This window comes from Vigna unguiculata, chromosome 3 (assembly GCF_004118075.2).
Source record: "Vigna unguiculata cultivar IT97K-499-35 chromosome 3, ASM411807v1, whole genome shotgun sequence".
In the NCBI taxonomy this organism is placed as follows: domain Eukaryota; kingdom Viridiplantae; phylum Streptophyta; class Magnoliopsida; order Fabales; family Fabaceae; genus Vigna; species Vigna unguiculata.
This window is the reverse complement of record NC_040281.1, coordinates 46,376,979-46,428,051: the sequence shown is the minus strand read 5'-3', so window position 1 is coordinate 46,428,051 and position 51,073 is coordinate 46,376,979. Positions and strand designations below refer to the sequence as shown.

The 51,073-nt window shown below is 30.2% G+C and overlaps 5 protein-coding genes across 13 annotated transcripts; 2 read left to right on the top strand and 3 right to left on the bottom strand.

Annotated features, from left to right (window-relative positions):
• Positions 1 to 12,308: 12,308 nt before the first annotated feature.
• Positions 12,309 to 13,644, top strand: LOC114179510 (lysine-rich arabinogalactan protein 18-like). The gene is made up of 2 exons (XM_028065869.1): positions 12,309 to 12,978; positions 13,410 to 13,644. Exons 1-2 carry the CDS (start codon positions 12,403 to 12,405, stop codon positions 13,491 to 13,493), a joined length of 660 nt encoding a protein of 219 aa, XP_027921670.1. The 5' UTR covers positions 12,309 to 12,402; the 3' UTR covers positions 13,494 to 13,644.
• Positions 13,645 to 16,996: 3,352 nt separating this feature from the next.
• Positions 16,997 to 20,078, top strand: LOC114179236 (54S ribosomal protein L51, mitochondrial-like). Of its 3 annotated transcripts, none has more exons than XM_028065500.1 (4): positions 16,997 to 17,079; positions 18,218 to 18,392; positions 19,257 to 19,363; positions 19,695 to 20,078. In XM_028065500.1, the coding sequence occupies exons 2-4, from the start codon at positions 18,313 to 18,315 to the stop codon at positions 19,865 to 19,867; spliced, it is 360 nt and encodes a 119-aa protein (XP_027921301.1). In that variant the 5' UTR covers positions 16,997 to 17,079; positions 18,218 to 18,312; the 3' UTR covers positions 19,868 to 20,078. The 3 variants fall into 3 exon arrangements, with proteins under 3 accessions (XP_027921301.1, XP_027921300.1, XP_027921302.1); XM_028065499.1 differs by having other exon boundaries at positions 17,008 to 17,201; XM_028065501.1 differs by having other exon boundaries at positions 17,036 to 17,066.
• Positions 20,079 to 24,031: 3,953 nt separating this feature from the next.
• Positions 24,032 to 31,173, bottom strand: LOC114177935 (aspartic proteinase nepenthesin-1-like). The gene is made up of 13 exons (XM_028063540.1): positions 30,752 to 31,173; positions 30,521 to 30,641; positions 28,798 to 29,225; positions 28,535 to 28,691; positions 27,392 to 27,474; positions 27,217 to 27,313; positions 27,030 to 27,102; positions 26,695 to 26,901; positions 26,383 to 26,507; positions 26,001 to 26,102; positions 25,838 to 25,932; positions 24,319 to 24,538; positions 24,032 to 24,227 (listed from the first exon to the last, which is right to left on the bottom strand). The coding sequence occupies exons 1-12, from the start codon at positions 31,006 to 31,008 to the stop codon at positions 24,370 to 24,372; spliced, it is 1,914 nt and encodes a 637-aa protein (XP_027919341.1). The 5' UTR covers positions 31,009 to 31,173; the 3' UTR covers positions 24,032 to 24,227; positions 24,319 to 24,369.
• A 1,508-nt stretch (positions 31,174 to 32,681) lies between these two features.
• LOC114177936 (FRIGIDA-like protein 3) lies at positions 32,682 to 35,888 on the bottom strand. Of its 7 annotated transcripts, XM_028063546.1 has the most exons (6): positions 35,786 to 35,888; positions 35,628 to 35,695; positions 35,481 to 35,535; positions 33,929 to 34,991; positions 33,536 to 33,711; positions 32,682 to 33,424 (listed from the first exon to the last, which is right to left on the bottom strand). In XM_028063546.1, exons 4-6 carry the CDS (start codon positions 34,965 to 34,967, stop codon positions 32,984 to 32,986), a joined length of 1,656 nt encoding a protein of 551 aa, XP_027919347.1. In that variant the 5' UTR covers positions 34,968 to 34,991; positions 35,481 to 35,535; positions 35,628 to 35,695; positions 35,786 to 35,888; the 3' UTR covers positions 32,682 to 32,983. The 7 variants fall into 7 exon arrangements, with proteins under 7 accessions (XP_027919347.1, XP_027919344.1, XP_027919346.1 ...); XM_028063543.1 differs by lacking the exon at positions 35,481 to 35,535 and having other exon boundaries at positions 33,929 to 35,204; positions 35,623 to 35,695; XM_028063545.1 differs by lacking the exon at positions 35,481 to 35,535 and having other exon boundaries at positions 35,623 to 35,695.
• A 2,735-nt stretch (positions 35,889 to 38,623) lies between these two features.
• Positions 38,624 to 42,576, bottom strand: LOC114177938 (metal transporter Nramp3-like). The gene is made up of 4 exons (XM_028063548.1): positions 42,038 to 42,576; positions 41,414 to 41,550; positions 40,670 to 41,322; positions 38,624 to 39,125 (listed from the first exon to the last, which is right to left on the bottom strand). The coding sequence occupies exons 1-4, from the start codon at positions 42,574 to 42,576 to the stop codon at positions 38,940 to 38,942; spliced, it is 1,515 nt and encodes a 504-aa protein (XP_027919349.1). The 3' UTR covers positions 38,624 to 38,939.
• Between the last annotated feature and the right edge of the window lie 8,497 nt (positions 42,577 to 51,073).

Here is a 51,073-nt window from a genome sequence, read left to right as displayed (position 1 = left end):
GTTTTCTATCTCGTGTTCTTCAACAATAATTTTTAAAATTTTATTTAAAAAATAATAATTCACAACTTTATTTATTGTGAATTGGGATATGAATTCAAAAAAATTAATTAAAAAACTAAAATAAAGATGATAGTTCAAAATACGTTTTTTAATATTATATAGTTGGATTTTATTATAGGTTTATTAAAAAAACATGTGAGTCTATGTCATATCCTACATATAAATAAATAAATAAAAAGTAGGCAACATTTATGAAAGAAGACTTGTAAATTCATCTTAGAGTTTTAAATTATATGTAGTGTTAATATTTTATGTGGATCAAACTTAAATCTCATTATTGTTGAATTTTTTCAATAAATTTTCTTGAAAAGATCCATAAATGGTATATATCTTTTGAGTTAGAAAATAACAATCAAACATATAAGTTATAAGTACCTATATATAAGTTACATAATACTAATATTTCAAGTATTAATCAATATTTAAAAATGTTATATAATATAGAACCTTTAATATATATATATATATATATATATATATATATATATATAAACTCAACAAACTTTGTTAAATAAATAAGTTTAAATTTAATTCATTTTAAAATAAATTGTAAATAAGGATGATTTTTTCAACCGAAAAAGTCACTCGATCTAAATAAAAACCTTCCCAAGTCTATAAAGCATGTAAATGCGCATAAAAAATATCTTGTATGAAAAGAATGGAATGCGAGCTTGAGATGGTACAATGAATAAAAGATAATGATTATCTTAGAGTTAAAGAAAGTTGTGTACGTGTATATCGCTCACTCGCTCTTGCATAATTTTCTGTGCATGGTTTGCCTTAATAGCCAAGAAATGAAAAGTAGGAAAGTGAAGTACAATAATCAAAATAAAACAGTGATTAAAGGTTTCAGCATTTGTAAAGTAGTATGTATCATGGCATGCCATTGCCTCTCTCTCCCTTTTCTTAATTATTACTCTTACCATCTCCCTTTGCTTTTCATTTCCCCACTTTGATTGCAAGGACACGTTTTACCTTTAAGAATGAGAGTTAAACTACATTCAATTCAGAAGGAAAATATATAATGATGTTCGATATTAATGCTTATAATGTTAAAGTAAATAGAAAAAAAGTTTCCCTGAAATATTTTCAAACTTTACCAGATCAAATCATTCACAATTCCATTTGTTTCACCGCCTTATGTAACATAGTCAAGACTCACTATTGACAAAATAAAAACGTCAATAGCATATTTAAAATATTGCTGATGGTAATGTTGTGTTTATTTATAGGAGTTTATTATTTAAGAGATTAATAAAACATGTTTGTTTTTAGATATTAAAGGTAATTTGTGCAGATGAATTTTAAAAAAAATAAAATATTCTCATCTTTGTATGAATAAAGAGATGAGAAGAGAAAGACATTTTGGCACATAGGTATTTATCTTATTATCCATTAATTTTTCTTTTTATTTTAACTTAACACGTATGTTTTTTCTTAAATTCCATAACTATTTTTTTCTTAAATTTCAATTTAACCTCTTATGCTTTTTAACTATGAATGCAGAAATGTATGTATCTATATTCGTTAACTAAAGAGATTTCACATGTCCCTTGAATTAAATATATATATATATATATATATATATATATATATATATATATATATATATATATATATATATATATATATATATATATATGAATGATGTTATGGACCTATGCAAAAATTTCTTTAGTTATAAAATTGTTGTTACTTAAATATGACATGTACAATATAATTATTTATTTACTTTTTAAAGATTAACAGATATTTTGTCTATTTTCCATAAAATTATTTTAACATTTACTTTTTTTATTCATTAAGAATTATTTTCTTTGTTTATTTTACTTTGTTTTTAATAAATATAAATTTATTTTGTATATTAATATAATATTATTATAATATTATCACATACTAATATAATATCATATATATTTAAAAAATGCGTACATACAAATGCGGTAGTACCTATGTTTACACTAGTCTATACCTATACATAAAAAAAAAATTCTCTTTTGCGTACACATTTCATGATTTCAATTTTATCCTTTATAATATTGTTAACTAACTTTTTAATAATAAATGTTAGATTATTTTAAAAAAATTGTCATGAGTTTCATTTTATTTTCTTCATTTTTTTTTGTTTATCATCATATTTGTAAATTTTGTAAATTTTATGTTAATATTCAGATATTTCTTACTATTATTTTGAATCTTTACTTTTTCTTAAAACTTAAAAAATATAGACATATAACACACTTGTATTTTTACTAGTATTAATAATATTAATACTAAAACTAACAACAATAATTATATTTTATTTTATATTAATTTTAACAATAGTCATAAAATTGTAATCTAATAAACTTTTATATATATATATATATATATATATATATATATATATATATATATATATAACATTATTTTATATTTATCATATCCATCAAATCATTCATAAATTCTCACAAATTTTACCTTCAAATTTCTTCATTTTCACCTTTCCTCCCCTTAAAACAAACAACTTCACTTTAACTTCTACATTTTCTCAAATTCATCAATTCACTCTTTCTCAAATCCATAATTGAAAGTAAACACATCCCAAGAATATTTAAGTGCTTAAAGTTGTTATAATAAAAAATAATACTTTTTAAACTTATAGAAATACGAAAAGTTATTTTGTAGCCTCCATTTTCTTATTAGTTAATTTTAATTAATTCAAAATTTAAAAACATTTCAAATAATATAAAAAAATAATTAAACTTATAAATATATTTTTCCTGACTTTCATTTTAAAAAAAAGCATAATTATCTTAAGTACATAATAAATTTGAGAACTTTCAATTATGTATCAACCTATTAAATTTTTATGGTCTATTGATTTTTCAAGTTTTCAAAAAATTTTAATTGAATCTCAACACTCCGATGTTTCTATTAATCATTAGTTATGTGTCTTGACAATTATTTTCCATTATCACCCTACTTAAATGTTGCCACAAAATATTTTGAGAATATTTTGTTACAAGAGATCATGATGATAAAATTCTCCCTCAAAGTTTTACGTACTTAACGAAAATTGTTTTTAAATTTTATAATTTTTTTAAAGTACAATAAATCCTTGAGGGCAGTCTCGTTATAAAAAAAATATTATGTGGTAATATTTATGTGTGTTTGTTTATAGACATTTACTATTTAGGAGGATGGATGAAATCGGTTTACTTTGAGTGATTAAAGGTGATTTGTCTAGATGGATTTGAGGGAGAATAAAATATTTTTATTCTTGCATAAATGAAGAGATGAGGAGGGAAAAACAATTCAACACATACACATTTACTTAAATATCTATCAGTTTTGTTTTTTTCCAACTTAACAGGTATTATTTTACTTAAATGTCATATTTTTTTTTTTAATTTCAACTTACTCTAATGTGCTCTTTAATTGTGAATGCAGTAATGCATGTATCTACATTGGTCAACTAGAGACATATTTATGTGTCTTTGCTTATAGGCATTTACTATTTAGGAGGATGGATGAAATCCGTTTACTTTGAGGGATTAAAGGTGATTTGTCTAGATGGATTTGAGGGAGAATAAAATATTTTTATTCTTGCATAAATGAAGAGATGAGGAGGGAAAAACAACTCAACACATACAGATTTACTTAAATATCTATCAGTTTTATTTTTTTAATTCCAACTTAACATGTATTATTTTACTTAAATGCCATCATTTTTTATTTATTTCAACTTACCCTAATATGCTCTTTAATTGTGAATGCAGTAATGCATGTATCTACATTGATGAACTAGAGACATATTTATCTGTGTTTGCTTATAGGCATTTACTATTTAGGAGGATGGATGAAATTCGTTTATTTTGCGGGATTAAAGGTGATTTGTCTAGATGGATTTGAGGGAAAATAAAATATTTTTATTCTTGCATAAATGAAAAGATGACGAGGGAAAAACAACTCAACACATACACATTTACTTAAATATCTATCAGTTTGGTTTTTTTAATTCCAACTTAACATGTATTATTTTACTTAAATGCCATCATTTTTTTTTTAATTTCAACTTACCTTAATGTACTCTTTAATTGTGAATGCAGTAATGCATGTATCTACATTAGTCGACCAGAGATATTTCTTTCATTCTTTTAATTGGTTTTTTTATATCATGTTCTATACCTGTACAAAAATTTCTTTAGTTATAAAAATGTTGTTTAAAATCTGTTTTGTTATACAAATTAACAATTAAAATGGTTTTAAAAAATTAATAATGATAACAAAAATTATTATTAAACCTTGTGGATAATTACTAATAAGAATAATAGTAATATTAATTATATTAATAATAATAATAACATTAATAATATAATAATATTATTAAAACTAATAATATTAACAATAATACTACTAAGATTAATAATAATAATAATAATAAAACTAATAATAATACTAAAAATAATAATAATTATTATATTTTATTTTATAGTAATTTTAATCATATGGGTGAAATTGTAATATAACAATTGTACATATCAAAAACATTATTTTATATCTATCACTTTCTTTCATTTACAAGCTTCCATACACTTTATCTTCAAAACTCTTCACTTGCACCTCTTCATCCCCTAAACAAACAATCTCACTTTCACTCGTTCTTCTTCAAATCTATTATTGGAAACAAACACACTATAAGAATATGTAACTACTTAAAGTTGTTATATTTTTTCACTTGATGACAAGACATTTTCACTTGTTATGTTTTTATACTAGTGTCTGTATTAAAAAATAATACCTTTTAAAGTTATAGAAATACTAAAAAATATTTTGTAGCCTCCATTTTCTTATTAATTAATTTTAATTAATTAAAAATGTAAAAAATATTTCAAATAATATAAAAAAGATAATTAAACTTACAAATAAATTTTCTCAAATTTTGTTTCCAAACTAATTATGACTTGAGTCCCTTGTACATATGAGAACTTCCAATTGTGTTCTATCCTATTAAATTTTTGTGGTCTATTGAGAAAGATTATAACACTTTTTAATTGACTTCCAACAGTTAGATACTTCTGATAACCATGTGACTTGACAGTTTATTCTCTCACTCTGTTTAAATGTTGCCACATAATATTTTGTTACGAGAGACTATGATGACGAGATCTCCTTCGAATATTTACTGTACTTAACAAAAATTGTTTTTAAATTTTATATTTTTTGTTCTATACAATAAATCCATGAGGAAAGTCTCGTTATAATGGTCTCTTATAACAAAATATTATGTGATAACATTTATGTTGTGTTTGCTTCTATGAATTTACTATAGAAGGATTGATTAAATTTATTTACTCTTGGAGATGATTTTTACAAATGGATTTGTGGGAGAATAGAATATTCCCATCTTTGCATATGAAGAAATGAGGGAGGAAAAGATAATTCAACACATATGTATTTACTTAAATACCCATAAATTTTTTTTTTTCTAAGTTTAAATTTTATCTTACTCTCGTATATTTTTGAAATGTGAATGCAGATGCAATAATGCATGTATTTACGTTTGTCAACTAGAAAGATTCCATGTATCCCTTTAAATATATATATATATATATATATATATATATATATATATATATATATATATATATATATATATATATATATATATATATATATATATATATATATATATATATATATATTTTCGACACCATATTTTGTACTTAAGCAAAAATTTCTTTAGTTATAACAATGTTGTTATTTAAATATGTCATGTATACATTAATAATTATAATTATTTAAAAAATAATAATTATGATTATTAAATCTTATGGATAATTAATAATAAGAATAATAGTAATATTAATTAAATTAATTATATTAATAACGATAATAATAACATTAGTAATATAATAATATATTAAAACTAAAATTTTTAATAATAATAATAAAACTAGTAATAATCATAATACCAAAACTGATAATAACTATTTTATTTTATTTTACACTAATTTTAACTATAAAAATAAAATTGTAATCTAAATATTTTACATACTCAAAATATTATTTTATATCTATCATATCCATTAAATTATTTATAAACTTCGCTTTCACTTTTTCGTACTTCAAACAACCTCATTTTTTCATGTACATCTCTCAAATCCTTTCATTCGATCTCCCACAAATATTCATTCATTGACTCTCCCTTATATATATATATATCATTGGAAACAAACATACCCTTAGAAATGTACCTTTCCTTGTTATATTTTTTTCACTTGATAAGAAGACATTTTCCCATGTTATTTTTTTATACGATATCTATATTAAAAAATAATATTTTTTGAAGTTATAGTAATACGAAAAGTTATTCTGTAAATTCTATTTTCTTATTAATTAATTTTAGTTAATTGAAAATGTCAAATACATTTCAAATAATATAAAAAAATAATTAAACACAGAAATAACTTTTCTAAATTACGTTTTCAAAATAGTTTAATTATGTCTTGAGTCACTGATAAATTTGAGAACTTTCAAATATTTACTGCACTCAACGAATTTTTTTTCTTAATTTTTATTTAGTTATAGTAAATTCTTGAGGTAAGTCTCATTATCATGGTCTCCTATAATAAAATATTATGTGACGACATCTAAGTTGTATTTGTTTCTAAAAATTTACTATTTAAGTATGATAGATGAAACATGTTTGCTTCCAAGAATTATAGGTGATTTGTGTAGATAGATCTAAAGAAGAATAGAATATTCTCATCCTTGTATGAATGAAGAGATGAGAAGTGAAAGACACTTCAATATATAAGCATTTATCTAAATTCCTATTATTTTTTTTTAATTTCAATTTAACAATAATGCTTTTACTTAAATGCCATCACTTTTTGTTTAAATTTCAACTTACCCTCCTATGCATTTAACTGTGAATGCAGTGATGCACATATCTATGTTTGCCAATCAAAGAGATTCCCTACATCCCTTTAATCTTTCTTTTTTTTCCGATATCATGTCATGTAATTATGCAAAAATTTCTTTAGTTATATTTTTTTTATTTTAATATAATATGTACAAATTAATAATTAAAATTATTTTAAAAAAATAATAGTAACATTAATAATTATTATAAACCTTGTAGATAATTAATATTATTATTAATTATATTAATATTAATGATATCATTAATAATATAATAATTTTAAAACTAATAATATTAATAATACTAAAACTAATAATAATAACAATAATATTAAAACTAATGATAATAATTATATTTTATTTTATACTAACTTCAATCATAAAGGTAAAATTGTAATATAATAATTATATTTATTAAAAATATTATTTTATATCTATAATAACATTCATCAAATCATTTACAAACATTCATAACCAATACATTTAAATCTCTTTGCTTTCACCTCTTCATTTCTTAAAATAAATAATGTCTTATTTTCTTTCATATTTCCTCAAATTCATTTGGTCATTCTTCTCAAATAAATTCTTAGAAACAAATACACTTTTAAATATAATGACAATGCAAAATAATTATCAATTCACATTCACATGTAACTATAAAGACTCGATTAAAAAATTTTAAAATTTTGAAAAGTCGTATCTCACTAAAATTGAATAGAACTCGATTACACACTTCCAAATTAAGCTGATAGTAATTAAAAAGTTTCAATTGAAAAGACAGTGATGAAATAAATGCCTTAAAAGGGAAATTAAACAATTATAGACCGTCTGTTCATTTTCATATTATTTTTATATTTGCTTTTAATGTCAAGTTATTTTCTTAAATATTTTATAATATGTTTTATAGTTCTTTTTACAAAACATAAATTGGTCATCTAATATGCATTTGATCATTTATAAAACATAGTTTGATATTAGAAAATAATTATATATGTATATATACAGGAGTAGTTATACTACCAAGTATTTTACCAGAAAAAGCTATATTTTTAAGTAGTTCCACTCTTATTTTCTCAACTAAAATGTACATAAATAGACACAATTCTGAAGTGGAAAATCTGAACATGGTACGATGGTGCCATAACACGAACCCTGCCTGTGACCGTGTCCTACATTGCCACCATGTGTTGCAACATCCTCACATTTGCAAGCTTCTATGTGGTAACATAATTCAACCCTTTCTCGTGTTTCTGCTGTGATATCGTTTCGATATTAGCGCCTCAAAATCATGCCCTTTTATCACCGTTTCTTCTGTTGCAAGTCAAGTGCTCCTTTACATTAAAAACAAAAGTCAAGTGCTCCAACTTACCAATCTCCATTTCTGCTACTTCCTTTCTTCTGGTTGACTTTACTGTATATTCTTTAAATTTTCGCCACAAATAAATAAAATGTTTTTCTCATACTAATATTTAATTCATAATAATCTAGAAACCGTCATTAATTAAAGATTTTTTAAAACAATATTTTAATTCATCGCCCATTGTCACTCAACTCATATTTAAGTGGTCATTGTATTTGTAGGATTGTTTCTAAGTGTTATTAAAAAATATATTTAATGTGACAAACGTATCGTCACCAATGAAAATATTGTCTTCATTATTTAATAAATTTTTTGTATTAATGAAATAATAATTGTTAACTTGTTCATATCAATCCATTGCCTAAGGTAAATATTGCCTCAAGTTTCTCCATTTTGATATGTAGAAGTCTAACAAAATTGGTTGTGATGAATTTGCTTAGGAATAAAAATCATTCCCGTATATATGTCCTTTAGTAATGAGTAAAACAAAAGTTGTGAAAATATATTAATTTTGGATGAAAATTTTGATTCAAATTATGAAATAAAATATAAATTAAAATCTATACTATTATTTCATATCATTGAAGATGATAAAGTAAAATTGAATGATTGTGATAACTTTTGAATTTAATTTATTTGTTGAAATGTGTACAATATTTTTACTATGACACTGCTTTAATTATTTTGTGCTTTAAATGAACAGTGTTTACAGACACACAAAAGACGGTTTGGAATTTCACTTATATATTAATTTATATTTTTGTGACGGATTAATGAAACATAAATGATTCAAATGTCCAGTACAAAAAATTGTAGAAAGTAAGTGATATTATTTTGAAAATTTTAATGATATGATAAAATCATTTTTTCAGTATTATAATATTTAATGACTGTGTTACAAATAATAGAAAATAAACGACTAGTGTTTGTCACTTACATGTCTCCTGATAGAAAAAAAAATAGCAGTTATGACAAAATATTGAATAAAGTTCTTAAGAAATATTTATCTAAAATAGAAATGGATTTAAAAATAAAATAAATATTTTTTATATAAGTTACATCTGTGTTATGCGTTTAGTTCATTTTAAAAGTTTCTTCACGTAAATTTAAGAGTTTGGTATTGTTGCTCCAGGAAGTTTGAATTAACCTGAGTTTTACTTAAAACATCATAAGTTAGAAGTTACTGTAAATTACTTTAGTAATGATAATTATGCGCGCTGAAAGTAATATTTCACATTGATATTTTTATATTACTGATAAATTTTTAATATATATATATATATATATATATATATATATATATATATATATATATATATATATATATATATATATACACGTTTATAATTTGGTCGCTGTTGCAAATTTATATTAATGTCAATATGGTCCCTCTTTACTTGACTAAAATTTCAAATATTTGTTGCTGAATTTTGGTCGATAAAAGCAATGTTTCACATTACTTAATTTTCAAGGTTTTATAGTGTCGAAAAATATATTTTATTTTCACTTTGAAAAGATGATTTGTTTAACCTTTTTATTTGTTCAAACATTTAAAACAGACAAAAAAAATTATGAAGTGGTATTTTTATAAAAAATAAAAATAAGAATTAAAATGTTTTTTCAAAAAAACTTATAATTTGACTTGTTAATTTGGGTTTTAGAGTAAGTAGAAATAATAATAAAAAAGTTAATAGAAATACATAAATATTAGCTAGATTTAGATAATTATTTGTCGGGTATTTTTAAAGAAAAAATACTTTATTTATAAATTAAAAACCAAAAATGACATGAAAAATATCTATTAAGAATAAACTCGTTTAAAAATGGCTTCATATAAATTTAATTAATTTTAACGGTTGAATTTATAACAGCACCCTGCATTTCTTTCGAAACTTTAGCTTCTGACAAAGGTTTTGTGATGTTTTCTGATTATTGATTTAACGAATCATTTAATGCAACAATGAAAAGGTTGGATCCGACATAGTTAATTGAACCAACCACTTTAATTTGGTTTGAATTTGGTAAAAGAAGTGAAAACAAACCAAACTAGATCTTGCCGAGTAATTTTGATCAGCTTTCATTTTCTTTAATTTTTTATTTTCTCATTAAAATATATACCAACTAGACCGTTCTGCTACACTCCAGATTTGTGATTAAAAAGAAACAATATTCTATATTTTGTCTACTTAAAGAAATAACAATCTTATATTAAAGGTATGGTTGCTAAGGCATTTTCACGCGGGACCCACAACTTGGCGGTGCTGCTAGTTGTGTTCCGTTGTGTTCCTAAAATTTGCAGCTTGCAATTCTTTAATTATATTTGATTCCAAAAAACAAATACAATGATTAAGAGACAATGCAAAAAATTCAAATGGTAAAATTTATAAAAAATAATAATAATTATTAATTAATAAAAGGTGTAATTGGAAAAATAAAATAGCAAGAAACATATTGATGGAGAGTTAAAATTTGAATTTGGTGTGAATAATTTGGTAAGTAAGATGAAAGAAGAGGTGTATTTGGAATGATTAGTTGATAGAAATGGAGTGGGCCCACAGGAGAAAAGCCCAGCTGTATGAGTATGACGATGGTCCCGCAAAGCACCAAATTGAAACAGCAAAGAAAGAATTGAGAGAAGATTGTGGTAATTGCAAAAGAAGTAAAAAATAAAAAAAAGCCACATTAGCTGAAGGGTCACACACACACCGGTTATGTCCCTATGTCTGTCACATGCGCCTAATCTCCACGTGGGGCCCTTCCAGACTGGATCATGCGTTATGCCATTTTGCTTTCAATCAAAACAGTGTTTCAACAAAACACAATCCGCTGTAACTAAACTCTCCTATCTTCTTTTATTAAATACTTATTAAACTCAAAATAATGATATTTAATATTTTTATCAAACCATTCAATTACTTTTAATATCTTAAAATGGATTTCCTTCTCAGAGGATTCAACATTGCCAGATAACATCTACTTCTAATTATTAATTACACTTCATAATCGATATCGTAATTAACTTTACATTTTATTACATACGCGCTTGATGTCACAATTCTCAATTGTGATTCTCTGATTAACAGTGGTAAATGTACACAATTCTCAATTCCTATAAAAGTAATTTGCTCTTATGATTATAGCCTTTTTCTAGTTAGTGAAATTAGTTAATTCGTAAGTTTATATGTGACAGGTCCTTAGCATGTAAATATATGATTCAATAATAAACCCGTGAGTCCTAAGCTTATTGATCTATATTGCAAGACAGCTTAGTCAGCCTATTTAAAGTTTTATTATGAGATGGATCTTCAAATTAAGCATTAATAAAAAAAATCAAATTATACTAATAATAGGTTGACAAGTGAATTAGAACATTTTAAGGAAGCCGTAGCTTGATTTATTCTCACCCATTAATATATTTTTTCGAAAACTTTAAAATTAATTCTTTTATCACATTAATTAAGATAATGATATTTTTTCGAAAACTTTAAAATTAATTCTTTTATCACATTAATTAAGATAATGATATTTTGTCAGCCGAAAACTTCTTTACTTTCATTTAATGTTATTTTTTATTATGTTTTTTTTAAAATACAATTTTTTTTTCTTATAAATGGTAACGTGAAATTACTTTTTCCTTTGAATAATTAATGGGAAAGTCGATAGTTTTCCTTAACAGCCACACGTCTTTCTTTGGTTAAAAAAAAATATTTTCTTAATAGACCGTTTTAGGCTGGCAGTGTTATTGTATTGAAAAAAAAAAATTAAAAGAAGAAATTTGAAACGCGGTGTAGAGTGGTACGTCAGACACGTTGATCCAACGGCTAATGGTGGTCCAAGACACGAAAACCATCGGTTCTGATGAATAGGCACGTATCCGTTCTGTTCCAACAAAGCCATCGTCATCATCATCAACGTCAAAAAAACACCAACCTCATCGATTACGAAAACTAGGTAGGGCCTATATAAACCTTTCGCCACATCTCTCATTATACTCCATCTTTCTCTCTCTCTCAATCTCCCTCTATCTCTCAGACACACACACGCACTCACTCTTCACACTGCGATTCACACCAATGGATCGCAACGGTGTTTTCGGTCTCGCGTTCATCTGCATTGTAGTCGCCGGAGTCGGAGGTCAGTCTCCAGCGTCAGCGCCGTCGAGCACACCGGCAACTCCCGCCGCTTCCACTCCTGCTGCAGCACCTTCCACACCAAAATCCCCTGCTCCCGTTGCTTCCCCCAAATCCTCTCCACCCGCGGCATCCCCTAAGGCCGCAACCCCCGCATCGTCGCCAGCGGCATCTCCTCCCACCGCTACGGCTCCTGCTCCGGCGACCAAGCCTCCTGCAGCGTCTCCTCCGGCTGTGACTCCAGTGAGCTCCCCACCGGCTCCAGTTCCAGTGAGCTCTCCCCCCGCTCCGGTTCCAGTGAGCTCTCCCCCTGCACCTGTGCCTACAGTTGCTCCCGCGGTGGCGCCAACCACCCCTGTGACTCCGGCTCCGGCTCCGGGAAAGCACAAGAAGGGTAAGAAGCACAGTGCTCCAGCACCTTCACCGTCGTTGCTTGGTCCCCCTGCTCCACCCACCGGTGCCCCTGGTCCCAGCGAAGATGCTTCTTCCCCTGGACCTGCATCTTCTGCCAACGATGAGGTATATTTTATCCCTTCCGTGTGCTTTCAACGCTGATTTTGTACAATGTGCATCAGATCTGTGATTTACTGTCGTTATAAGTCCAATATTGACCGGTAACAACGCCAAAACAGTGGATATGAAAGAAAGATAAACCTTATTATCTCTTGAATCAAAGTTCTGTTGTTATGTTCGTACAAACACAAGTTTTGTAACATTTTAAAACTTAACTCTTGTTAGGGTTTCACACTTTTACTACCTTAAAACTAAAAGTAAACTCAGATGTAGGGCTTGTTGGGTGGCCACGCGCCACCATTAACCTGTGTATTTTATTAGGGTAACCTGTTATACATTTTCTTTGCAACAGTTGAGCAAATCTATGATTTACAAATTGTGAATACTTTTACATTATTAACTCTAGGATCTGACATTTTTTTGCTTTATATTTTCAGAGTGGAGCAGAGACCATCATGTGCTTGAAGAAGATTCTAGGAGGCTTAGCTTTGGGTTGGGCTACCCTTGTTTTGGTGTTCTAGACAGGCTTTGTTGCTGTTATTATATTCTTGTATTGTATCATTTATTTCCTTTTTTTCTTCTTTTTCCTTTTCCACCCTGTTTTGGGTACACATTACATTTATTTACATTGTTACTTGGGACTCTATTATTCGATTGATGTCGTTGTCATTACTGCTGCTTGCTCTTTTCTTTCCTTCGATTGGGTTTTAGATGGATAGCTTTTCTGTTATTGGTGAATCGGCGGATTCTTTACCTCTCCTTCAATTTTATGGTAGAATAGAAATCACAATCTTTAGAGCTAATCTTAAGTAATTACAACAGATTTTAAATTAACCATTCTTAAAATTTTCTATATAGATTAAATCTATTACTTTTATTTTATTTGTTCCTCTTTGAAATTTGAACCATTAATATTACGTTTGGGTAACTTTTACCATTAATAGTTATCAGTGTCTGTGTCTGCTTAACAATGAAGACAGTAAAAGCATAAGGAGAAGAAAACAAAGAAAATGTATAAATAATTGTATTTGTACCCATTTTTGATTTTGAATTCAAGTTTTTTATATTAATTCTGGCACTTTTTCTTTGCTTCTACTCAACCAAACGCGTGTTAATGGTCCATTGGTGCAATTGACTGGTTGGATGAAATGGTAGAATCCATATTATAAGTATTGCAGAGGCGCCACACGTACCACATAACCAGTCCAACTGCGATAAATGCCACACAAACAAAGGCTTATATTATCTTTGTTAATTTTGTATATAGTTCTAAATAATTTCTAATTTGTTTGTAATTATTGATAACGTTTTCTCGATTTTGGTTTATTACTAACACTCATTAAATATTGCTCATTTTGTTATGCAAGCTGACCCCGTGCATTGTTTCTTTCAATTTTAGTTAATAAATTTTTCATAGTATATGGTTGGTTATGTTACAGATATGGTTAAATCGAAAAAATATTAATTTGAAAATAAAAACAAAAAATAGTGATCATATAAAATTTATTTTTTATTTGAATCATCATGATAGAAACTTTTATAATAGGTTTATAAGTTTATGGATTTTTTGAAAAATCTTTAAATTTATGATTATTAATATTATGGTGGAGTTATGTCAAAATTATGTCAAGAGATAATAATATTTTTGAAATTAGACATAGTATATCATAGGAGTATTGCACGAATATCAATGTCCAATACGTGTTGGACACGGAACACGCCATTTATTAAGTGTGTCCAATTTTCATGGATGGTTGGTCTTTATTTTTTTTTTTTTTTGTACTTAACAAAATTTTAATATTTCCTTATATTCTTATCATTTATCAGTACCATCTACCATATATCTAAGAAAATACACCATTAGCTCAATTACCAATTTACCCATTTTACTTCTTTGACATATGTGCAAAGTCAAGGTGCTTTGGTAATTTTAACGTTTTGTAGCAAATGGACTATTTTCTCAAGAACCTTCTAAGAACTCTAAAGTAAATTTTTGAACCAAATATTTGTATAATTATAAATGTTTTAACTATGCAAATTCTTTTACCAATTAAACTCGAGTGTCATGCTAATTATTTTTGGAAGAGCAAATATTTAAATTTGTGATTATTTGATACATTGCCTTTCATACATTTCATGCATAAATATTAGTTAGGAAAGGTTGCAACTTTTTTGTCCCTTATAACTTTATTTAAAATTTATTTTCAACTTTCATGAAACTCGTTACGAGTCCAATATGTTAGTGTTTTACGAGTCTGTATTCTTGGCCTAGGGTCACTCGATTTGGAACAAAGAGACATTATAAACCATCAAAAATGAAATTGTGAGATTGAAACACATTAATTATGATTAAAATTAGAGCTTAAGGAATATTTTGGAAGCCTTTTAGAGATTTAAAATTGTTCACACCAATGAACACAAAGATTATGACTAAGAGTTTTGTTGTGTTCATTCTCTGATTTTGGACAGCAACGTCCACGATTGCGAGTGCAATCAGATTCCGAGGTGTGTTTTGAACCATTTAAGCTCATAATTTTCGGCATCACTCTAAACTTAGGAATAAATTGGAAATCTTTGTAATGTCTTTGAGAATTGGAGATAACTTTTTAATATTTTTTCATATTTTAGTTAAATATGTTTATAGTCATAAAATTATGAAATTGAAATTCGTCTTTATTTTTAATTTTGATATAATTTAGTTTCTAAATTTAAAAAATGAACTGACATTGTCTTTCTAACCCAACATTAAACTTGTTAGACTTTCTTGATGTGTTAAATGACGTTTTATGTTGTTGTTTTATACTGTTTGATACTTTTATCGCTCAAATACAAGTCTAGAATATTATTTAGGTTAAGAAGACTATATTCATTAACTCGTAAAGTTTGAAGACCAAAATGTATTAAAATTTAGGACAATAACGAATTTTAATTTCATATCCAAGTTAAGAAATTATAAATATATTTAAATCCATTATATATATATATATATATATATATATATACCAAAATCTTATCATCTCTATCAGATAGGACTAAATACATCTCAGTTAAGCTAACTAGATGAGTATGAGGACTCTTGGGAGACGAGTACATCTTAACAATGTGTCTTCCTACAGGGACAAGTACATCTCGATTCATGTGACTTCCTACAGGGACAAGTACATTTCGACCATATGATTATCTTAGTCAAGCTTGTTTTGCAAGGTAGAAATATAATAAATGAGAACATGGTAGCTTCAATAATGTAGTAATTGACCAGTTTATAATTACGACAGTTACAATAAGGTATTCATTAGTATTTGTGAAGGAATCTAAATGTTCCTGAAGATAATTAATAGCAGTCAGATATACAAAGATGACTCAATCTAGGTAAATGGGATCTTAATCTCTCTACTATCACTCTCAAAGTTTTACTTATTTTTTTGTCACTTATTTGAGTTACGGAATACTTGTACGTACCCACTCCCCTACGATTATATCAGACTATGCGATGACATCCCAATATCAAAGACTTAGCACATCTCAACAAACACGAGCAACATCATATCTTGGAAGACAACTCGACTTTATATGATAACATCACCATTGTCATTGTGTTGCTACTAATATCATTATTATAATTACTTTTACTCATATTAATAATAATAAAATATTAGAGTGTATTCAAAATTATGTATTTCATAAAACATTACACATGATCAATAAATATTTCTCCTATTTAACCACTAAAACACTAAAATATGGATCATGATACTTTTACATTTTAAATTTTATTAGACTCACTTAACATTCATTATTTTATCTTTTACATTTTTTAGAAATACAAAAAAAAAATTGAAGAGTATTTTACCTCTGAAAGTAGGGTGTCAAGTGATTCTTTTAGTATAAAAGATCATTTTCCTTAAAAAATATCATATCCCACACTTAACCAATGGATCTTGATCAAACGGTGTAACTTTAGGGAGTAACTCAGTGTAACAAATATGTGACACACTAGATCTAAATTCGGGGTACAGGGTTAAACATTTTGAATCGCTCTAGGTTTTAAGTTTGCCATTCTTATCCCAGTGGAGTTACTTCACATACGACGGAAGGTACTTGCGAGAGGTTGGATCCGACACACTCCGGTGACTCGTTTCCTGTGTTGTTGACTCGGACATTCATGTTAACAACTTAATCTATTATTTGAACTTGGATTTATGGTTGTGTTTGATTGAGAACCTTGGAAGGTGTGTGCCTCTGGTTTCGAATGATGATTTTAGAATTAAATATGTGAATTTCATTGTGTAATAAAGTTATCGAACTCTTATTAAAAGAATTACCAGTATACAAAGTTCATGTTCATGTTCTGTTCTCTCTTCCTATCTTCAGTATCTACCCTCTAAACTCTGTGTTAGCTATCCGTATATGACTTTCGGTAGAGGATTTTTTTAGAACCATTTATTGGAGCATTTTGACCTTATTTAAGCTCAAACCATGATTCAGATTTTCTTGAAATTTTGAAATGAAATATTGGATTTTCACACTATAAGTTGCAAATTCTTCCATTGCTGCGTTGGTTGACTCAATGGGATTTTCTATTTGAAGTTATGATGAACCGAGGAAATGTTCTGTTTGTATTCTTACTGTTGAAATTTGAAGAGTGATTAGCAAACCGGTGAAGTTCTTTCCATAAGGTGGCATTCTCAATTTTCAAATTTGTACAGTTGTTCTTTGATTTCGACACAACATACTGAGTTCCACACAATTTTTCCTTAATGATTTCATATTTCAAAGAAATAAAATCACATGTTATACTGCACACATAAATCAACTTCCACTATTTTAGATTTTTTTTACCACATTATCATGGTTTTGAGAACTTTGATAAAGTAGTTGAATAAAATAGCCCTTTCATGAATGATGCAACTCTTTTTATTCTACCAGTTTAAGGAAGAGTACATTCTGTACGTACATATGCCTCTCAGTGAGTGACTTGGAATCTTATTTAATGTTTATGTTTGTTCTCCATTCTAATTTTTCATCATAGGTCTACATGAGGTTTTGTTTAATCTATATTTTTATCTGTTTTTATTTCTTTCGATTTTTAATTATTTAGGCAAGCTAACCCGCCAATTTGCAAAAGCATTGGTGGTTAATATATTTAACCCATTTCCAAAAGAAGATGGGTCAACACATCTTGTCCCCCATTTTGCCACTTCGTTGGTCAAAGTGAGCTAACATGCTTTGCCAATGTTAATTGCAGCTAATTTGCCTTCATTTCCTCGAGACGCTCACGTTTGCAGAAGATTGTGATTCCTCTTAGTTTCAATTTGGCAGTTTGTGAAATTGAATTTGCATATGGCTTTGCGAGGGGTTTGGCAACTTAACAAGCTGGTTGTCAGCTATTGCAACTGGGGTGGAAGTAGCAGAGGTATAAGGTACATATACATTCTTACTATGTTTTCAATCTAATGTATTTATGTCTATATTCATATTCATGTTATTGGGAGCAGTAAGTTTTTATTTGTTGGGTATCTGGGTTTATAGGTTTTCTAAGTTATTACAAAGCTCTTTGTTTGTTTATAACATTGCAAAATTGCAAAAATGGGGCCATATTAGGAGTTTTGAAATGAGGTAGTGGAATAGTTCATAATCGTCTTGACTTTTATACACAATATGCAATTTAATGAGTGGATAAATGAATAAATATTCCTTCTAGAACTGAGCAATTGAGATTGCAGACAGTCTTACATAAAAGCTAGCTTGTCTTCTAATAATAACAGGTTTTTAATTAGATTATTGCTCTTTGGAAACATATTGCGTTGCCCTTGTTTGATCATATTTCTCCTTTGACTGCAGGCTTAATCTTTGTTCTTCGATTTTGGTTACTAGTAAAATTCAAGTCTGGAAACCTAGATGCCTACTTAATAACTGAACTTTATGTTGAACTTCATTTTCAATTCAGACTAGAAAAATTTATGAATTACAAATTACAAACTACAATTTGTTCTTGTTTTTATTGGTGCTTTTACAGACATCTAAGAGTTTTTGGTTTTGTGCCTTATTGACTTCGACTTCATACCAATAATAGCCCTTTTAACAACTAAGTTATAGAAAATTTTCCATCAACTGTGCTTGATAACCTCAATTTTCAATCAACTGTGCTTCTTGATAACCTCAATTTTTCATTTGATGGCCTTGCACTATACCTAGTATTGAAGGCCGAGAACCACAGTGTTAAAGATAATATTTTCTCCTGCTTTGAACAGTGTATTCTCAATTTAGTTTTAAATATTTGATAGGGCATTTATGGAGTCTCATTTGCCAGCATTTAAGGAGAAGAATCCTCAATTAGAGGTGGTTATTGAGCTAATTCGTGGTCAGCATCCACATTTGAAGGGATTTTATAGTAAGATTCTTGTACTTTTTTGTAGCTTTGTTGCTAGTTTTTCTTAGTTGTAATTGATGATTCTTTTATGCAATGTCGAATGGGACTGAATGCTGGATGGTAAAAGGTTAGGATAAAAGTTAGCTCTATTATTACAATGGACGAGTAGACAAACTACGCAGGATTAATACGTTAGAGAGAAAGATAGATAGCATTTATAGTTAAAAGAAGATCTAATAATAAGGATAATCCAATATTAGTGACCTGCCTTACTACGTTTGATTTATGTAGTCGATCCCACATAGTGGGAAGACATTTTTGTTATGATTGATGATTAGCTTATGAAATGCAGAGAACAAGAATGAGCGAGTGATATGTGTGAAGAATATGGATCCAGAAGACATACATTTGCACGCAACTAGGTTAAGGAATGCGTTGGGAAGGAAGGTGGTGAAATTGAGGACAAGACACGTAACTAAACACCCTAGTGTGCAAGGTACTTGGACAACTGCTCTGGAATATTAAGATAGAAAACTGGCTGTGTGAGAAAGTTCCTCTACTTAAGGTGATTTAATTAATTTGTGATCCAATATGGGTATAAATTCTCACATCCGACACAATTTTTTCTTAAGTCCCTTTTCTGTATCAAGACATTTTTCTTTTCTTTTTGTGTTTGTATTGTTTTCTTCCCAACCATGAAGCTAATGACAAGTTATAAAAAATGAATCTTTTCGTATTCGAAATTTACCAGCTTAATTTTGACATTTTTAAGTTGGTTTTGAAATGTTCATAATTTGGGTCTTGAATAATCTTGATTGGCATCTCTCAAGATTCTGAAACATAATGGAGAATCTGGCTATTCTATTTTGGAAATGGTCGTGAAGGCTACATGCTTATGACCCTTTTGGCAAGACTATAGTAGCACGAGATCTAATAATAAGGATAGGTGAAAGGAATTTAAAATATTTGGTATTTGCCCCAGTAGCATTGCACAAAAATATTGTAACCACAAAGAAATCTATATTAGCATGTAAAGCTGCCCACAATACAATGATTTCATTTGAACAAATGTGAAGGATAGAAAAATAGTGTATATCTTGCAATATTGTGTTTCTCACGTAAATATATAGGATAGAAAAGGAGGCAAGACACTTGCCTAAAACCCTATCCATAAAGTTGGGTACATACAAAAGAAAATATTAATAAAATAACATTGTATTTCAACATACCTCATTAAGTTGGAACATATAAAACATATTACAACGCTTGAAGCATATAAACTCAATCTTAAGTCCTCTTAGAGATTTAGCCAGAATTATGTGAGCTGATCATTAGAGTTGATAAACTCAATAGAAAGATCTTTGGACAACAACTCCTCTGTAACAAAATGGCAATGGACAACTTTTCTTGTTTAATCCACACAAGTTCACATGTAACTAGAGTCTTGAATCTATACTCATCTTTTCCATTAGATAGAGCAATATCACTTTGTTTCATACTTTTCTAAGATATAAGGTTCCTTTTAAGCTACACACAATATCTTATGGTGGATCTTTTGTCATAATGCATAGATTTGAGTATTTTCCTTGTTATCATACAATAATCTTTGTTCAGGATTCCTTTTTACATATATGAGGATGTGAATCACTATATTCCAATTATCAATGTGATGGTTCTACATATATTAACTCACAACTCCCATTGGATAAGAAGGATAAAGTCTGGTTATAGTAAGATAAATTAACTTTTTCACCGACTTTCTATATCTTTCTGGGTTCAAGAAAAGTTCACTTTGATCTTTCATTAACTTCTGATTTGAGATCATGAGACTATCAATGGGTTGCAATTTGTCAGACTTGTCTCCTCTAAAATATCAAGAGCACATCTTCTTCGTGAAATAATCACAACTTCTTTTGACTATGCCAATTCAATACAAGCATATATTTTCAATTACCCAAATCTTTTGGTCTGAAAGTGGTTAATAAGTGCTTTTTTAATTGAGCAATTTTAGGGATATCATTCCATTTAATGGATCATAAAATAAAGACACTTCCCAGAAGAAGCATGATGATAAAATATTGAATATCATATCATGTAATGTGGATCATAAGATAAACACATTTCTCAGAAGAAGCATGATGTAAAAAATACTGAATATCTGCCTTGTTTCATTCCAATCCAAAAGTTTGACAATGTAACTAAATTTATTAAACCAAGCTCGAGGTAATTCAAGTGAAAATAATGTAATTTTCAAACTAAACCAGATTCCTTTGGAGTAACAAACCTAGAAGGTTGTTCCGTGTAAATTTCCTCCTCCAAATCACTATGAAGAAAGACATTCTTAATGTCAAGCTAGTGAGAAACCAATGGTGAATGACAACCATAACAAGGAAAAGGCGAACAATGGTGATCTTAGCCATAGGAGAAAAAGTATTGGAATAGTTGAGATCATAAATCTAAATGTATCCCTTATTTACTAAATGAGCTTTCAAACAATCTACTTCACCAATAAGACCAACCTTAACAACATAAACCCATTTGCAACCATAGGATTCTTATCAAGAGGAAGAGGGACAAGTTTTCAAGTATCACTATTTTCAAGTGCATGCATTTCATCAATCATAGTTTGTCCCCATTCAAGATGACTAAGTGTCTTATGAACATTATTAGGAATAATAATGGTGGACAAGAAGAAAACAAAAGAAAAATATGAAGGAGACAAACAATGATAAGTTAAAAAATTATAAACAAAATATGGATGACGAGTAGATCAAATGCATTTTCTAAGAGTGATAGGCCAAGTATGATTGTAGTCAAGAGAAGTGACGAGGATGAACGATCCATGCTATGAGAATTTGGTGGTGAAGGATCTTAGTCACGAGTATCTTTAAGCAAGGATGACAAAGTGATTTATGCTCAATGGTATGCGATAAGAGGTGGTCAAACAATGTCACTTGTACTTCAAACTTAGTATGAGAGGAAGAAGAAACAATCAATTGATCACAGGATGAGACAAGAATGACATGAATGACTCGTTGTTGAACAGATGAAGACGTTCCATTAAAAAAAAAAAGGTTGTCTTCAAAGAAAATAACATTAACATACATATAATACCTTCTCGTTAAAAAAGAGTAACATTTATACCCTTATGAATGTAACCAAAATGCAAAAATATCTTTAAGAGAATATATTTTTGAGTTTGTCATTAATGTAAATATACAAGATACGATAGGAGGCAAGACTCTTGCCAAAAAATCCTAACCCTAAATTTGAACACATATAAAATAAAATGTTAATAAAATAACATACCATTTCAACAATTTCCTTAGTAATTGGACAATCTTTGCTAAGGAAGGAATTGTTCTTCAATCGTTAGCTTCTTAGAACATTTCAGTTAGCGCTTATGATTTTCTTAATTAGTTTCTATCTTCAATAAACTAAATCTTGAAGGAATCTATCACCGGAAATATTTAATTGGTGCACTAAATTTCTTCAACTTAAAGAATTTTTTTTTCTTGTATATGAAATTGTATAAAAGCACGAATAGGAAAACCATGTAAAGCAAAACAAATTTATTAAGTAATTTTTTTTTAAATATAATCAAGTAAAAGTGGAAAATAAAGTATGAGTGTTTTAAGGTTTCTTAAAAATGATATTACACTATGAAGATTACAAAAACTATTACTACAATAAAATATTATTTAAGAAACTCTTGAAAAAAGAATCCATGTTGAATATTATCTAGTTATTTCACAAAACAATTACAGTGAAATTTAAATGTTGAAAAGATAAACTCAATTATAAATCAACATTGAAACTAAATAAAAGGAATGATTTTTTTATTTGATTTCCTTTACGGTGTGCTGCACAATTGGATCATCCGATAACAAAATTGAGTCAAAATAAAGGGATTGCTTTATGAAATACTCCCATCATTTTTTTTTTCTATTATGCTATGAATTTTTGCTTGTCGAACAGACATAAAATGTGGTCAAATTTAGCACGGTTGATCCTCTTGACTAAGCGAAGGCGGGAGAATGCTAAAACTGAAAATGTAACTAAAATAGGTTTGCTGAATTTTTTGAAGTTTTCGTGCTGTCTCTGTGCTGAACCTTCAAATGTAAATCCAACCTAATTACACTCATGCAACTAATTCTTAATTGTGTTTTACTCAATTAATTGTGATTTAAATAATTGACGATTACAGTCAGATTTAAAAAAAATATATATTGTATTACTTCCTTAAATACAGGGCATACTTAAAAACTGTTTTTATGGTTGATTTTTCTGAGCTTTTCTTTTTATGCATACTATTTTCAAGATACATGTAGAGTCTTTGAACAGTTATGCATAGCATGTGTACAAGATCATGAAATGCCTTTTATCTCCAAATAACAGATTCTGTTTCATCTTCCAAATATCCACTTTGGTAGATGAGTAAGCATTGTGTTCAGCTAGAAACTTGTTAAAAGAAATACAAGAATGAAGTAGATTAAATGTATATTTGAATTAAAGTAGGGATTTACCCTCAACAATTTTTTAATTCATTAGGCAGATTCGAATTTATTATCATGGATTCGTAAAAGTGGTTTCTAAATTTTAATCTGAAGTCAAATTTCTTTGACAGTATTCCCAGTAGAGAATAGCAGAAACAAAAAATAAGAACACAACTCAGTGAAAAGCAACAGCTGAAACGAAATGTAGAAATTACTATTACACAGTATATGAAATTGTATTTCAACCTTATGACGCCACCCTTTGATTCACCTGTATATTACAATATTCACAAACAAAATTGCTTTTACAGATGATGACATATCTAGAGAAATTTTTATGTACCTCTCTATCAGGGGGGTCAATGATCACTGGATATCGTGGAGACAACCTGGTTTATTTGAAAAAAGAAACCTTCATTAGTTGAGTGAATATGGTTTGCATAAATTTCTATCTTGATAATAGTTGAATATGTCACTGACCTATTGATACTATCATGTAAGATATTAAAAAGCAGTAGCATGAGCTTTAGCTCATAATGGCTGGAGTTCTTGCTCGGTAACAGCCGCATCCACTGGCTGGTATGAGAAGTTTTGCTGTCTTTTTCTCCAAATTAAGAACGTTCCTAATATTAGCAGTCCTACAAGTAATGCGAACACAAAAGCTAAACCCAGGACCCAGAAGTATTGCTGCCACCAATTCCTGCACCATTACAGGCAAGCGTTCATAAATATCGGAAGCGGTTATATATCGAGAAGGCAATTTCAATAACGAGAAATTTTAGATAGGCACTGCCAACCAGAGGGTCATTCAGTTCAATATTTATAAAAAAAAAAAAAATATCTACAACTGCAAGGTTGTGTGGATCATATTACAAAATTTACACAGAATGCCATTACACCCGCAATTAAATGGAAAGTCAACCGAGAATTTCTGCTCAACAAGTGTGTGCCGGAGACACGTCTGCCCTTTATGTGGCAAAAAAAAAAAGAGCAATATCACCAAGACCAGTAAGGCCCACAGCAGCAAATTCTCAAGTAACGGAGAAAATTCCTAAAGTTAGCTTTCCAACGGAAGAGGATATTCTATTCTATAAATGGTACCCCAAAACTACCCAAGGCAGAAGAGAAAACATCATTCTCAGAAAGGTCAAAGAACAAGCATCTTTAATAAAGCCAAGCCCTAATCATAAATTAATAAAAAACTGAGACTGAGATGTTGGGACTTTCTACAGAATAGCGTGTTATCAAATTCCAGGAGCATGGAGATAATCACTTCAAAGCTTATTTATCTCATTAATTTGCTCAATATACTAAACAAAATTAATGTTTTAAAAAACATAAGATTAAAGCCAGATTAATAGTTCGAACTCTCAACCGTGCATTGATAAAGGCAACAATATGTCAGACTCAGACACCGGGAATCGTAAACCCCAAACAGGCCAAAAAAACACAATATAAAAATACATAAAACAGTTATAACCCATATACAAACATATGGTGCATATCCAGAAAGGATGAGGCGAGGAGCTTATCCTTAAATGAAAAGTAAAATAAATTGTCCAATGTGTTAAATTTAAAACGTGTATAGAGTTTCCTTAATATTTTATATTTCTAAGTACTGTTTAGACTCTTTTGAATTGTTGCTTCATAGCTGTCCACCCTTATATCCGAAACCTTTTCTCCTGTCTCTTTTATCAAACTTGTACTATTTTCGTAAAAGTATCTTTGAAACCTACTGTACTAATTAGAAGAAAAAGATTAAAGGGCTGTACCATGCCCAATTAAAATCCTAACGATTTTTTCCACAGCTTCAAATTGAGAAAGCAATTTGTTCAATCTAGAATCAATGCTACGGATAGGAAATATATCAGACATGCACAATAAAAAGCAAGGGTTACACTGAATTAATGCACAAAAAAAAAACACAACAAATACAGACGGGCATGGAATGGATAACATTCCCAATTTAGGGCTTTTTCCCTTTCAAGAAAAAACTTACTTTGATGGATGCTCAACACTCCAATTAATCAACTCATAATTTCCAAAGGTGTCAGGAAGTTGAATGCGATGTTCAGAAAGCCGGGAAATTATATTCTGTATAGAAAATCATCATCAAATGGGCAGTCTTCATAAGAATGCAGGGAGCCAAAATGTCAACTTACCATTGCAGTAGTGTTAGAAATATAATGAGCATACGGTTTTGGGGTTATGGCCCATTTACTGAGGGAATCATTTCCAGAAGACGTAAAATTCAGTAAGTGGACCTGTAAACATCCCTCATAAAGTAAAAAAAAAAAAACACGTTAGCAGAGTAAATTAACTGAAAATGTATAGTTCGTTTGGGAACTTCGGAAAGTTATCACCACAAATTTTGAGAGCCTTAAGCTCGGGAGCTCTACCAAAATCCACACCTATCCTAAACAAGCCGTACTATGTACACGTATATTTTCAATCAAACACATTTTTACTTTATCAAAATTGTTAATTGAACTTGAATATATTAAGCGAAAAAATATTCATGCCATGTAGTAATAACTTTCTAACCTGGGAAGTGTTAACATTTAACTCATGAGCAAAGAGTCCAGCCAATTCTGTAATGTGAGGCTTCATATCCACATAACTGATGTTAAAGGAAATTAACATTGTTATTTTTGCAATTTTGAGTTCACCTGTACATTTGGGTTTATTAAAGTACATCGTCATCAATGACCCATCAAAAGAAATTGCACTAATTACTGAGACATTAAAAGCACGATGAAAAATGTTAAGAATACACAACGCCTGATATAACCCTTGTTAGCAGATGATATCTCTATATACTTTTAAACGCATTTGAAGACTAGAAGCTCATAATACCTGGAGGAGCTTCATTCTGCGACGAAGATGGAGCAACTGAAGGCTCTAATGCTTCGGTTGGAGTGCTTACATCTGAATTTGGAGGTAATGGTGATGGGGCAATGGATTCCTGTAATCTTTCCCATAACTCGGTACAGTTTGTTTTCCAGAAACCAATCTTTTCCTGCTCACGATCATACATTACAAGAGTGTTTCGAACTACAATACCTGTGAACAAAAATAACGAGAATTATCACTAAAGAATTGCTGAAACCTATACGACAGAAGCTAACCATATAATACAATATTAGAGATGGTAAAAGATTTCACATGAAGTATAAAAGCAAATAAGTTACCTCCTAACAGAGTAGTAGGGTCTTTTCCATTTTGGAAAATCCCTAGACAATATGCTCCACGCACTTTTGAATGCTTCATAAAGAATGGCCCCATGAAAAGTAGGTATTATGGAATCATTAACATTTCATAACAATTGCACCAGCCTGTAAACACAGCTAAAGCTACTAATAGTCTTGTATGACTAACCCGGAACATGTAGTTTTCAGGTGTCAATGAATATTTATCACCGTTTCCAAATACCATATCAACCACTGGAAAACTTTTAGAGAGTTCAGAGGCATCACTGAAATACAAGCAAACTCAAGCTGTAATGTAAACTGCAATTAAAGAGTAATGTGAACTCTTATCGTAACAGACATACATTCCAGCACCCGAAAAACATATATCATTATAATTTGGATCGGGACCATTGATTTGCTTGAGAAATTGAAGTTCCTTTAATATCTGCAAGTCAAATAAGTATAATCAGACTCATCAAGTCTATAAAATACAATTTGGCTGCCAAAACTTTGCCTTGAAAAAAAAAAAAACTTTAGATGATGCTCACTAATAGAAGCGAAATTAAATACTTAAAATCTTAATAGACTTACGACCACATACAAAGAAACCGTCAAATGAAGCCTACAATCAGCAAATTGGAGATTTTTCAAATTACTTATAAATCATCAAATGCCCAATTAAGCGTATGAAATACATACTATGATATTCAAAAGAAGAAAATTATTGATGATTCTTAAAACTTTTAAAACTTATTCAGAAAAGGTTAAACAGTATCAGTATTGGCATCCCATTAGCTAGAAATAAGTCAAGGGTTGGTATTCAAAATCCTGAGACCAAAATCTGCACCAAATACTTGAGAATCCATCCAAAATCAATGAGATCTCCACACAGATATACATGCAATGGTTTTCATAAAACAAGGTAAAAAAAAAGGCTCAAAATGATTTAACTGTCAAATTCAATCAGATAAATTCCCGAGAAATTCCTAAAAAATATCATCAAGAAAATTAGTGGTTGTTCCTTTTCATGCAACAGAGAAGTCCAATCTTCCCCAAAATATTCCAACATAACTCTTACAATATTTGTGCTTGGCGATTATTAAGAGGTCTCACATTGGTTAGGAACATGGCCTAAATACTCTTTATAAAACGTAAACAATCCTCCCCCTTTGAGCTAACTTAAATAACCCTCCTCCAATACAGTAAACTTCACAACACTCCAAATGTCAATGACGGGATAGAGAGGTATCAAGAAGGCCCACAGGGAAGGAACATTGCCAAAATACTTTTACAAGACCTGGAGTTGAGAATCCACCCCCCGTGTCAAGCTAGCTTATCAAGTTTAGTTTGGTCCATTTTTAACAGCCTAAAAATTTTCAGCTCTTCCTAAAACCTTATCTAATTATATATGCCTAATAGCATGAAACTCAAAAATTAGAAAATGAGAGGTGAAACTATAAAATGAAACTCCAACTTCATATGAAAATATTTATAAAAGAACTTACTGCATCTTTAAATGCCAGAAATGAAGCTTCTGGCAGGTAAGCATAAGTTGTACCGCTATCCAGGACAGTTCCATGTTTCCCATCAAAAAGATTTGCATTTAGAGGCAGTTGCTTCCCCGCAACATGTATCTCCTTCAAATCAATATTGTAATATGGACTGTCGCCACCCCGAAACTAGAGTAAATGTGTGAGATTAATAAAATGCATTTGTTAAGAAAATGCATTACATCTCGTATCCACAAGATGAGAATTTTGTAACACACCTGCGCACAGGATCTGAATATGCAAAGACCATGTCTGATGGGGGAGATATGCCACCGAGAACCATTGCACCCCCTCCAACATCCATTCCGCCATAGCATAGCGAGAATGAATCGCTTATTACATTTTTGTTCACAAGTTGATCCATAATACTAAGATCTCCGCGACCCAAACCCATGATGCCATCAGCATGTTGACTATAAAGATCACCAGTCTCAACATTTTCACAGCCAAAAACTGCACGCTGTGGAGCAAGGTCACTCTGATTTCCAAAGGATATGACATCCTCGCCAAGGACACCACTGCTTGTACTCATTTCAGCATATTGTCTCTCATACACACACTGCATCCTCTCACCGTCACAATTGCAATCCATTGTACATTTGACAGGTTCATAGGTGCTAGATGAATCAGGCTGAAACTTTGGGTCCTGTTAAGATAAAATGGGACACACAAGTCCAGGCTAAATGAGATAAAGTTGATGGAGTTGCATAGAAACAATAAATTTAAAACAGTTATTCTTTTGTCTTCTTGGGTTCTGTTAAAACAAAATTGGACACGCAAATCCAATCCACTATCATTTAAGATAAATTGGATTTGTAACAACTTAAACATATATAGGTACAACAAGTTTTAAACAATGTGATTCTTTAATATCTCTATCTTACAAGAAAATGATGGCCTTCAGAAACACAATGGAAGCAAAATTATTCTACTGCATTAATAGGGATGGAAATCATCAGTTAGAGCAATCTCTCCACGACCTTATCATGACCTACTACTTCCCGATGATGATGATGATGATATAAGCATTTTTGTTGGCCTGGCTTAGTTATATGAAAATAACAACCAATTTTTTCTGAATCCTAAATTTAAGGCTAATATTGAATGAAAGCCTCCAAATAGGTTTTTATAGCCCTACAAAATCAAGGTCTCGAACAGGCATAGACACCAAATCCGAATCATAAACCGAACAAGCATATCAAAGAGTGGTGATAAACAGAACACTCATTTTATCAAAGATCCCAACAACACCCACCTATGTCTTTATTTATTATTATTTTTTGTTTGTTCTATTTTTAGTCACTTATGACTCAGAAAAAGAAAATAGGAGTGCTGGGGCAGTTTTAGGTGTTCATTTATCTCTTTCCTATTTAAAAACTAACAAACATAAAAGCGTCATCATGTTAACCTAACTAGGTCTTTTCAAAGACCTAATCATAACCAATAACTCAGGTAACAAACAGACCAAGGCAAACGAAGCTGTAAGCCCACATATGTTGTTGCCTTATTTCCCAGCCTTACGTACTACCCCGAGGGTGTCGGTGCAATACGTAAACAAAGAGAAGTAGAAAATGGAAGAGTGATACGAATGAAGCATTTTATTATCAGTATCTAGACTCCTACTTTATCCAAAAATGCTATCTACACTCCCCCATTTGACTCCTTTCCATTTTAACTCTCACCAAGATCATGCTGACTGATAGCGCATTGACACTTACAAAAGCCTACACCACAGGCACATTATCCTATAGCAATTCTTTCATATAATTAAACTTTCGATTTCCATTTGCAGTATTTAGGTATCCAGCATAGCTAAGGCATGGATGAGTCTGGAAAGGGAAAAAAAAAACAGATAACCAACATTATCACACATCACAACATAATGAAACATTATTATGTACGCAAATTGAAAAGAAAAAAAAAAACACGATGAATCATTACCTGGTGCCTGCCACACTGTTCGCAAGAGGAGCACGGAACATACGTAACAGTGCTACCCGTATCAACAATAAGCGCAAACATCTGCGCAGGAGTCCCGATCCAAAGCCGCGTCGTGTAGTACCTAAATCATTCAATTCCACACACACATAAATCTCCAATTACCGAGTTCTACCAAATAAAAACAAAAGCGAAGAAGAAGGAGTGCGAGAAACGACGACGTAACAAGTTTACCCGTTGAGGAGGAGATCGTCGTGGAGTCTCATACGCGCATTAGGATGGCGCTTGGACTCGGATCCGTAAAGCTGGCGACGGGGATCGAGCGCTGACGTGGAGGAATTGGGTGAGGATAGGTACAGGGGAAGGACCATGGCAGGGCGAGCGCCATTGTGGCGGTTTCGGAGGAGCTCAGAGTCGCCGGCGATGAGTTGGAGGAATGGGGAGAAGGTGATAAACGTAATGAGGATGAGATGAGTGAATGCCCGTGCCATGAGTTGCTGACTCGGGCTCGTCGAACGAGTCACGATCCGAGTTATGGTTGTTCCTGCGGTAACGGACCGAAAGGAGCGAAAGAGAGGAATGAAGAATGGTGGGGAGTCTGCGTCTCTCTGAATGAGAAAGGAGGGAAATGCAGTAAGCGTCTCTCAAGAAAACGTAATGAGATATTCATATTCATTCATTTCGATTCACGTTACACTTTTATATATTTTAATTTTAGGATTTTACTTTTTTTGGTTAGTTTTATTTATTTTCCCTTTTTTTAATTATCTTCATTTCAGTTAAATAGTAAGAATTTAATTTTAAAAAATTGACACATTTAATAAACTAAATCACTTTACTTTACTTATAAGGGTTAAATATGATTTTGATCCTTAGTGAATTTTGGAATTAGTCCATTTTGAAACTTTGGACCAATTTAATCATTTATCTTTCGAAATGCGTGGATTTAATCTTTTTAATCAAATTTTGTTAAGTTTATTTGACGTTTCAAGCATGTTTCATAATAGTATTTGACTTAACATTAAAGCAAAAATGTGTCAAACAACATAAACAACTCAAATACAATTTTTAATGACATTTCAAACATGTTTTATAATAGTATTTGACTTAACATTAAAGCAAAAATGTGTCAAACAACATAAACAACTCAAATACAATTCTGAAATGCATACGAAACATCAAATAAACCTACCAAAATTTGATTAAAATGACTAAATCTACGTATTTCGAAAAATGAATGACTAAATTGGTTCAAAGTTTCAAAATGGACTAATTCCAAAATTCAATAAAAGTTAAGGGACAAAAACATATTTAATCCTAATTATAAAAACCAATAATTTTACTCTATACAGCAATTTATGATTAAATAATTGGGTGAAAAAGTTAATAAATAAAGTCAAACCTTTACTGAACTTTTAAAGGTATTTTTAACTAGTAATCCCTTAATTTCTCTCTCTTGATGATAAAACTACTATGGTGAAATTGAGATTTAGGAAACATCGAAGAAAAAATTAAAATAATTGATGAAAAAAATGATCAAATATTTGTTAGCTAGTAATTACTTAATAATATTTCAATTACCTATTAAGTTAAATTATTTATTGTTTAGTTTTAATATTTATAAAAAGAAATTCAACCTAACTTCTTGATTTGTTTTCTATTTGAAGTAACCATCACCTGACGTTTTGAAAAAGTGGAAAGTCACTCCTTTTGTTGAGTGAGTTTCAAGTCAAGAAGTATTAAAAAATCCTGCTGGAGCTAGATGAATTCCCGGAGAAACAAGCCACAACTTGTGTCCTTTTTACGATTTAAAAGCCAAACTACACACTTTCATATTATTTATTTAGTGCCAGACAAAGTTTGTGGCATCGGTTGCGCACATGTTAAGAGAGAGAAAATTGGCGCAATACTGAAAATACTCTTCCTAATTATAAACCAATTCGTCACGTTTCAATGACGCATGTCATATTATAAAATCCATTACCAAAAAAATTGTCCGAATTACAAAATCACCCACCAAAGATATTCCATTTTGTCGTCTTGTTGAAAAATACTGATCTTACTAGGGGAAAAAAATCCCAAGTATTTTCCGTTAAACCACATATAAGGGCCTGGTTTATACTACAGCTTGTTTGTTTTCCAAAATATCAATGTAATGGACACCTGACTCAACATAAGTTACCATTGGGTGAAAACGTAGGAGTACACCAGCCCTTTGGCATCATTAGAAGCTAAAGAAATAACAAAAAAGGTACATTTTAAATGTCAGGATAGAATCACTACGGGTGAGTTTGATTTTCCATTAACACAAACTCCTGAGCATGCGAACAAAAACTAACTAGTTGCTTGCTGTCAAACATACATGAGGCTCTGTCGCAAATTCTCAATGGAAAATGGGTAACGTATACTAATGAGTGGGTCGCTCTCATGTCTGTAGTCTTACCACTAATACTTGGATGTAATATGTCACATGTATGGCTGGTGCGAGGATTGTAAACTAGTACCCATATAACGACCATAGTTAGAAGGAGGTACATTAGGTGGCCCAGAGTATATAGATTGGCCAGGAACTTGGTAATCGTAAGTGATTGTAGCAGCATGGGGATACCTATCGGGATTTCCTGCATATGGCGCCCTAACATGGGGAACCTGCCTACCCAAAGCAACAGTTGAAGCGGCAGTAACACCAGATGAATGGAGTGAAAAGTATCTCTCGTTAGTCCTTGGCCTCTTTGATTGAGGGCGTTTGCTAAACTCTCCACTTCTCTTTTTGTCCCCTTTTGATTTCTCTAGTTGAAGAACCCTTTTCTTAAGTGTATCAAGTGGGTAGTCAGATTCAAGCTTGTATTCCTCAATACACTTGATTACAGCTCTCAGTGCTGCAAGCTCTTGTGCATTGGCATCATTCTGCAAGTAAATAATGATGCACGTATATAACAATACAAGCAATGCAGTATCAGAAAAATCAAGACGAGGACAATAACTCAATCAGGATCCGAGTCAAGCAACAAATCATACCTTGGCACTAGCAATATCACGCACATTTCCAGTCTTCACTTGTGAATTTCTCCTTCTATTCTTGAGGTATCCCTTCAGAAGGGGCACAGGGGGGAAGCTTTCTTGAAGCTGGAAGGCATGAATAAAATGTACAGCTGCTATTTGTTTCCCATTATTGATTAACGTTTCTACAACAACTGCATTAACAATGATTAGAAGATTAGAATAATCAACATCTGATAATCATATTAACTTTTGGCATGAAAATCATTTGTTCCGCGTGTCTACTCTATGTCAAACAATCTAGCTAGACTGACCCCTAAAGAAAACTGCTTATCTATCATATGGATGATATCTGAAAGGGCAATCCTTCATTGCAGACATCACAGGTCAGTTTATTAAAAGAACACCAACCTGGAATTTTGTGAATTAACCCAATAGAGCGGCAAAGCTCAGGAGCCTGCCTAAGCTGAGCAACTGCAAGTACAAGCTTGCAGAGTTCTTCTTCATCAAACTCTGAAGCAATCCTAAAAGTTGAAATAAGCTGCAAGAATGCCTTTGCTTCCAATGAATTTCCATTGGCAGCATCAATATCTGCTCTAGCTAACTTGGGCCTCCACTCATCAGCAATTGCTTTGGCTTGCTGCTTGGTTTCAGGGTTCAGAAAGTGATCTGCACCTGGGTTAGCCCTTGCCAATAAGGTGGCCATGGCTTCCAAAATTATAATGTAGTATTTGCACATGCCCTGTTGGGCAGCACCCGTTTTATCTTTTAGTTGGGAAGTTTCATTGGTGGGACAAAACCCCACCAGTGAATCCAGCACTAATCGTGCGGGGTCCGTTGCATTTGCTAATGCAACAGAAATTTCTTCACGAATAACAGACAATTTTTTTTTATTCTCCACAATATAATTCAGAAGACCTTTTGCATCCATTTGTTCACAAAATTGTGTCAGCTCTGGATGTGGCCTAACCTCAACAGCCACACCTTCAGACTTTTCAGCTGACTCATGAGGAAAATCATCCTCTGAGGAATGTGTATCGCCAAGAGAGCTGCTTACCTTGTTATCTTTGTTCTCCCCATCATACACAGACTCCAGAGCTGCATTCCGGTGATTTGCATGAGCCTCTACAATGGACGCTACAGCAGCATCTTTAAGCTCCTGCAACCTATCTAAGAGGTCTTGCTCTTCTGAAGCAACCGCAGCCTTTCTCTCTTCAAGTAGTGTATCCACTTCTAATTGTTTCGCTTCATATTCCTTCTCCTTAGCTTTCAACTCTTCAAGTTTCTTACCCAATTCTGTCTCAAGGTCATAGAAATGTTGCTTAATTTCAACCCACTGAATCTTATTCTCAGACTCCCCTTTTTGAGCTTCCAATTCAAGAAATGCCTGAGCAAGCTGCTCTATCATAGACTGTATATTAATTTCCTCGCCCGGCTCCTCGACACCCATATTCACGCAGCCAAGCAAACAGCACTTCAAGAACAGATCAATTTAATGGTCAAAAACTATTACAAACATTAGTAATAACATGAGAACGACAATAAACAGTAGTTCTTGAATGGGACAGATTAAAGACCGCATAATCATGTCGCAATCCGAACTAAACATGAATCTGGGTTTTTAAAGACCGCTCTTCTTTTCATAATTCTCGACCTAAGCGTACCTACCACCTCCCCCTCTTCACACCTGCATCGACCATTAACCTAACCAATTAAGCTTTGCATATAAAAATGGCCATAATTTAGTTTATCAGGTGTATTCAGACAATTTGGTAATGTTATCCCTACGTATATGCTTTCCACTTGTTAATGGAATAGGAGAAACTTCAGACGGTTCAAAAGTAAAAATAATGGTAATATATTACTTTTAAGGTTTTGAATCGATGCCACAATAATACTAAGGACACAATACAGCGCATTTGCAGTTCCTTTACATTCATGAACGAAAATATCAAATATTTACCTAAAGGAAATATTGAATCCCCTCCTCTTCAAACAGAATCTTTGAAATCTATCTACTAAGGAATGAAAATGGAAAAAAAGAAATCCAAACTTTCATTTAAAAATACATAAGAAACAGGGGTGATTTAGGTAATTAGAAACACCTTACGTTTTGATGCGAGAAACTCGTTGTAATGCGAAACGAACAGTGTGTTTGAGCGAGCTTTCGTTTAAACCCTAATTAGAAATTTCGCAGCGTCCTGAGTCGAAGCTTGGAAGTTGAAAAATTAAGCACAGTTCCGATAAATCAGAGATTCAAAAACTTACTCTGAGGTACTAGCTGGGGAAGAAGAACCAAAAGGACGCAGACGAAAGAAAGAAAAGTAGAAAACAGGGATAGGGTACGGAAATGGGGTTCAATAGACGAATATTTTAGTTCGAAGTGTAAAAAATAATTCAATTTGTGAAATACTATTATGTTTTGTATTTTTTTTTTACATAAAATATATATTGGCTACTTAACTTAAAGTGAAAAATTGTTTTAATCTATAAAATAAAATATTAATATTTAAATATTTTCTCACGTTTTTTCTTTTAGTTCAAACAATATTGTTTTCTATTTTTTTCCTTTTTATTATCTGATTTTTCACATTCAACCTAAAAAAACCATTAACGTCTAGAAAATGTAATATCTATCGTCTAACAATTTAATTTAATTTAATTAGTAAAAACGTGTATATAATCTAAAATTATAAATTTAAGTTAAGTCTAGATAACTTTCAATAGTTGGGAACAGGATACAAAATTTATTCAACTTGTAACTTCACTTCAATATGGTGTGAGTTTGACCAAGTTTCAACCTTGCTAGAAATTTGACATCTAATTGTTGCATTTTTTCTAATATTATAATTAAAAATAATTTACTTGTTGTGTCTTGTCGAGTTAATTTATTTTTTATTTTCCACCAATAAAAATTCATGATTGATATGAATTTTAAAATAATTACCAGAAAATTAAAAGTTTGCCATTAATTTTTTTTTCATATTTAAATAATACAAAAGTTAATATTTATATATATTTTGAAATAATTATAATAAAAAATAACAAATTAATACTTTTTCAAATAAAGATATAAACTATTTTGTATGTTGAATATTATGTATGGTTCGCATTAACCTTTATTAATAAAGAGATTTTTTCATTAATAATTCATTGAAGAGATTAATAATATTATATCCTTAAGGGTTCCTGATGTATTGTAATCATACATATATAGTATAGATATGTTGATTAAATATTAAGTTGTTAACTAACGTGCAAGTTGATCGATTACATTATTCGTTAACATTGAAGATGATTGGTCGACAGATGTTTAACACGATTCACCACCTTAAACATGGTTTAGCTTGAATCAACTAAATAATAGTATTTTAAGGTATGATTGGGCCGCAATTAGGTCGATAGTAAGTAAAAGCCTATTACAAATAATATAAATATAGATTTATGCAAGGTAAGTTAGTTTACATTGAGTACAACATTTAATGCATTTGTATTTAGACAACTACTGACTTAAGTACCAAAGTTCCTTTAGAAGGTACACCCGAGTGGTATGGACAATCGGAACCTCCCAGAAGCAACCCCAAGACTGACATCAAGGAGTTAAGAGTGTATGATCAATACATATAGCAATGATCAATTCAAATATTGGTAGTTTATCACTTTATGAGCAAATTGAATGAAGAAGTCTCCAAAGTGATCTCTCTTGAGTAAATGATTCATGAGAAATGTTAAATGTTTGTGTTTATGTATATCCATGTGATTATTGATCTGTCTAAAGGAGGATTAATATTTGGTTGGATTGCATACACACATTTGATGGTAAACATATGATAATTGTAAGGTTTTGCTTTGTCAAAAATAAATCAATCAAAGGAAGGGTTTGTTGTTGGACATGTTTTATTATCAATGTTTGATCATTACAACGACATACCACTAACAGTTAATATTAGTTTTCAAAGACTTGATATTCATTTAGATCATTATTTGAATTTATCTATTCTTTTTATGATGTGAGCTTAATTACATTTCTTTTGTTCTATATTTGCCAATCTAAACTCAATTTTGATTCTTAATGGAACATTTTTTTAAGGACTTAAATGAGAATGTGAAAATTGTTTTTGGCTACAATGTTGACTTTACACTAAGGATTGAAAAGTCCATTTCTCTTAAAGACTCTAATACTTATGAAGAAGGGAAAGGTTATGAGAAGTGGATCACTCAAATTGTGTGAGTCTTTCTTTGGTTTGTTACGTGGTCAATTTAGCTTCAATACCAAGAAACACTTGGTGATTAGATTCCTGTGCAACTACTAATATTAGTGTTTCAATGAAGGGTTACATAAACTATCCGAAGCTAATTGATTATGAAAATGGAATCAATGTTAAAGATGACAAATAAGTGGAAGTGGAATATATAGGACATTTTAGATTATTAATGTGCACCGTTTTCTATTTCAATTTGTGCGTCATTCTCAATTTTTACTAACTTTTGCATATGTTTAAGTGTCACCATAAGATTTCCTTTGAACAAATAAAAGGAAGTTTTAAAAGTGAAAATAACCACAAATAAAATAACAATAGATGGATAAAAAAAGAGTTAAATAGGGTTTGTAAAGTAAAATTAATTAATTGAGTAATCTAATTAGAAATTTAAAAAGCCATTTTTTAGGCCTATGTTATTGGCCCAATTTTTGTTAAAACATTTTTGTAATCTGCACCTTTTTATTTATTTCCCCACTATATATTTTTCTCTTTTTTAAAAGAAAGTAGCCCACTAAGCCCATTAACACACACCCTGAAACATCCCTAAAAACCCACTAACTACACACACCCTGATACACGATACACCCCATTAAATCCATTTTCTCCCTAAATTACTGACGCTCACACACCTCACTAATTCACTTCACCTAAGAGGTTTAATGAAATAGTTTAGATTATCTCAATAATAAGTTGTTTGGTTGGACGATTGATTTCTAATATAATAATATTAAGGCTCTACAATCAAATTGTTACCTTAAAAGATCATATTACCAAGTAGCTTTGATTATTTGGTATAATCTTATTAATCACAGGTCCTGCCGAATAGAATATGAACAAGAGCAAGGAAAAGAAAAAGAAAAGAACTACTTTGATTGCTTACTGGCTTGCACACCAAGCTTCGAAGGTTGCCTCAACTAATTATTGTTCTTACCAGGCATTTTGACAACAAAATTGGACAGTAACACATTACACAGTGCTAAAATCTACTCTGCCATCTGCCATAGTTTATAGTTACAGGCAAACAATAAGGTGCCACCGCCCAATGCATCGATTACTCGTACTAATAACAAATGAGAAAATGGAGGACACTTCCTATTCTGCATATTTAAAGATTGATCACTTAACTCTCTGAATGAGTAATTGTCTTCGGTCGTGTCGTGTTATGCTTTGCCAAGGTAAAACGCAACGGCTCTCCAGATAAGGTATAGTAAGAATGCAACATATGCAGCAGTTATTGCACCCACTACAGCCCCAAACAAGGGACCATTAACTTCGGAGGAAAAGAATTCCGTCAAAAGATACCCGTTAATCACTATCACCAGAGCAGCCACAAGCCATGATGTAATCTGCATCCATATCATAACCCAATTCAGTACTTAATCAGAATACACTATGAGCATAATTTGGGAAGAAGGGTTAATACAAAAACCAAAAATAAATGCATTCAAGATCCACAGAAAAACTCTGAGAAATTTTAATGGAGAAAACGCACAGCATCAATTTTCCATATCTCAAAGAGAAATGAAAGGAAAGAAGCAAAATTTTAATACGTATATTTTGTCTACTATGGTATTACTAGGCCAAAAACTATAGCCATTAGTCAGAACATAATTCTTTTTACTTAAGAGACACAAGTCCAAGTACCACAATTCAATTGTAGTTCGACCTACTTGACCTTTGTCACGGGACAATTGATGCCACTTGCAATAATCTTTCCCTCGTAACCTTGGTTCTGATACAAATTCTTAGGATCGAGCGCTTACCACTAGGTCAAAAGTTATAACCATTAATAAGGACGCAACTCTTTTTACTTAAGAGGGTAACACAAGTTCAAGCGTCACGATTCGATTGTGACTCAATTCACTTTGTCTCTACCACGGGACAATTATCTAAAGTTATATTATCAAAATGTATGTCAACCTATTTACCTTCCCAGGTAATACAACACATACAGATATTATCTTCTTACATTAATAAATACAAATCAGGATCAAATGGGGCATCTGTTTCTCCAAATTGTTACAGATAAGGAATTCAAGTGGGAGTTTTTTCATATATTTGAAATATTTGACGTTAGAGTTCGATTCTAAAGAATATCCAAAATGACAATACATACACTCCACAGTCACAGACCCAGCAGAATGAAGAAAAGAAAGTGACATCATCCCCTAGTTTCCGCTATATCCTCGACACTATATTATTTTTCTAACACAATCAAATTCTGCTGCAACAATAAGTTGAAATAAATGAGGACAAAAGTGAAACAACGCCCTCAAGATAAGAGGAAGAACCGTTGCATACTTTTCTGCAACAAAGTGATATCAATGCTGTCACCTGTGCCGTTTCCAGCAGCAGGAATATTCATTATGTTGCATATCATATTTATATTGAACAAATCATTATTACAATGAAAAGTAACAAAAAGGATTAAAAAATATCCGTGGTACTTTATCATGTACTTAAGATAAACATCCCATAATACGTAGGATCATAAAGGAAAAGAATGGAATCGTAGTAGTCCATCACACACTTTTCAATTCTCAAGGTAGGAGAGTAAAATCAAGCCTGCTAATTTGTATCTTCAGAATCAAACTCGAAATTGAAAAAAGAGATAAGGAGTACATTGAGGAAATTCTAAATTGTCCCCAACATCAGGAAGAAAAGGGGTCTATATATCGTGTTATTTCTAAATTATATCCTTCCTAATTAAAGTTGAAGTTTGATATCATTGACCAAACAATATAGGCATATACATATATACAGACAGCAATCTCGTACAAAATGAATTAAGTTGGCATCACAAAGTCCATTATCACATACATACAGTAATAATAGCATAAGATAAATGACTAGTGAGATCAAAATGCAGATTGAATGACAATATATATACCTTGAGAACAGAGCCAATTCTGAAAGTGCCCATTATCTGCTCCTTTGACACCAGATAAAGCAAGGGAATAAGTGCAAAGGGGATTTGAACTGACTGAAGGACATTGAGCCACTCATTCAGAATATCTAACGATCCCTCTGAGGTGTCAAATAAAAGAGCAACTATCATTGTTGGGATTATTGCACAACTTCGGGTAATCAACGCCCTCATCCACTTCTTTAATCTTAAATTTAGAAAACCTCCCATGATGAATTGTCCAGCATAAGTACCAGTAATAGTGCTACTTTGACCTGCTGCTAATAACCCAATACCCCATATGTATAAAATTGGAAACAGTCCACCCCCATATGTCTCCTCAAGATACTGTCCTGCATTTACAAGACCAATGCTGTTTGCAAGTTCAGAACCATAAAACCCCTTAGCAAACACTGCTGTGACAAATATATTTATGATAAAGGAGACAACAAGGGCAAGGGTGGACTCTATAGAGTAATAATTAAGAGCTTCTTGAACCCGGCCTTTCTTGCTGCGGTCAACCTGCCTTGACTGAACAAGAGCAGAGTGCAAGAACACATTGTGCGGCATAATAAGGCACCCCACAACTCCAACAGCCTGTTGTATAGTTCTGGAGCTGAGTTTTGGAATCAAAACACCTGCAGATACAAAGTCAAACCCTGCATCAGATTCAAAACAAAAGGGACCTTATATTTTACTTATAATGACTAATGTGTTAAAATTCCTTACCAAGAAGCAGTTCCTTGCCACTGGGCTTTGCTTCACCAAACATCCACGCAAACGAGATTGCCATCACACCAATGAGAACAGCAAAAAAAGCTTCCAGTGTCCTCACACCATAGTTCTCTAGAAAGAGAAAAATAAAACTGCAAAAAGGCAACAAAATATACATGTACCCATGTTTAATTTGGGATTACCCTAAAGGAAGACATAGTAAAACATTATAAAAAAAAATTGCAATGGGTACTAGAGAGGTCTAAGCATTTTGGTGTAGTTAATTTTGGGACCCAGGTAGAATCTATTCATGATAGTGGAAAATACCTTATATTTCATAATGTCTGTACAATATCTCCTTAACAAAAAAAAAAATGCAATGATGAGTTAAACTTCGCTTTTGAACTTAAATAGCAATCATGTATAAACCAACCCCAGCGACAGAACAACCCATAATTTATTATGGCTGGGACACGAGCTATCAACATCTCTGACAGCTTAGGGAAGGAAGGAATTTAGGCAAATATGGCAATAAAAGAAATGTGGTAAGTACATAAACATAAATAGTAGTACAACAATTTGAAAATTACAGTAACACGCACAACACAAACAAGTCCAACATTGGAGCAATGAAATTACCAATCAAGAGCAGTGATGACGACCCCTGCCCAGAGGGGCACAACCCCACGACTGAGGATCCTGATGGCAATAGCGCTTCCAATAACCTCCTGAATATCGGAGCCAATGAGAGCGAGTTCGGCCATGATCCAAAGCACTATCCGGGCCCACGCAGGGTATTCCTCCCTGCAGAGTTCAGCGAGGTGCTTCCCGGTGGCGACGCCGAGACGGGCGGAGAGGAGCTGGATCAAGAGGCCCATGGCCGTGGCCCACATCAAAAGCCACAGCAGAGAGTAGCCGGCGATAGCTCCGGCCTGAAGGTCCCCCTCGAGGTTGCCCGGGTCCAGAAACGCTATGCTCATGAGAAAGCCCGGCCCAGTAAAGAGCCATAGCTTCTTCCAGGAGAAAGGAGGCACTCTCCCCCAATTGTCCTCGTTATCGGACTCGTCGATTCCCACCACCACGATCTTCTCCGAAGATTCGTAGGCTGTTTCTTGCTGCTCCTCTTCTTCCTGAAAGGAGTTCGGCAACAGTGTCTCCTCTTCCGGGTTCCCAGACATGGCGTTGGAATCTTGTAAGTGCAGCGAGAAGAGACGTTGACGAATAAAAGTTACCCCCTTTTTGGATGATTTTAATGGTAAGGGTGTGTGAGTGTCACCATGTCACGTGCCGTCTCATTCTTGTGATGTGTTTACATGAGGTGGAGGACCTCCTTCGTGAACTTGACCCATGGTGGGAGTGTGCGCCGCACGCATCTGGAATATATCTTTGTGTGCGCGGACACCACCATCGACACGTCAGCTTTTCCGTAACCGGTTTTCTTCAAAGCACCATCGACTAATTTTTTAGAAAATGCTATGTTGTAGCACAATTTACAGCATGAGATATTTTCTATGAATTTATGTTAAATACGATTTTAAATTGTTGTTACCGTTCTTCATTCCATTCAAATTTCTGGACCTTGGACAAAAGGAGAGAACTCAATAGTGGATGATAAAGTTGACTTGGACAGATTTTTAAACCTCATAAAGGACGAAAAGATTAAAAAAAAAAATGAACATGAGAGTATGGTGGAAGGTCACCTTCACCAGAAACATAAAGATAAGATTTCCCCCATCTTCAATTTCGAGTACAGATGATGAGTACTTCAACTTTAGCTTTATTTATGAATATCATTTTAAGAATCTAAGTTTAATTTCAAATGTAAGATGATGATGACCTAATGAATGTCAGTTCAAAATCAATGATATTACATGAAATTTATATATGGAAAATAATTTTTTGACAAAAATTTAATCGGCAAAGTTACCAAATGGAGTAATTTTTTTAGATTTTAATGAAAATTAAGATAATAAAATAATAAAATTTTAGGCTTTTTTTATTAAAAATAGTTATTTATCAAAGTTTTATAAAAAAAAAACTTTGTCAATGTATCATCTTCCTTTATATATTTTCATCCTCTCTTAGCTCATCCATATCCTTTAAAGATAAAATCATAATAAAGTCGCAACATCTTCTAAACGAACCACACTTATAACCTAGAAACATAGAAGTTTTAATTCTTTTCAAGTTTATGTAGAAGTTGTAACTATAATCACGATTTTAAGTTTTTTTTTTTGAAGTAGAAGATTTTCCTAAGATACGGATATGTTATTACAGGACGAAGCGTAGCGGCAGAGAGTAACGACAATGGAGGAAGAAGGAGAGCGGAAGCTGACAAACGTCAGCGGGCCATGAGGAGCGTGCAAACGGTGGTGGAAAACTACTGGATACACACACGTGCCTTCACACGTTTCCTACTGCACTGCATTTCTATATAAGACGATTTCTAGGTTATATAATTTTAAAGTTTTTTTTTAAATATTTTTAATAGTATAATTTAAAAATAAAAAGTAATTTTCATTGAAAATGACTTTTAGAAATTAAAGAAAGTTAAGAATTTTTTTTTCAGTTATATAATTTAAAAATTATTTAACTTTTGAATTATATAATTTAAAAGTTGTTTTTTAATTATATAATCTGAAAGTTTCAAAAAAATTATATAATTAAAAAATTATTTTTATTTTTTAAAGTGAACAACTAAAAATAATAAAATAATTTTTTTATATAAAAAATTGATTACTTTTTAACTTGAATAAAAATTAGACAAAAACTATTGAGTTACTGTTCTTTTGTTCGAGTGAAAATAAGATTAAAAGAAAAGTTATTTCGATCTTTATTTTCTTAAGCGAAAATGAGAATGAAATCAATCTCACATCTTATTCTATTATTGTTTATGCGGAAAAGTATGTCATTTTGGAAAAAAATATTAAAAAAACCAACTTCAATAGCATAATCAATACATGTGAAAGGTATTTTTAATAAAATTTCAAATGAAATAACATCTAATGGAGTAATCACAAACAGTAATTTACTCAAACAATATTATTTATTTCTCTTAAAATTTCAGTATTATTAATTACAACTTAACTTTATATTTTGAGGTATATAATTAAGGAAAGGTTTATAATTAAAAAAAAAAACTAAAATATCATTATAGAAAAGTCCATTAAATAAAAATATTTTTTAATTTTTCTTAAAATTTATGTTGAATTTGTTGATTTTATTCTTTTATGAATGTAAATTTCAATTACGAATATAAAAATTATAAAATGTTTGTTTCTATTTTCATATTATATATATATTTCAATTTATTTGATTGGTTTAATTATGGAGAATTTTATATGTATTAAAAAGATATTTGCATTGAGCATAGAGAAGCATAGATAATAAACAACAGTTAAAAAATAGTATTACGGAAGATTCTCAAAGAAAAAAATGTATTATTGGTTTTATTTCAAAAGGTTTAAAAAATATGAAAACAACGAGATTCTAAACTTTTTACTAGAAAAAACTACCAAAATACAAGAATCATCCTTACAACTTCTTTTCTTACTATAAAGAAACCCTTGTTATGAACTACTAATTATAAAATAAATAGGAATTATTAACATAACCTTACTTGATTAGCTGATCTTTTAAGTACATCCAAATCAATGTTCTGATAAAGATAATTAAAAAATAAAAAAAAAAATTATAAACTCCAATCAATCAACGTTAATTGTAACTTAAAAAAACAACTAATAATAAATACGAGGCTACAAACCAAATGAAAAAGTTAATACTAAATACTTTAACTTGAGAGATCCCTTACAAATTTTCTTAGTTTTGTAAGTCAAATTTATCAGACACTTAAAGTTTAATTAAGTTAAATAAATATGTATGGATTTTCCTCTCCATGCGACATTCGAAGAAGAAAAAAAAATTTATTTATTTCTGGTGGACCGAGCCCATACAATGATCAACATATTTTGGGCCGAATCAATGTTCTATATGGTGGACCGGTTGCTTCACTTCATTTTCTAGTACAAACTTTATCCCGAATTCTGCTTATTCCCGTGGTGAACAAAACGCTGAAAAGATTGAAAATACATTATGAGTTTGATTAGTGATAATTTTTTTAGAATATGAAATTTTTAAACAAAAATCATTAATTGAAAAAATTGATAACATTTAGTTCTTTTAAGAACGTAAAGTTATTTTTAAATAAACAATTTAAACAAACACATAAAAAAAATGCTTATATTATTACAAAAATATTTTTTCGAAACTAACGCAAACAAACTCGTTTCATTAGTTCGGATGAAGGGAAACAAAGAAAAATAAAATAAAATTAAGAATCACAATCTATCTCTTAAACTAAAATTGTGCACTACAGAGGCGCGGAGAAGGGTGAAATTTTACTAATTGCTCATACTCTTTTTATTTTTAATTTTTTAACTTTTGGTTGATTTAAACATAGTTTAAAGTTATTAATTAAGTTTTTTTTACTTTTCTATTTTTAATTTTAATAGTTTTTTTTTTAAATTGTCTTTATCATTGTTATTTATTTTTTTATAAGCCTCTATTATTATTAGTTGAATTTAGTAATAATATGATATTATTTTTATAAGCATCTATTTTTATCATTGAATTTTGTGCAACCTAAATGAAATCGAGCTGTCTATTGAGTCTACAAACCAACATATTATATTAATAATAAAATCATTGTTAGTGTATTGGGCATAAATTTTCTTGTTATTGTACTTATATTTCAGTACTTGTCATTTTCTAACCTACACGATATATCTGATGTCACATTGTTTATTTAACTTTTTATAATTAATTAGTTAATATAACATTATTTTTTATTAGCAATTAGTATAACATTAAACAATTCAATGTCAAATCATTAAAAGATGATAGCAAATACAACTCTCTTGCACATGATACCTATCAAATCCAATAGGGTGACAAGAAACGTATTAGTATTTTTTTTTATATTAGGAGCTAATTAACAACTATTAGTACGTGGGTCTGTCTTTATAATTAAAGGTATACTTTTCTCAAAATTTTAAAATTTTATAGATGTTTCGATCCGAAGTCTATTCTTAAAAGGCATCTTAAGAAAATTGAAAGAAGAAGATGTATTTAAGTTATAATTGATTTCGAATAAAGTGATTTAAGATTAATGGATGTATCTCAACATAAATCTCTAATCTAGATCTAAGGGAAATGAAGATTCATTTTCCAATGGATGGTTGACCACTTTCATTTTTCATAATCTCAATTCCAAGTCTATTGAGTAATATCGTTAAGGTCAATCATTGTATTTGAGATATTATCTGTTTTGGATTTTTAAACTTTGTCACGATTTTGTCCTTTAACATTATTTTCTTGTTTTGATGATTTATTGTTCATGTGGAATGGGAACAGAGAATTAGTCGATGATTACCTTGTTCCTTTAGGGGTGATAGGAGATAATGTCGAGTGATGATTAGGGAAATTCATTTCAAATACAATTTTCATGTGCATGATGATATTAGAGGGTGACACACTCCAATTTACAAAATTATGTCCTCATATTTCAGTTTCCTTGCACGAGATTTATTGATTTCTCTTCATTATGAAAACAACATAATAAAAATTAATAACACAAATAAAAATTTATTATGGTTATAATAAAAATTTATTACTTCTAAAATTACTATTAAAAATAAAATAAAATAAAATATCCATGTAAGGTAATTAAATTATTTCTTATCTTACATATTAAATTTATTTTCATACCCAATATATTGATTGTATTATTCATTTTTTTCAAAATATATAATTTTATATTACTTTTAGCAATATGAACATTTTGGTAATCTAAGTTTTTTATCTATTAAAAGTTTTTTTTTAATATGTCACATTAGTTAATTCAGTCACAAACTTTAAATAAACTTTACTCTCTGATCCACTCCAAAATTACCTTCAAATCCCTTACAAGAAACAACACCAACTTCACCCTTTAATTCTTCCAATCTCTTCCCCTCTCTCCCCCAAATCATTCCTCCCAAAAGATCACAATCTAAGGGTGTGTTCACTTGTAAAGATTGATTTGGGAGTGAGGGAGAGGATGAACTTTAGTGGACTAAAGATGGCAAATAAACCTGCCCGGTGGGTATTGCCCGAACTCGTCCCCATTTTGACTGGGAATCCCCGCATTGACTGGGTATGTGTATGGGTATGAGAAATTCCCGACTTTTTCAATTGGGTATGACAATGTACATATTCGTCCCGTCCCTGTCTCCATACCCGCCATAGTACTTGTCCCTGCCATATCTCCGTCCCCGTTCAATTATTAAATATTCATAATAAATTAAGTAAATATATATATATATATATATATATATATATATATTACTACACATTTTATTTTTTATTTCTTCTAATTATTTAGTTTGTCATGAAATTCGTTCGCATTTCAAATATATTTTTCATCTTATCATAACTTTTATGCAATTATATTCAAATGATGTATGTCAATTAAATATTTTTTATCTCTCACATTTGAATATTTCTATTCTTTTTAAATATTTTTATTTATTGTATATTTTCCTTTTTCACATGAGAATGTTTAACACTCTCAATTTAAATGTTCAATAGCATAAACCTTTTATTTATTAGGTAATATAAAAATTTATGTTCTGTACTCTATTATTATTAATTTTTCTTTCGTTTGAATTTTTTTTTGTTTTGCTAAAATAATTTTCGTTATTTCTCAACCATTGGCTATGTTGATATTTGAAAAGTTTCCTTAGATTTCTAAGGTATTTTTCATCTTATCATACTCTTAGTTATAGATTTGTTTTCTTTGTGTGATTTCATTCAATAATCTCTCAAAATTGTTTCTAAGACACACATTTGATAAATTTTTAATATTTGTATTTGTTCTTTATTTTTATAATGTTGAGTACTATTTTGATATATTTTATATAATTATTTTTTATTTTCTAACTCATTATCATACTATAATTTTGTCACTATAATTGTATAAATAAATTTTATTTACTATGATATAAAAATTTAATTTAGTTGGCATGATTTTTTTTATCACGATCCGATATATATTGAAGTTGAAAAGATACAATATCTATGTTAATATATTATTATTAATTGAATCTGTGTTCTTTGTGTGATTTTGATAAAGTAAAATATATTGTAACTTTTATTAGTGTATTCATTAGAATTTAAAAAATTGAATATTTGGTTTCCTTTATAATTTTTTAAAAATATTTTTATTTTTTTTCAATTATATTTCATTAATGTTTGCAAATTTAATAAATGTTTGAATTTACATTCTAATTTGAAATGTATACAATTATAATTTCTTTCTAGATATTTGATATTAAAGAAACAACCCTACTCTTGTTTTTTAATATTTGATAATATTTTCCCTTACTGTAATTTTTTTAATTATTTTATAAGAAGTGATTAATTAGTATTGAATCGTAATAGAATGAGTACGTGTATGAGTACGACAATATACTCGTTATCCGATGAAAATGAGGATGAGACAAAAGTTTAATAACCGTTGAGTTTGGGTATGAAGATGATAATGAATTGTTTTTATGAGGATGGATATGGAACAACGAAACATGTCCCCACCTCGTCATGTCCCATTGCTATCCCTAATAATATGGATCGTATTATATAAACATAATATATATATCACTAAAACACATAACATGTTCAATAAAACAATTATTGATTTTTAGTGCAAGTTTAATATTTAAATAATAAAATACGGGGATTGGAAGATAATTGAAATAAAATTATGGAGATAAAATAAAGATTTTGTGTGTATTGAAATTGTGATAGAAAAAGGAAGAAAATGAAAAAAATTTAAATTATATTAATCTTTAATTAGGTGCTGATGGTGTGGTGTTGCAGTTTTATATTAATTTTTAATTAGAAAATAAATTTTAATAATAATTATATTAATTTTTAATTGGATGAATGCGGTGACAATACATAACAATTAAATCTTTTAATTGCATTAACTTTTTAACTAGGTTTAAGTTTAATCTAAGGTGAATTCATTTACGAAAGAATGTGAAGAAACGATGGAACCAAAAATTAAAATAAAAAATGTACGTTTATATGATTTTAAGATTTTTATGACTATTTTATCGATTTTATTATATATGATTATTCTTGAAATCTAACTTGTGAATACTATATAAAATTGTAAAATCGTAGAATTTTATGATTTTACGATTTAAATATCAATTTTGATTATATTATATCTGTCTAATTCTTGTTATCATTAAATTTTTTCAGATGAACACAACATGAAGAATATTTCAAAACGTGAAAGGAAGAAGGTGTCCTTAATTAAAATTTCTAATCAATGAAACTAATAGATTGTTGGAACAATAATATTTCATCTTATCTATTGTTTAAAATAATTTAATATATTGGAAAGAATTCAAATATATTTATCAAATAACAAAAAAATTATATGTATTGATAGGATCAGACAATAAGAGAATATGTTTCTTCCAATTTGTAAAACGTCACTGATTTTCACATGAATTTGCAAAATAAAGTATTGAATACTGTGAATAAAATAAAAAAATTCAATATTTTATACATTTTATTTTAATTTTTATATTTTTCACAAATAAAGTATATGTATACTTTCATTATGGAGTAGAATTTTGAGATACGGGGTTAAACAGTACACCTATATCTTTTGTTTCTTAATTATTTTCATTTTCTTTTCTATATGATTTTGAAATATGAAATCATATTTTTTCTTTGATAACTAATAAAGAAACATAAATTAATATGACAATATTTGCTTAAACACACCTCTATTTCAGCTGATTATTGCAATCTCTCTTAAATGGAAGCAAAAAATATCAGAGTAGTAATTAGGAAGCCCACCAAATTTATTCTTAATTTAAATACATGTCGTTGATCAAAGTCAAATGTCAAAATAATCAATTTTCTTACCTGGTCAAACACATCACTGGAAAGTACGTGTCTTCGAACTTGCTTCCAAAGAATGGATATGTAAAATAAATAGTATAGTAAAGAAATGGTTGGATATTAATGGTTTTATAATTTTGATTAATTTCTATGAAATAATATCAATTATGTTAATTATCGCTGATAAATTATGACTTAACAATTGAGCAAAAGCATAAGTACTTTGAAAACTTCCATAGTCGATAAAGACAAAAGTTCAGTCCTTCACAATCCAGAGACACAAAACATGAACGATTCCCATCTTATGTTCTTTCAACGTCATTTCTTAACTTTAAAATGTATACACATTATAAAATCCCTTTCGCACCTTTTTCATTTTTTTAGAAAGAAAAAAAGGGGGGACATAAAGACAAAGAAAAGGTGAGTTGGCTTGGTCCCTCTTTTAAGAGAAAGGTGCACAAAAAGTGTGAGGATACTTTTCTTTAAACCAAATAATCGGAAGAGATTATATATATACCTATGCTATTATTTAAGACACTATAGATGAATAAAATAGTAATTTAGACATTAGCGATCATAAACTTCTATATCTTAATTATAAATAGTTTGTTACTAGCAATATCCATAAGTCTTTTAATATCTTAATATGATAAATTAATATATATATATATATATATATATATATATATATATATATATATATATATATATATATAT

Coding starts and splice junctions, on each gene's coding strand:
- LOC114179510 (XM_028065869.1), top strand. CDS start 12,403: ATGGATCGCAACGGTGTTTTCGGTCTCGCGTTCATCTGCATTGTAGTC. Junction 12,979..13,409: donor CATCTTCTGCCAACGATGAG/GTATATTTTATC, acceptor TTATATTTTCAG/AGTGGAGCAGAGACCATCAT.
- LOC114179236 (XM_028065500.1), top strand. CDS start 18,313: ATGGCTTTGCGAGGGGTTTGGCAACTTAACAAGCTGGTTGTCAGCTAT. Junction 18,393..19,256: donor GGAAGTAGCAGAGGTATAAG/GTACATATACAT, acceptor AATATTTGATAG/GGCATTTATGGAGTCTCATT. Junction 19,364..19,694: donor ACATTTGAAGGGATTTTATA/GTAAGATTCTTG, acceptor TATGAAATGCAG/AGAACAAGAATGAGCGAGTG.
- LOC114177935 (XM_028063540.1), bottom strand. CDS start 31,008: ATGGCACGGGCATTCACTCATCTCATCCTCATTACGTTTATCACCTTC. Junction 27,475..28,534: donor TTCTGGCATTTAAAGATGCA/GTAAGTTCTTTT, acceptor TTTGACTTGCAG/ATATTAAAGGAACTTCAATT. Junction 25,933..26,000: donor TTTCTAACACTACTGCAATG/GTAAGTTGACAT, acceptor TTTTCTATACAG/AATATAATTTCCCGGCTTTC.
- LOC114177936 (XM_028063543.1), bottom strand. CDS start 34,967: ATGGGTGTCGAGGAGCCGGGCGAGGAAATTAATATACAGTCTATGATA. Junction 33,712..33,928: donor GTTAATTCACAAAATTCCAG/GTTGGTGTTCTT, acceptor TTGTTAATGCAG/TTGTTGTAGAAACGTTAATC. Junction 33,425..33,535: donor GTGATATTGCTAGTGCCAAG/GTATGATTTGTT, acceptor ATTTACTTGCAG/AATGATGCCAATGCACAAGA.
- LOC114177938 (XM_028063548.1), bottom strand. CDS start 42,576: ATGTCTGGGAACCCGGAAGAGGAGACACTGTTGCCGAACTCCTTTCAG. Junction 41,551..42,037: donor GTCATCACTGCTCTTGATTG/GTAATTTCATTG, acceptor GCCTTTTTGCAG/TTTTATTTTTCTCTTTCTAG. Junction 41,323..41,413: donor TGGCAAGGAACTGCTTCTTG/GTAAGGAATTTT, acceptor TTGTATCTGCAG/GTGTTTTGATTCCAAAACTC.